The 72,089-nt window shown below is 37.5% G+C and overlaps 1 pseudogene across 1 annotated transcript; it reads left to right on the plus strand.

Annotated features, from left to right (window-relative positions):
- The first annotated feature begins 7,015 nt into the window (after positions 1–7,015).
- Positions 7,016–33,086, plus strand: LOC143610356 (oligopeptide transporter 5-like; annotated as a pseudogene). Its single transcript, XR_013149576.1, has 7 exons — positions 7,016–7,348; positions 8,013–8,449; positions 10,119–10,216; positions 10,432–11,004; positions 28,103–28,361; positions 32,054–32,236; positions 32,340–33,086. The product of XR_013149576.1 is annotated as an oligopeptide transporter 5-like (transcript).
- The last annotated feature ends 39,003 nt before the right edge of the window (positions 33,087–72,089 follow it).

Raw genomic sequence — 72,089 nt, forward strand, 5'->3', positions numbered from 1 at the left:
GAAATAACAAGACAACGGATTGAAAATATTTACGACGCCGGTTATAAAAGATGACACAACTAAAACTTGTTTAAGAAAGTCAAATTACCTCTCAGTCTCTCTAACAATCTCTAACTTATCTTAGTTGATTTTAAAGAATAAACCGGAAAAACAATTATTAACGTGTTCAAATGTCGACTCTCCTCTCGGTCTCATCGACACACTATCCTAATGGAGACAAATACTATGTCACCAAGGATAGAGGAGCAATTTAACTTAACCCAAATTAAACCAACTAATTGCACATAAACACTCAAACTCGACAAGACAAAAACCCGCTCTCGCGCGGTCTTAATTCTAACAAGTAAAAGCGACGAGACAGTATTACTTCTTATCACCTCTCGGTCTCAAAGAAGTTGTATTTTAACTGATTTTAGATGATTTATATTACCCACTTATCCCTACGGTTGTACACCCCGCAAATAAACCCTAACACCAAGTCAAGAGTCTAACAAGCAATCAATTAATCAAAACTAATTCAATTAACTAATGCAAGAGGATTATTTAAAATTAAAACATAAAACACAGCCATCACACACAATCTAATTTATGGTTTAGTTAAACTTTACATCAATAATTCAAGTCTTGAACATTAACAATCCATTATACAAGTCTAAACTACTCAACAATCATCTATCCTAGACAGAACAAGCAAGTTTAGCCTAACATTGATTTTGGACAGCCATGTATACTTAAGAAAAACATCACAAACATCAACTTAAACATGATCAAATTCATTCAAGATTCAAACACAATCAATCACAAGTCAAACTATCAATCACTTGCAAAACAATCCAAAGTAAAAGATTAATTCAACAAAGTTAGGGTTCTTGAACAATAACCAAAGTTTAAAGATGATTACTTAGGGTTTATGGCTGAGATTTATGATGTATAAGATGCCTAGCAGCTGCACAAGATCCTCCTTGATGTTCTTATTCCTCTCCAGCCGCCACAACCACCTCAGCAGCCGCCTTTCTTTCTTTTTTTTTCTTCTTCTTTGCTGCTGAAGTTCCGATCGGAACTATGAAATAGGTTAGGGTTTTATTATTTTCGGGTTTCTTGGCTTAGTTATGGCTGAAAACTCAATTAATTATCTTCATATAATATTATACAAGGCTTCTAACTTGTGGGCTTGGGTTGGGCGTTGAGTTGTAGCTTTAAAACTTGACCAACAAGTCCTCTAGAATCTTCCAAATTAACTCTTTTTTCACCATCTTTCATAAACCTATAATTAACATTTAAACTTTGTAAATTATTGCACTTAGCCCCCAATACTTTCATAAAATAAACAAATAAGCATAAAAACCATGATAAATTCATAAAGAAAGTAAGTGTGTTTTACTACACATCACTTCCTATAGTACAAAGTGTGCCCGAACAACATTCTTATGCAAACAGTGTACTCGGAAAGTCATGCTTTGGAATTACCAAGTATATTGAGGGAACAAGAGTGTACCCGGAATATAAAGTGTTCCCGGAAAACAAAGTTTACCCGAAAACACTTGTAATTTCAAAGAAATCATAAACAAATATTACAGAGCATGTTATATAAATGAGATTAAAAAAACACATAAAATAGCTTGGTCAAAACACCAAAGTTAGCAATAAGCTTACTAGGAAACACATATTCAATCATCAGGTATGCCCTTACCCAAGGGATTTCAACAGATCAAACCATACCCGTAAATGACAAACTTAAATAACAATATCTAAGTGTGCCCGGAAAGGTTAACAAATCTTTCCTAACAACATGTTCACACAAATCACAAAGCTTAATAGGTGTACTAACTTAAGTACACAAAGTTTGCTTGGAATAACAATCAGTAAAAAAAATGCAAAGCTTGCCCGGAACAAGAATTTCTTGTTAAAAGCTAGCTATATCACATAATCATCTCAAGACTTCAAGCTTGCTCGGGAAAATAGTACAACAGTGTACTCTACCCGAAAAGTGTAAAACACTTCAAAGTATGCCCGAAAACCATAGACTTAGTCAAAAATGACTAAGCTTGCCCGGAAAGGTCATAAATCATCAAAATCTCTCCCCGGGTGGCCGTTCCTTTGTATGTATGAATGTATGTATGAGTGTTCTTCATAATAATCATTCAGTTAATGAAATCATACTACTACATCTATCTATTGTGTTTCGATTACATACAATTGTTCATCCTACTTCATTATTGATTGTTAATCAAATCGAACTCTCCACATCCGTCCATTATTATCATTCAAGAGTGAATACTAGTTGCGATTCGATCCCGGAACCGGGCTCGTTTATACATGTCTGTTCACGACACACGCTTCCGCACCGGGGCTCGAATCTGTTAAATGAACTAATACCTTAGCGAATGGGCTCATTCGTTATACATTCCATAATGAATGGCCCTTACAATAACAGATGAACACATTCGTTATACATAACATAACAAATAGTCTTAATGCATAACGAATGGCATACACAATTACCAAAATGCCCTTTACATTAATAATATATACTTTTAACAGATAAACAAAGACCGATTCGACAGATCCATGCACTAACAATGAGCATTCATATCTTCAAATATTCAAACACTTTTCCAAATTCAAACTTAATACGAACTAAAACTAAATCAATTCAAACTCGTTCAAACCTCAACCAAAACTCACAATTTAACACTCAATCAACTTGCCTATCCATTCCGAACATCATTAAACAAATCCAAACCACAAACACAAACCAAATCTCGTCCAATTTTACCAAAATCTTAGTCAAACTTAACCTTTGTTCCTGCGTAAACTCAATTCAACAATTTACGAAGAACTAATACAATTAAACACTATCAGATGTTCATATCATCATCATAAACAATTATATAGTCCAATAAATATTTATTATGATGAATTCAATTCCTAATTGAAAGTTTTCATACTGTTAACAGTCTGAAAATAAATTTTCAAAACATTTAAACACAATTAAAAATTGATCTATCAATTGTGTTGTAAACGATTCCCAAATACAATTCAATCAGAAGGTCGCTCTGATACCACTAGGGGAACCGTTAATCTGATTCGACACGTTTAGCGATCTAGTCATTTGATATGAATTACAATTAGATCTTGATAATTTCGCTATCTGTATATAGCATTGTGTGTTTAGATAGTATTTTGATAGAGTAACGAGGCTCGGATGATAATAATAATAATAATAAAAATAATAATAATAATAATAATAATAATAATAATAATAATAATAATAATTGTTATAGATTAACATACATTACAGGGTATGTATAGAAGACGAGCTCATTCGTTAGACAGGCATAACAAATGAGACGAGCATAACGAATGAGCCTCTCATTCGTAATCACACGTTAAATTCATTTGTTAACATCCCCTAACGAATGAACCTTATACGTTAACTATCATTCGTTAACATATATGAGGACTAAACAAAACGGGTCTCATTCGTTAGACATGCCTAACAAATGAGCCTTAACATTAATGACAAAAATACCCCTAATACGTTATTCTAATAACCAAAATACGTTATACAAAGGCCGAGATGCAAAAATGTGTATCAACAGAAGTATGTTAAAGACATCCTAGCAAAGTTCAACATGGCAGATTCAACGGCAGTCAGTACACCGCTTCCATTGAATTATGGGATAAGTCCTAATCCCACCAGGGAGAAGGTTGCTTAAACCCTATAGAAAAGCGCTTAAGATGATAATTGATAGTGATTTCATTTTAGGATTGTTCGGAATGATTTACAACAATACTGGACTGATCTAATTGTATTCGTTTGATCGTTTGGATTAATTTCGGATTTTGTGGGAAAAAACATTGTTTAAATGTATTGATTTTGACTTTTTAAGTCAAAATTGGTGGTGAGTTTGACTGATTTGAGGTGTTTTCGAGACTGAATTGAGTTCGAATTAGTGTTTAGAAAGGTATGGAATTGAGTTGCAGGTGGTATGGTGTGGTTTGGATTGGTTTAGTGATGTTTGGATTGGATGTCTGAAAAACTGGATATGTGGATGAACTCATTCGTTAATTTCTTGACAACTTATGAACTCATTCATTATATGTCTTGAATTCATTCGTTAAGCGGTTAATAGGTTGTTGTAACCATTTTAACAACCCATTCGTTAGTGTTCACACGTTCGTTACCTCATTTGTTACCGGATTACTCATTCGTCATACATTATTTCATGTTCATTACCTCATTTGTCAAGTCTCATTCGTGTCATTGTCCATTTTGGTTTATTCGTTATATCAAGTCTCATCTGTGAATATTTACATATTGTCAAATTTTACCCTTTGAACTTTTAATTTGAGATATTAAACCTTGAACATTTCACCTTGACAAATTATTATACCTTGGCTTCGCAGAATGCGCCTATGCAGCAGATGTTAAAATATACTGAGATTGGGTCTCATACCAAATGCCTGAGGCTTAATAATCTCTATGATTTTCCAAAATCAGATTTAAGGTTTAGATCTCATTTGGGAGCAGTTCATGTTGAACGTATGCGAAGCATGGAGCACACTTATATACCATTGATGGTTGATTCTCCTGTTACTGGTCGGATGAAAGAGAACCATCGATTGACTACCACATGAAATCATAAAGGAAGATCTAATAGAAGCTATGTTCAGTTTCTCCTACCTTTACAACTCAAATCAAAATATAGTCCAACATTGAACATTTACGCGTATCCCATACCAGAGTGGGGGCTAATGACGGGTGTAAGTTCCTGATAGAAAAAAAAAGGAAATATGATATACTATGGTAGATGTCAGTTCCGTGTAGACCATACATCTGGATGTATGATATATGATGTATGATAACAACTCTAGTTTCGGATATACCAAACATGTGCGTACCCTATAAGTCATACTTGCAAACGACAGTAGTATATGCTTTGACACGGTGATATAGTTTCCAATATAATATTACCCAAATGATATGAATGTATATGAGAAAAGCTAACCACGTCTCATACCCAAATAAGGTGTGAACTACATATATATTAGCTTACCAACTACTCCCGAGTATAAATACTGACTCAACAACTAGGTTTATTCATTCACTCACTCTTATTTACTACTCTCAACATACACTCACATGCTATACTTATTTTCACGCTAGAGAGTGGTCACAGGATATTCCCTATCCTGTAACAAGTCTAACGACGTTATTCTTCTTAGCAGGCTCAAATTCTAAGGTTTGGTACTTAGTGACATCCATCACGCAGATTTGGACTCCCATGAAGACGTTAAGCCGAAGAGACCAAATATGTTCTAATCAAACTCTATTATGTGATGGTGGCTCCTCACAAAAGGGTATTTAAACACGACATCCGATTATGATGACAAACAACAAACGGCAAATTCTTTTAAACTTTGAAAAGATTCCATTAGTAAATAAGGGTATATAAATAACCGATTTATATGAGTAACAATTATGTTTACCCGCTGATTGGTAAATTGTTACATCATTCCGGCAGCAATATTTGATGTCATAAAGTGTTGTTTTAAATAATTGATTACCTAATAGTTCGTTAATGTTGTATTTGATAGTTTGCCTAAACATTAACATCTCACATGCGATGCAAGCCATATCACGTAAATTCAGAATTTGCAAAACCAAGGTAAGAAACAAACTACATAACATATTATTATGTGTATCAAGGCCGATCTACGGGTGTACAGGTCTTCGAAATACCCCATAAATTTCACTGCAAAGTGTAAAATCGGTACAATTTTTCTTCTTCTTCATTTTCATGTATTCGGATAGTACTGAGCAAATATTAAAATACCCTATATCCAAAAACATTTTTGGGATAAGGCCCGACTTTTCCTTTTATATCTGTCATTCACTACTAGAAAAAATGATGTTTTTCTACAACCAAATTGTAGGAAATTTGTTGAAAAAATTCAGTTTCTAACAATTTTCTAACAAAAAAGTTATTGGAAAAACACATGCTTGAAAATCGTTTTCAACCGTTTTCCAACAAATTTTCTTACAAAATTGCTACAAAAACATGTGGTTGTAAACTTCCTACAACTTTCCTACAAAAACTATTCATAATGTTTATTAGATAATATTGTAGCAAAGTTTGAGCTTATTTTTTTGTTGGAAATATGTTGGAACTACTTGTCGTAGGAAATTTGTAGGAAGTTTTTGTAAGAAAATGACTTGTTTTCTAGTTGTGATTAACGTGTACACTGACAGTGATCGATACAAAATACTACATATTATGTTAAGTAGAAAATAAAATAAATTATTCTTTTCTCAAATGATTAGAAAAAGATTTGGATTGTTTATTGTTTCTCATATTTTCTAAAACTAAATAAAAATTTGAAACAGATTAAATTTATAATTCGTTACCTAGAGGCTACAAGTACGTGCACTATTTTTATTCGTGCTCATAGACATTTAATATTTTATAATGAAGTAACCAACTATTTTCATTAAGTGATCAACTAAACTTACATTTTAGGTTATTACTCTCAATATAGCTATAGCTATTTGTCACCTATCAAATATTTAAATACTGAATTGTTTGACGTGCTTACATGTTTGAGTGTGTTAGCTTGTCCCGAACTTTGGCCTCCATAAAATAATCAACACGTACATGCCTAGTTGTATTTGCACGACAAATGTGTCGCCGATCGTAGCTGTTGTCGGCCGTATTCGGGTAACACGTACACAGAGTCAAAGAGATTCACCCGTGACATATTACTGTAATTATACAAATACTATAATAAGTTTAGGTATATATTACTTAATTAAGGTAATCATTTGGAGTGTTTATAAGTTAATGAAAACCGAAAGGTAACATAACTGAAAAGGAACGATGGCACTAGCTTCCAAACTGATAAAAGATATTTTCAACACGTACAATCATCTTGAAAACGAAAGTTGATGTTTATTTCTACCTCATATTCATATTTAAGGCCCGTGTTTTATCTTTGCTTTGTATGTGCCTGTCCGGCCTTACCATATCCTCTTATGTCACATTTTTCAACTATATCTTTTTGTCGCAAATTATTGTTAGTGCAATGATTATTTATTGGTCCTTAATTAATGCGCAATGAAAAAGTCAAGACAATGAATGAACGGCTTTGTATGTGTCTTGATGCATACATACGAAACTAAGTTCAAGGTGTTGGCATAAGAGTTGGAGGTGAATCCAAGAGGAATATTCTACACCATCAAATCTGCCAACCCTATAAAAACCTTAGTGCATTTTGCATTAAGTTCCTCAAAAGTTAACAATGGATATTTCTCACACTGATTCCCAAAAACTCAGTCCACAACCAGGTGCGTTAACTTCGCGTTACTATCTGCATTTTAAGTTTTGAAGTCTAGATTTTGGGTTGTATTTCCGGGAATTTGAACATATTTGTAACATGAATTTTTTTTTTAATAGTTAGTTAATTGTGATGAAAAATTTAAAAATTGCTATAACTGACGGATTTGTAATAAAATATAACGAAGTCCGAAAGGGCGTCTCAAATTGGTTACAATATGTGATGTGACCTTAATTGTCTGTCGTGAATCCGTCGCTAGTTGGTCCTAGCAAATGACGAAATAGTTTCCTAAAGTTTCATGACAGAAAAAGAGGTTATTGATCGTGAATTTTGTATAGATCTTGGTTTAGTTTTCCAGGAATTTGAACACATTTGTAAACATCACGGAATATTTAAAGAGAAAAAAGTTCAGTTTGCAACTAAAAATATACTATATGAACGTAAGAATTAGCAGTATTATTAATTAATACTATAATTACAATAAATTTGTGGTGAAGATACATAGTAAAAGAAGTTTAGAACTCACTCACAAACTAGATGTTACGGAATAACTCACAAATGTCGTGAATCCGTCGCTAATTTGTCGGTGTTAAGTACTAGGAAAGTGGTTCAGTTGCTTAATTTTCATTTCTTTCAAATTCTATGTTTCTGATTAATTAAAGTTTCATATCCAGAACTAGAGGTCAATGATTGTCCGGTCGAGCAAGTGCGATTAACCGTCCCGACAACTGACGATCCAACACTGCCTTGTTTAACTTTCCGGACATGGTTTCTAGGCATCATATCATGTAGTGTTCTTGCTTTCTTGAACCAGTTTTTCGGTTACCGACAAAACGCGTTATCAGTGTCTTCAGTTATAGCACAAATTATTGTTCTTCCGGCTGGAAAAATAATGGCCGCAAGTCTACCCACAAAAAGATTTAGAATCCTTAGATGGTCATTTTCATTGAACCCGGGACCTTTCAACATGAAGGAACATGTGCTTATTACTATATTAGCGAATGCAGGTTCCAGTTGGGTTTATGCTGTTGGGATTATTACTATTGTTAAAGCCTTCTACCATACCGATATTCATCCACTTGCAGCTTTGTTGTTAACACAAAGTACTCAGGTTAGTTTCTACATGTTATGTAATATGTTAGTTAAGTTAATACATAGTTGAAGGAGATACAACCAAGAAAAGAGTTTGATAAAGTACATAGAATTAATCTTGAGAAAAAAAATGATATAATATTGAGTGTCACGATTACAACACACCTTGATTTATAACTAACTAGTTTTTCTACCCGGCGCATTGCGTCGAGGCAGCTGGCAAAACCCCTGTGTTGAAACATGGGCATTGGTAAAACCCGAGCGTTACCACGATGAGTCGACACGAATTCGGTCAGCATCGGTTGCGTTCGTTACAATATACCATTGGTAAAATTTGAGTGTTAAAACTTTAAAAATTAATTCGTCACGTTAACATATAAAAACATTAACATATAAGAAAACAAAATATTTAAGACGATGTTTATTTGGTTGGCAAACCCGGTCGGTGATAAAACACAAATGTTGTCGGTCCTGGGCATTGAGGCTATAACTTGACACGAATTCGGTCGGGTATGTTTATGTGTCTTACGGTAGCGGAACTAAAACTATAAAAAAAATATATAAAACTTGAGGTGGACCAACGACCAGATTGGGGGGGGGGGTCGATAGCATTGTCGGTCATGGGCTTTAAATAAGGCCGTGAATTTGCGCGAATTTGGTTGGTTTCTTTCAGATTTGTTATGATACCGTAACAAAAACAAAAAAAATTGACATTTGATCGGTTTCCTTTACATGTATTATGGTAACTAAATTACATATGGCATGTTTTACAAATTATTTGGCTTTATGATTATCCCTTGACATAATTTACGTTATGTCATTTTTATAAAGCCATAAAACATACTCCCTCCGTCCCATTATAAATGTCCTAGTTTGATTTTTCAAGTCTTCGTTGTTTAACTTTGACCAACAATATTTTTGTTTGTGTTATACTACTTGGTGTAAAATATATGAATAGATTGGGTTTTAAATGTATTTTACATTGATATAATTTTCACCAGGTATTATATGACACGAACAAAAATATTTACGATCAAGGTTGTAAAAGAACGACTTGAAAAGTGAAACTAAGACACTTATAATGGGACGGAGGGAGTATCATGTTTGCAGGTTGGTGGGTTAACCTGAACACGATACAAACCCAAAGGTCGTGTTACAAACATGAAGCTAAACACGGCACCGATATCAGTTTAACCCCCAAAAAGAATTTTATTTAGTGTTTTTTTTGTTATATATATACCTTAAGCAATTGTGTCTAAAAGATACCAGTTTATTGTATTTTGACATAAAAGTACCAAATAGTTCACGTTATTATATAGAGATATCATCTAAAAAAAGAAGTTAGTAAAAAAAAAATAATAAATGGGTTACTCTAGTCAATCCGTAAACCCGTCTTGTTGAAATGAACACAACTTGTTTAGCTGAGCGTGTTCACAACTTTGATCCAAAATCACAAGCCTCTTTAGTTCGAACCCAAAGCCACACATATTGTTTTAGATGTTCCCTTTCTTTTTTATGTTAGTGTATTTCCCTAGCCCATTTCTCTATATATATCCACTTGATTCATTACATGTTTCCTGGCTATTGGGTCAACACCGCTAACTATTTGCATAAGTATTGGTGTTACTAATATCTTTGATGGATATATTTTTTTAAATGTTTGTATTTTTTGGATGAGAAAAAAACAGCTTCTTGGATTTGGATGGGCTGGTCTATTCCGAAAGTTTTTAGTTGACTCTCCATACATGTGGTGGCCTTCTAGTCTCATTCAAGTTTCCTTGTTCAGGTTACATTCCTCACCAAATTTCAGTATATATCAACTTGATTACATACTTTCGGTCTGTTCCACCATCTTAAAAACTCAAAACTTAGTATTATTAAAATAAAAAAAAAATTGTACATTAATCTTCTTTTATGGGTATGGGCGACTCATACCGTACGTAATGGGTGGGCCCGCCCGACGGTAAAATCCGAATCAACTAACCTAAGCTTGAACCGTAGGGCATTACATGAGGAAGAGAAGAGGCCAAAAGGGGGTCTATCAAGGGTGCAGTTCTTCACAATTGTGCTAATATCTAGCTTTTCATACTATGTGGTTCCCAATTACCTATTCCAATCCATCACCGCGCTCTCGATCGTATGCTGGATATGGAAGGATTCCTTCAAAGCTCAACAAATCGGCTCAGGCCTTAAAGGGTTCGGTATTGGAGCTTTTGGCCTTGATTGGGCAACGGTTGCAGGTTTCCTCGGAAGCCCTTTAGCCACCCCCGGGTTTGCTATGGTGAATATGTTGGTCGGATACGTGATCATCTTTTACATGGTGATTCCGTTATCTTACTGGAACAATTGGTACGAGGCTAGAAGATTTCCCATGTATTCTTTCAAGACATATCATGCTGATGGAACAAAGTACAATGTTTCAAAGGTTTTGAACCAAACATCATTTTCCTTCAATCAAGCAGGATATGATGAGTATGGAAAAGTTAACCTTAGCATATTGTTTGTACTAGCTTATGGTCTAAGCTTTGCAACGTTGGCTGCCACCATATCCCATGTGATTCTTTTCCATGGAAGGTATATCCCTAACCTTTTATGAGTGATGGTTTATCTTTAAATTTTTTATTTGAAGTTCACTAGAGGGCTTTCTAATACGATGGAGGCATCAGTTGGAAATCCCTCAGTGTAACACCCCAGCCCGATTAGGGCTGACGTGTCACTCGATACGATAAATAAAAATTCAAATTCAAAGGTTTAAAATCATTCAAAACCCAAAAAGGTTCAATATTAATGAAAACGAAAATAAATAAAGTTGTTTCACTCAAAAGAAATTATTTAAGTTCCCCTTTTTCCAACTTCTAGACTTTTACTTTTACTCTCTTATCACACGTTCCCCGGACTCCCTTGAGTGCCTGTAACAATTTAAAGAAAACACAACACAAAGAAACACGGATGAGCCAAATATTGCCCAGTAACGGAGGAAAATAGCAGTAACAAACGGTGAAAAACAATGCAATACAATAAACGATCAAAGGAGAAACAAGTACAGTCTATGAGCCGGTAACACTAACAATACGCTGAACGATCAGTTATGAATCAGTACAATAACAATATATTGGAAATACCCATGTGAGCCCAGTAACAGTAACAATAACAGTATGTACATTAGCTGCAGACTAATGCACCAGTAATTAAGTGAGATAGGAATGTGGGCATACACACCTAGCCATCTCACTCCAGTAACACTTTACCTAGGATCGATCCATACGCCTCTTAGTAATCAGTATACGCTCTCATCGCACAATAATAGAGACGTTGTGGACTAATTACTCAGCCACAGAAAGAGCACGTCAAAGGTGCCTCGATTGACGCCCTACGTCCCCATAGGTGGATAAATGCTCGGATTGAGGTCAAATAAAGACAATAACAATGGTCAATATCAATATAATATGTCTCAATAACAATCGGTCAATGTACAACGTTCTATTAGGAACATGCGATAATGAGTGCAATAAAATATAGTATATCGCATGCATGACAATTCCACTTATCAATTGAACAATAACAATATGCAACAAATAAAGAACGAAACTATTTAATGACGGTGACGCAATACTATGAATCAACTCAATAATTATAACGCGATTAACGACTCAAGAATCCATATACTATGAGAGCAAAGACACGGTATGACGCTACTAGTGCAAGGCCACGAAACCCATACACTATGAGAATGATGAAAACAATATTTAGGCTACAAGTAAAAGAACACAGAATCCGTACCTTATAAGCGAATGGCAAAAACTGTAAGAAGACTTAAACTTTGATTAAATGTCGCGAGAACCCTCGACGGTTGCTATAACGATGTGGATTCGTGGCTGCGGACTTCAGCGACGATGTCGGGTTTTGATTTCCAGCAAGTGGCGACAACAGCGGCTAGCTTCGACTCCGGAAAACAGAGCGGATTTCCTTCTAGGCGGTGGATTTTCGGTGGCGGTACTTAGCGGGTTCCGGTGGCAGCGGCTTTATGCAGAAACAGAGAGAGCGGAGGCGAATGGTGGTGTGTGACTACCAGAGGCGTCGGCACGCGGTAGCTACGGTTTCTCTGGCGAGTTGCAAGGCGGCTGCGGTGGTGTTAGTGATAGAGAAAGAATACGATTTAGGGTATTATTATCCAGGAAAATAAAAATCTTGAAGTGTTATCGTATATATATATATATATATTAAAACGAATTATAAACACGATCAAATTCCTAATGAAATTGGTTGTTTGTTGCTCACGGTTTTGATGGAAAGTCATGTAACACCCCGACCGATGGCGGATTATACATCGGGGCGCTACGAATTGTTTCATTACTCGTGACACTATTTGGGTGTCAATATTTGATAAATACATTTCATTGCGCATGCGCATAACACACCATAAAGTAACATAAATCACATATCATAACTCATAATATTCAAATACATAAATTTGTCTTGTTATATTTTAAACTAGGTCCAAAGTAAAAGAAAACATCCTACGTGTCCTCGAGTTTCCAAAAGCAGCTACAGCAAACCTGAACATGTGTTAAAATAAAACGTCAACACTTGCGTGTCGGTGAGAAATCAAGTTTAATAGATATAAATAGATAATAACAAAGCACTGCGCGCAACATGTGTATAACTGGTGTTCAACATAGTGTGTAAACAGATTGTGATCAAGCCTAAATAGATCATAGCTCATAGTTCATAGCGTGCTCCAAATCGAGCAAAAACAAATAATCATTCGTGTATGTGCAAACAAACCAAGAAAATCGTAACAATAGGTCTCCCGTGTTTATCTAATGGATCCATGAAAACTTCGGAATAGGCCGATCAAAGCGGTTAATGATCAACACATACAAATATACAACACTAGTAAACGTCCATAACACATGGGTTTTGCGCACATAATTTCATAAACAAGTTTAAGACTCAAGTTGTACGAACACATGAACATTCCAAAACGCTAAAAATAAAAGAGGATTAGGTACGAGATTACTCACTTGTAAAAGGTGTGTTGAAAGATAATGCAAGAACCAACTTTTAAACAAGCGAAAGTTAACCTATAAATAAGAGATTATTGGTTTAACGATTGGTTTTTATGTCTTGAATATATGTAAGTCACTTAAACAAATTATTTAAAAAAAAATTATATATTATTTATTTACCGAGATTTCTGGGCAGAAAAGAAGAGAAGACGGATTGCAAAGAGGGGAGTTGGAGGCGTCGCTGAGGATCTTCGGCTGAGAGTAAGGGAGAAAGATTTTGGGGAGTGTTTAAGTATTTAATTATCCAAGAAATTAGTTTTATTTATAGGAAAACCCTAGGGAACACATCCCTTGAATTGGGGAAAAAGATCTTATCAAATCAAAGCAAAAGATATCAAAAGCAAGAGATATGGTGGCAGCTGCAGGGGATGGGGAAGGCTGACAGGTTACTGTTCATAGCATGGGAGGGGTCAGTCAAAGTACTGTTCAAGACATGGAAAAGAAGATTTTAAAAGATTATGCCAGTTACTTTTTCAAACAACCAAGAGGGTTGGTAAGCAAGCTGCGCCGAAAGTGACTTTTAGGACAGATGTCAGATCTGGCCTACTGTGCCCATACCTTGGCAGGTATAGCACAGAAGATAAGATATTTCAAAAGCATACAGGCTGGCTTAAACTGGAGAAAAGACTTAAGTGTCTAGCGCGAGAAGGCTTGAGTGCGCGAGGGCGAAGGCAGACAGAACAATCCTTAGCGCGCCGCGGGAAGAACTACAATCCTTTGCGCGCCGCGGGAACAGTTCGCCTCGCGTATCGCAGGAACAGCTGGTCTTCACGCAGGCTTCCTTGTAAGGAGTCTGGCGCGTGGAGCTGCGCAGACATCCTTAGGCGGGAAGAACCAAAGGATAAGCAAAGAGTTAAGAGAAAAAGGGGTTCAAGGCTTAAGGGTTAAGCAGAGGGGCGGGACGGCGACAAGAGAGAAAAAGGGGCGGGACGGCGGAAAGGAATTATTATTATTATCATTATTATTATTAGTAATATATATATATATATATTTGATAAATTTATAAAGATTATAATCAAATTTTAAATCTTAAAATCGGATCCGAAAACGGGTACCTGGGTCGGGTCGGATTTGGGCAGTTGTCACAGTCTTCCCTACTTTAAGAAATTTCGTCCCGAAATTTACCTCGAAGTAGGATGCGCAGAGAAAAGGTGCGGGTATTTGATCTTCATTTGATCTTCCCTTTCCCAAGTGAACTCGGCTCCGCGCTTGGACTCCCAGCGAACTTTGACAATAGGGATGCGACTGCGCTTGGTTTGCTTCACCTCGCGATCCATAATCTCAACAGGCTTCTCAACGAAATGCATAGACTCATCAACTTGAACTCCATCAAGTGGTATGTGGAGGTTCTCGTCAGCTAAACATTTCTTGAGATTGGATACATGGAACGTTGGATGCACATTGCTGAGCGCGGGCGGCAGGTCCAGTTTGTAGGCAACCTTTCCCACTCTCGCAAGAATCTTGAACGGACCAACATAACGAGGTGCAAGCTTACATTTCTTCCCAAAGCGGACAACACCCTTCCAGGGCGACACTTTGAGGAGAACAAGATCACCAACTAGAAATTCGAGAGGCTTCCGCCTGCGATCTGCGTAACTCTTCTGTCGGCTTCTTGCAGTCAGCAGATGATCACGGATCTTGGCGATTTTATCGGTTGTCTCTTGAACTAGTTCGGGTCCTGTGATTTGAACTTCACCCACTTCGTTCCAACAAATCGGTGAGCGGCACTTTCGACCGTAAAGTGCTTCAAATGGGGCCATACCGATGCTGGAATGATAGCTGTTATTATAAGAGAACTCGATCAGAGGTAGGTGTGAATCCCAATTACCTCCAAAATCAAGAACACAAGATCGAAGCATATCCTCAAGGGTTTGGATGGTTCGCTCAGACTGTCCGTCAGTCTGAGGATGATATGCAGTACTCATGTCCAAACGAGTTCCTAACGCAGATTGGAGAGATTTCCAAAAGCGAGATATAAAACGGCCATCGCGATCGGATATGATGCTCAAGGGAGTACCATGACGGCAGACAATTTCTTTGACATATAGATGCGCAAGTTGTTCAACACGGTAGGTTTCACGAATGGGCAGAAAGTGGGCAGACTTGGTCAATCGATCCACTATTACCCAAATGCTATCATGTTTGCTTGCGGTCGAGGGTAACTTGGTGATAAAGTCCATTGCTATACTTTCCCATTTCCACGTAGGAATTTCTGGTTGTTCGAGCAAACCAGATGGGCGTTGATGTTCAGCTTTTACCTTAGAACAAGTTAGGCATTTAGCTACGAACACAGCAATATCCTTTTTCATACCGGGCCACCAATAAGTAAGGCGCAAATCTTTGTACATTTTGTCAGCGCCAGGATGAATGGAATATCGAGTTTTGTGCGCTTCACTCAGTATGTCAGTGCGAAGAATCTCATCATTGGGAATCCAGATGCGATTGAGATAACAGAGAGTTCCATTCAGGTTAGGGACTAGATGCGCTTCCGCACCACACGCTAACTCGGCGCGTAGGTTGCCTTTGCTGATCGATGCGCGCTGCGCGTCGCGAATGCGCGATTCATGATTGCTTTGGATCGGCGCGAAGTGAAGCTGCGTGCGCGGCAAAATACAGTTGAGTTGACTGGGTTTGCGACTGAGCGCATTGGCTACCACATTAGCCTTTCCAGGGTGATATCGGATCTCACAATCGTAATCGCTGATGAGTTCGTTCCATCGGCGTTGTCTCATGTTAAGTTCATTTTCATCAAAAATGTGCTGAAGGCTTTTATGGTCGGTGTAAATGATGCACTTAGTACCATAGAGGTAGTGTCTCCAGATTTTTAAGGCAAATACAACTGCGCCAAGTTCGAGGTCGTGAGTCGTATAATTCTTTTCATGAATTTTGAGTTGCCTTGACGCGTAAGCGATAACCTTGCCTCGTTGCATAAGTACACAACCGAGACCTTGGTTGGAGGCATCACAATAAACGACAAGGTCGTCAGTACCCTCTGGTAACGTTAGAACAGGAGCTTCGCACAACTTTCGCTTGAGCGTTTGAAAGGCTTCTTCTTGCTTCGAGCCCCAAATATACGGTTTGCCTTTGTGCGTTAATGCTGTTAAAGGCAAGGCGATTTTTGAGAAGTTCGAAATGAATCGCCGGTAGTAACCAGCTAAGCCCAAAAAGGAACGGATTTCGGTAGGTGTGGTCGGTGTAATCCAGTGCTTGATTGCTTCAATTTTGGATGGGTCGACATGAATACCCATCTTGTTTACAACATGACCAAGAAACTGTACTTCGTCAGACCAAAACTCACACTTGGAGAGTTTGGCATAGAGTTGTTCGGTTCGAAGCTTTTGCAACACCAACAGAAGATGTTGTTCATGCTCGGCCTTGGTTTTGGAATATACCAGAACGTCATAGATAAACACGATCACGAATTGGTCCAAGAAAGGCCTACACACCCGGTTCATTAGATCCATGAAGACAGCGGGTGCGTTGGTTAAACCGAAGGGCATGACCAAGAATTCAAAATGACCGTAGCGGGTTCGAAAGGCAGTTTTGGGAATATCTACTTCGCGGATACGCAACTGGTGATAGCCAGAACGGAGATCGATTTTGGAGAAACAAGAGGCACCTTGGAGTTGGTCAAAGAGGTCGTCAATACGCGGTAAGGGGTACCGGTTCTTAATGGTGAGCTTGTTCAGCTCGCGGTAATCGATACACATGCGAAACGAACCGTCTTTCTTTTTAACGAACAAAACCGGAGCACCCCACGGCGAAGAGCTAGGGCGAATGAATCCTTTATCGGTCAACTCTTGAAGTTGACTTGCTAATTCTTGCATTTCAGCGGGTGCAAGTCGATAAGGAGATTTGGCTACGGGGGATGCACCAGGAACAAGATCAACACGAAACTCGACTTCCCGAGCGGGAGGTAAACCAGAAAGATCTTCGGGAAAGACTTCAGGAAAGTCACGCACGATGGGGATTTCATGAAGTTTCTTCTTTCCTTCATCGGGTTTGACCACATGAGCTAAGAACGCGACACATTTCTTTCGTAAAAGTCTTCGGGCTTCAGTGCATGACATAAGTTTAAGACCGTTAGATGGTTTCTCGCCGTAGATATGAAGATCTTGACCATTTTCACGAGGAATGCGAATCAATTTCTTGGCGCAGATTACTTCGGCGCGATTTTGCGAGAGCCAGTCCATACCAATAATAACATCAAAACTTCCAAGAGGCATGGGAATGAGGTCGATTAGAAAATCGTGTTCATTAAGGTTAAGCGTGCAATCTTTGATCACGGAGTTTATTATAATTGTTTCACCGTTAGCCATTTCAACTGTAAAGTTTCCGTTTAAGTTTATTCGCGGTCGCGCAAGTTTTTGTTCAAATGCGCGAGAAATAAAACTCCTATCGGCGCCAGTATCAAAAAGTATAGATGCATATTGTCCGTTAAGTAAAAATATACCATTAACCACGTCATTATTCGCTTGCGCTTGGTGCGCGGTTATATTAAAAGCTCGTCCGCGCGCCACTTGGTTTGAAATTTGGTTAACCGGATTAGCTTGCGTAATTTGTACTTGCAGTCTCGGGCATGCGTTCCGGAAATGACGGGGGTCACCGCAGTTATAGCACGACCTGGGTCGTGGATTATGGTATGTTGATTGTGGGTTTTGCGGGTAGGTTGGTGGTGTTTGCGCGATTGGGTTGGCGGGAAGGACTCTACAGTACTCAGCAGTGTGACCAATACGGCCACATCGGTTGCATTGTCGACACGGGGCTTGAGTTGGGTGATGAAGTTTACAGGTTGGGCAAAAGGGTTGGTTTCCTGTGTAAGGTTTCTTAGTTGACGGGGCAGGGAGCGCGGAATTGGTTAAGGCATAGTTATGGACTACAGGGGGTGTTGGGTAGGTTGACAGTGGGTTAGGAGCGTGTACTGGAGGTTGGTAGGCGGGTTGCTGGACAATGAGCGGGTTGGTAAGCGCGTAGGCTTGATGATTGGGTTTGTGCCTGCGTTTGAGGTTGTTACGGTTTGAGGGTTCTGGCTTGGTTTCTGTTGGTTCTGGGACAGTCTTGGTGAGTTTGGTCTTCTCGGCTCCCCGCAGGAACAGGGTTCCTGCCCTGACATGGTTGTCGCTGAGCACAGCGGCCAACTCGATGGCGTCAGAGAGGGTTACTGGGTTCCTGGCCCATACAGAATCTTGAATTTCCATGGGGAGACCCCCAAGAAACTTTTCGATGGCGCGGCGGGAAGGGGTAACTAGGTGCGGGACAAGCAAACTTAGTTCGTGAAAGCGCGTAGCGTACTCGCGCGCTTCGCCACTGTACTGTTTCAAGTTCCAAAATTCCTCCTCAAGGCGCTTTACTTCGTTGGGAGGGCAGAATTCTCGAGTCAAAAGATCCTTGAATTCCTCCCAGAGCATGCTAGAAGCAGCCTCTGCGCCACGCGCGTGAGCTACTCCGTTCCACCATGTAAGCGCCCTTGATTCCAGGACACTTGAGGCGTATAAGGTTCGTCGGTCTGGAGGGCAATGGGTATGGAGGAAGGTGTTCTCAATTTTCTCGAGCCATTGGAGCATTACGGTGGCTCCTTCGAGCCCTGTGAATTTCGGAGGGTTACCCGCATTAAAGGACTTAATATTGTATCCGGAGGGGTTGGTATTATTTTGATTTAAGGCTTGGGCTATTGCGACGGCCATTTCCTGGGAACGACGCTGCATACGTCTGCGCGAGGCTTCTCTCCTCTGATGACGGCGAGCTGATAGCGGAGGCATTCTATAAAAGTTTTAGTTTTTGTTAATATCCTGGTATGGGAAATCGTTTTAGCGCAAAGTATATCATTGTAAAGCTTGTTTCGCGGAGTTAAATGCTATCAAATTTTGAAGTAAAATATGAATTTAAATGCAAACTTAATACAGGTAATGAATTCGAATTGAAAATCGACAATTCATGCATCACCATGACTTTTCAAATCTTCAATTTAAAATATACGAGTAAATGAGTATTGGAGGTTGACAATTCATGTATCACCATGACTTTTCAAATCTTCAATTTTAGAACATAAAGTTAATGGGGATTGAAAATCAACTATTCATGTATCACCATGACTTTTCGGATTTTCAATGTTAAGTCCCAACAACAAACGAATATGTAAGTAAAGAAACGAATTGAAATTTAACAATAAAAATCGAAAGATCGCGGATAAAATATGAAATCATGTGCTGCGTATGCGCAAGCATATTTTATAAATATCGAGTAATTAACAATTAGCGCGCAATCATGAGATTTTTCTCATGCGCGAGAAAGGACTCTTAGGTATTCTAGGTCGTTACGTCTAACCACCTAATCCTAAAGTCACGGAGCTCTGATACCAATCTGTAACACCCCGACCGATGGCGGATTATACATCGGGGCGCTACGAATTGTTTCATTACTCGTGACACTATTTGGGTGTCAATATTTGATAAATACATTTCATTGCGCATGCGCATAACACACCATAAAGTAACATAAATCACATATCATAACTCATAATATTCAAATACATAAATTTGTCTTGTTATATTTTAAACTAGGTCCAAAGTAAAAGAAAACATCCTACGTGTCCTCGAGTTTCCAAAAGCAGCTACAGCAAACCTGAACATGTGTTAAAATAAAACGTCAACACTTGCGTGTCGGTGAGAAATCAAGTTTAATAGATATAAATAGATAATAACAAAGCACTGCGCGCAACATGTGTATAACTGGTGTTCAACATAGTGTGTAAACAGATTGTGATCAAGCCTAAATAGATCATAGCTCATAGTTCATAGCGTGCTCCAAATCGAGCAAAAACAAATAATCATTCGTGTATGTGCAAACAAACCAAGAAAATCGTAACAATAGGTCTCCCGTGTTTATCTAATGGATCCATGAAAACTTCGGAATAGGCCGATCAAAGCGGTTAATGATCAACACATACAAATATACAACACTAGTAAACGTCCATAACACATGGGTTTTGCGCACATAATTTCATAAACAAGTTTAAGACTCAAGTTGTACGAACACATGAACATCCCAAAACGTTAAAAATAAAAGGGGATTAGGTACGAGATTACTCACTTGTAAAAGGTGCGTTGAAAGATAATGCAAGAACCAACTTTTAAACAAGCGAAAGTTAACCTATAAATAAGAGATTATTGGTTTAACGATTGGTTTTTATGTCTTGAATATATGTAAGTCACTTAAACAAATTATTTAAAAAAAATTATATATTATTTATTTACCGAGATTTCTGGGCAGAAAAGAAGAGAAGACGGATTGCAAAGAGGGGAGTTGGAGGCGTCGCTGAGGATCTTCGGCTGAGAGTAAGGGAGAAAGATTTTGGGGAGTGTTTAAGTGTTTAATTATCCAAGAAATTAGTTTTATTTATAGGAAAACCCTAGGGAACACATCCCTTGAATTGGGGAAAAAGATCTTATCAAATCAAAGCAAAAGATATCAAAAGCAAGAGATATGGTGGCAGCTGCAGGGGATTGGGAAGGTTGACAGGTTACTGTTCATAGCATGGGAGGGGTCAGTCAAAGTACTGTTCAAGACATGGAAAAGAAGATTTTAAAAGATTATGCCAGTTACTTTTTCTAACAACCAAGAGGGTTGGTAAGCAAGCTGCGCCGAAAGTGACTTTTCGGACAGATGTCAGATCTGGCCTACTGTGCCCATACCTTGGCAGGTATAGCACAGAAGATAAGATATTTCAAAAGCATACAGGCTGGCTTAAACTGGAGAAAAGACTTAAGTGTCTAGCGCGAGAAGGCTTGAGTGCGCGAGGGCGAAGGCAGACAGAACAATCCTTAGCGCGCCGCGGGAAGAACTACAATCCTTTGCGCGCCGCGGGAACAGTTCGCCTCGCGTATCACAGGAACAGCTGGTCTTCACGCAGGCTTCCTTGTAAGGAGTCTGGCGCGTGGAGCTGCGCAGACATCCTTAGGCGGGAAGAACCAAAGGACAAGCAAAGAGTTAAGAGAAAAAGGGGTTCAAGGCTTAAGGGTTAAGCAGAGGGGCGGGACGGCGACAAGAGAGAAAAAGGGGCGGGACGGCGGAAAGGAATTATTATTATTATCATTATTATTATTAGTAATTATATATATATCTGATAAATTTATAAAGATTATAATCAAATTTTAAATCTTAAAATCGGATCCGAAAACGGGTACCTGGGTCGGGTCGGATTTGGGCAGTTGTCACAAGTCAAGCAGATGTTTCACCAATTAGTTACAATTTGACTTCATTATTATTATTATATACATTTTTATGCATGCACTGATTTTCTTTATTATTACTCACATGTTGATTAGATAATATTTATTTTATATATCACGTTCGGTTAGTCGACATTATTATTCGATCAGTTTTACTAGCTATCAACTCGTTTTAAACTCGACACATTAATTGATATTTATATATTTTTGGGTTTTGATTTTCGTATATTACAATTCTACCTCCCTTAAAAGAAATATCGTCCTCGAAATTTACGTTATACTTCATTACATGTTCGGATATTTCAACACTCTACCCCCTAAAAAAAATTTCGGCCTCGAAATTTAAGACTTCTAAAACATGGAACTATATTATACAATAGATAGACAATACGTTTGACAGAGAGGTAGCAACAACTAAAAGAACAAAGAGTTGAAGAGGCACACATTTTAAGAAATTTGGCAGAAATTACGAGAATGCAAAGTGGGTTACCCCGACATCAGCTAGCACGTATAAGGCACATCAGTTAAGGAAAACAAATCATACTAAAAAGATTACCACCTAATGTATCGATAACTCTAAGACACGAACAACTAAACGAAACTAGAATCAATGAGCACATGCAGATCACGATTCTTAGGAATAAATAAGAGTTGATCCCTTTAGTGTTAGAACGTTTTAATATCAGAACGAATAGTTCATGATACGAATCGGATGAAGAAGAAAAAAAGAGATGAAATCCTAGCCCAACGTCTACCCAATCCTCACATGTCCTATTTATTTAGGTTTTAAAACAAAATAATTTTTTTTTAAAGTTTCGACAGGAAAAAGCCTAAGCTCTGATACCATATCTGTAACACTCCAGCCCGATTAGGGCTGACGTGTCACTCGATACGATAAATAAAAATCCAAATTCAAAGGTTTAAAATCATTCAAAACCCAAAAAGGTTCAATATCAATGAAAACGAAAATAAATAAAGTTGTTTCACTCAAAAGAAATTATTTAAGTTCCCCTTTTTCCAACTTCTAGACTTTTACTTTTACTCTCTTAGCACACGTTCCCCGGAATCCCTTGAGTACCTGTAACAATTTAAAGAAAACACAACACAAAGAAACACAGATGAGCCAAATATTGCCCAGTAACGGAGGAAAATAGCAGTAACAAACGGTGAAGAACAATGCAATACAATAAACGATCATAGGAGAAACAAGTACAGTCTATGAGCCGGAAACACTAACAATACACTGAACGATCAGTTATGAATCAGTACAATAACAATATATTAGAAATACCCATGTGAGCCCAGTAACAGTAACAATAACAGTATGTACATTAGCTGCAGACTAATGCACCAGTAATTAAGTGAGATAGGAATGTGGGCATACACACCTAGCCATCTCACTCCAGTAACACTTTACCTAGGATCGATCCATACGCCTCTTAGTAATCAGTATACGCTCTCATCGCACAATAAAATAGAGACGCTGTGGACTAATCGCTCCGCCACATAAAGAGCACATCAAAGGTGCCAGGATTGACGCCCTACGTCCCCATAGGTGGATAAATGCTCGGGTATTGAGGTCAAATGAAGACAATAACAATGGTCAATATCAATATAATATGTCTCAATAACAATCGGTCAATGTACAACGGTCTATTAGGAACATGCGATAATGAGTGCAATAAAATATAGTATATCGCATGCATGACAATTCCACTTATCAATTGAACAATAACAATATGCAACAAATAAAGAACGAAACTATTTAATGACGGTGACGCAATACTATGAATCAACTCAATAATTATAACGCGATTAACGACTCAAGAATCCATATACTATGAGAGCAAAGACACGGTATGACGCTACTAGTGCAAGGCCACGAAACCCATACACTATGAGATGGTGAAAACAATATTTAGGCTACAAGTAAAAGAACACAGAATCCGTACCTTATAAGCGAATGGCAAAAACTGTAAGAAGACTTAAACTTTGATTAAATGTCGCGAGAACCCTCGACGGTTGCTATAACGATGTGGATTCGTGGCTGCGGATTTCAGCGACGATGTCGGGTTTTGATTTCCAGCAAGTGGCGACAACAGCGGCTAGCTTCGACTCCGGCTAACAGAGCGGATTTCCTTCTAGGCGGTGGATTTTCGGTGGCGGTACTTAGCGGGTTCCGGTGGCAGCGGCTTAATGCAGAAACACAGAGAGCGGAGGCGAATGGTGGTGTGTGACCACCAGAGGCGTCGGCACGCGGTAGGTACAGTTTCTCCGGTGAGTTGCAAGGCGGCTGCGGTGGTGTTAGTGGTAGAGAAAGAATACGATTTAGGGTATTATTATCCAGGAAAATAAAAATCTTGAAGTGTTATCGTATATATATATTAAAACGAATTATAAACACGATCAAATTCCTAATGAAATTGGTTGTTTGTTGCTCACGTTTTTGATGGAAAGTCTTGCAGATGTTTCACCAATTAGTTACAATTTGACTTCATTATTATTATTATATACATATTTATGCATGCACTGATTTTCTTTATTATTACTCACATGTTGATTAGATAATATTTATTTTATATATCACGTTCGGTTAGTCGACATTATTATTTGATCAGGTTTTACTAGCTATCAATTCATTTTAAACTCTACACATTAATTGATATTTATATATTTTTGGGTTTTGATTTTCGTATATTACACTCAGTGAAAAGCGCATATGTGTCATGCCCTAAAGTACGACAGAATATGTCGGGACATGACATAATTTGTATCATAGCTTAAAAGACACTAAGATAATTACACATGTCAATATCTAAATTATTATTTCATATAACGATCAAATGCACAAAAGCATAACAACGATTTCAAAAGAAAGAAATAAACAACACAATCAAAGACTTAAAATGTAAATTGTTCTTTATTCATCATTGCAACCTAAGATTCAATCTATTTTTATTCTTATAGAATGGAAATGCTAATTTTTATACAATATTTAGTCTTGTTATTCCCCAAATCATAAACCCTAGAATCCTATTTGGTTTAATTGATCAACGTTGATTAAAATTGATTTGAGGTTAATGTTTATCGATTAAAAAAGAACTCAAAGCATATAACAATTACCTGAAACCGTAACAAAATGAGGGTGAACGACAAATTAGGGTTACGACACCAACTAGATTGTGAAATCGATCTTAAAAGCAAGGTACGATGCAATTAGGTTAGGGTTTATAGTCTTGATGATGTGAGCAAGGTGTGGTGGGGTTTAATTGAATTATAATCGTGATTATATAGTGTAATTAGGCCGTATAAGTCATGGTTTGTTAAAGACGCAAAAACGGAATCAATTAGCTGAATAAATTAGCTGTTAGATTATTACTATTTTCTATAATTAGAGTGTTCACCTCATTTAAAAAAAATAGAACTTTGTCCACCTCATTTCTTTAACTAAACCCTCGATCTAACCATAAGATATACATACTCTTTTGCTCTTCTCTGTCAGCAAGTTAACCACCACCACACAACCATCGAGCCACCACCATATAGCCACGGAATCACCACCGCTATACAATTCCGACGACCATTGTATTACAACCCCGATTGAACCCTACCTGAAGGGCCGGCGATGGTACTAATACTAATTGCCAAAGCCAGAGGAAACAACCGTAGACCAACGAGACTTCCACCGCATCTCACATCACTTGGCCATCATTAGACAACCACACAATTTCTTGACAACCCCCCCCCCCCCTCCCACTCATCATATCTGTATTATTAAAACCCTTTTGATTTTCCGGCGACTCGTTAATAAACACCCTCAATTTTCCGGCTACCCATCAAATCGATATTCTCCATTCACTCAATGTCTAAATATATCTACCCCTTTCTCCCTCTCAACTGAAATCGGCCATAAACCTGCAAATTTCAGGTCTGAATGAGGGGTGATGGTGGCTATCAGAATTGAGTAACTGCGGCGTCGATGGTTTTTGGTGTTGGCTGTGGTGGTTTTCAATATTGTTTGGGTGGTTTTCAAAGGTGGCCGTGAAGATCTTTGGTGTTGGGGGTGGTTTTGATAGGTAGAGGATGTATTCAATGGTGGAAATAGTGGTGGTCTTCATATAAAAGAAAAAAAAAGAAAAATAAAGAAAATAACAAAGTTACCAAATTAGTACTGACTTAATAGACAAAATAGATTGGGTTAGGAAAAATTACTAAAATAGCAAGTTTTAGAAAAATGAAATAGCTATTTGTAATAAATTTAAAAACGGTACCAAAGTTGCATAATTAGATAAAACACATCTATTAAAATAGCAATTAACTCTATTTTTTCGTTAATTGTACAAGAGTGGTAAAAGGTTTTTTTTAAGAAATTAGAGTTAAAAATTAAGGATACATAAACAAAAACCGTGTCCGGTTATTCAAATAAATTTTAGCTAATGTTATAAGTACATGTTAATAACAAAAAAATGATTAATAACAAAAATTGATTAAAAATGAAAATTTAAAAATATAACCTAACAATCGGTCTTGGGGAGACTCGAACTTGCGCCCCTAGCTGATTCATAGCTTACAAAACATGTGTTGGCCATCAGGTCAGAGTCTAAACATGATTATAGAATGGAAATGCTAATTTTTATACAATATTTAGTCTTGTTCTTCCCCAAATCATAAACCCTAGAATCCTATTTGGTTTAATTGATCAACGTTGATTAAATTGATTTGAGGTTAACGTTTATCGATTAAAAAAGAACTCAAAGCATATAACAATTACCTGACACCGTAACAAAACGAGGGTGAACAACAAATTAGGGTTACGACACCAACTAGATTGTGAAATTGATCTTAAATGCAAGGTACCATGCAATTAGGTTAGGGTTTATAGTCTCGATGATATGAGGAAGGTGTGGTGGGGTTTAAATGAATTATAATCGTGTTTATATACTGTAATGAGGCCGTATAAGTCATGGTTTGTTAAAGAAGCAAAAACGAATTAATTAGCTGAATCAATTAGCTGTTAGATTATTATTATTTTCTATAATTAAAGTGTCCATCTCATTTAAAATTTAAATAGAAATTTGTCCACATCATTTCTTTAACAAAACCCTCGATCAAACTATAAGATATACATACTCTTTTACTCTTCTCTGCCAAAAAGTTAACCACCACCACATAGCAACTGAATCACCACCACTATGTAATTCAGGCGACCATTGTATTACAACCCCGGTTGGCGATGATTCTAATACTAATACTAATTTCCAAAGCTAGAGGAAACAACCGTAGACTAACGAGACTACCACCGCATCTCACATCACTTGGCCACCATTCGACAATCACACATTTTCCTGAGAAACCTCCCCCCCCCCCCTCTCCCTCTCATCAGATCTGAATTGCTAAAAACCCTTTTGGTTTTCCGGCGAATCGTCAAGAAAAAACACCCTTGATTTTCTGGCTACCCATCAAAATCGATATTCTCCATTCACTCAATGTCTCATTCTATCTACCCCTTACTCCCTCTCAACTGAAATCGGCCATAAACCTGCAAAATTCATATCTGAATGAGGGGCGATGGTGGCTATCAGAAGTGATTAGCTGCGGCGTCGGTGGTTTTTGGTGTTGGCGGTGGTGGTTTTTGATATTGTTTGGCTGGTTTTCAAAGGTGGCATTGACGGTCTTTGGTGGTGGTGGTGGTTTTTGATAGGTAGAGGATGTCTTCAGTGGTGTAATAGTGGTGGTCTTCATATAAAAGAAAAATAAAGAAAATAACGTAGTACTTAATAGAAAAAGTAGATGGGGTTAGGAAAAAAGTTCTAAAGTTTTAAAAAAGTGAAGTAGCTATTTGTAATAAATTCAAAAACGCTACCAAAGTTACATACTTAGACAAAACACAGGTACTAAAATAACATTTAACTCTATTTTTTTTCAGTTAATTATACACTCGCAAATGTTTATAGATGTGCTGAACAATTCATCTATGTGGTTAGAGTTTGCTATTCAACAAAATTCTAAATTATACGGATAAAAATGAAGAAGAGAACCTAATAGAGATGTAAAATATAAAAAATCTATGTATTTTATAGACAAAAATAGAAACAGAAAAGTTGATATGAATCCCGTGTGGACACAAGTCAACCGTTAGTAGCAATCAAGTTCTTACCAACATAATTTCAGCCATCTGTAGGTTTTGACGGTAGCCATGGACAAATATTAATAAAATTTACTTATGGATTTCTTTTTATTTTTCAATTCTATGTTGCTTATGGACAAATATTTATTCCTTTTTTCTTTTGGGTCGTCCGTTGGTAACTATTGACATGCTTGAGTTGTTGGTGATAGTCAATTTTCTAAGACTGATCGTTTTCGTCAAATGGTCAGGACAATTTGGGAGCAAACAAAGGCATCAATCAGGACAAATATAGGGGATGTACATACTAGGATGATGAAGAAAAACTATGAAACTGTCCCTGAATGGTGGTTTCATTGTCTTCTGATACTGGTGATTGGACTTGCTTTGCTTACATGTGAAGGCTTTGGGAGGCAGTTGCAGCTTCCTTACTGGGGAATCATTTTGGCAATCGCTTTGGCTTCTCTCTTCACCTTGCCCATTGGCGTTATTGTTGCCACCACAAACCAGGTGAAATTATTTATGCATCTTTGCATTATATTTTTTTTTGAACGGCCAACTAAGTAACGCCGGGTACTTCGTACGTGGCCCCCATTGGCTAAAGGTAGCCCGAGCCGGCCACTAGTCCAGACGGACGGAGCCCCTAGCGGTCCACCTGTTGAGGGATTCACCGGATAAAGCCCGACCCCCAAGCCCGTCAAACAGCATGACAGCGAGGAGCCGGTAAAACCGGGTGAGATCAGGGCTCGAACCCTGGCAAGCCAGAGTCATCCCTTATATCTCCCATATAAATTGGTTGTAGTGAGATTTGAACCCCATACCTCTCGCTAGTAAAGTGAATGCTCTACCATTGAGCCACATCCAATTTATGCATCTTTGCATTATATACCTAGTATCTTTGACGTCAACCATATCGACCAATTATAAATTACTTTTTTATTTATATATTTATAGTTCTATTATTTATTGTTATATTAAAAAATAATAAATATTACACTTTTTACTCTTACCTTTCAATTGATTTAACATTTTTAGACATGCTTTTATTTTTATGAGATAAGAACATCCGTAATGGCTCTTTAGAGCTGGCGTTTTTGAGCATAACGCCGGGGGCACACTGCCCCTCCCCCTCTCGTGTTTTGGGGTTTTTTTCCGAGCGTTTTGTATAAAACACGAGATTTGGCTCAAATATAAAAAAAAAACTATCCGTTGGGGGTGGGGGGTTACCATTAGGAGCCGTGGAAGGGATCTGGAGATGGGTTAACGTTGACACCGCCGGTGAGTAACTCCGGCAGCGGCAGCGGTGAAGGAGGAGGTGGTGGAAGGAGACCTTGTTTTCTGATTTGGCTTCGAGTTTGCGGCGGAGGAGGAGGCAATGGAAGGAGACCTTGTTTTTTGATTTTGCTTCGAGCTTGCGGCGGAGGAGGAGGCGGCTGCGGCGTGAGTATTTGGTTTCTAGTTTGGTTTTGGAATGAAATGGAAGAGTTTTGGTTGGTGTGTGTCCCAGTAGAATGTTAACAAAAAGAAATATTGGGTTGGTGTCTTGGTGGGTGTTGGGTTGGTGTCTTGGTGGTTAACGAAAACCCGATCGAATGTCAATTTTGTTTTTGTTTCGATACCGTAAAAAACGTGTTAAAGACCGATCGAATGCCAAATTTGCTTTTGTTTTGTTTTAGTTTCGGTACCGCAATGAAACCGATTGAGTTGAATAGAATCACCGTCTTGACGCTCAGTTGAAACCGATTTTTTTTTGTTTATGAGTTTAATGTATTTTTTTTATTTTAATGTAGTTTTTTAATTATATATTTAATTATTAGGAAAATTGGTTTTTATTGGTCCCAACTATTTTATTTTTTCCGGCGCTGGTCCCAACTATCATTTTGGCTGGCAACGGTCCCAACTTTCACATACGTTGAATCCACCAGTCCGCGACTAACTGGGTACTAACTCCGTTAGGTAAAATCTGATGTGTCGTCCTAGTTGTCAAAATCAGATGACATGGGCATCTTACGTGGACCGGCTGTGTATTATAACCAACGTTTTATACTTAAACATTATACAAACATAAATTCCCAAATTATACAACCCTAAATCCCCAAATTCTCTCTAACTCAAGAACCATAATTCACTTTTAAGAGATGTTTACCCAAGAAACACGGGCGAGGAGGTCAGTCTGCAGATAGATTTGATCGTCTTCGAACAAAGAAACGCCACAATTACGTGAGAAAAGTCCCTGAGCTGGCGACACAGTTTTTCACCAATCCGTCATCTAGTCAACCTAATGTGTCTGGACTTATCTTAGCTGGATCTGCTGATTTAAAAAGCGAGCTGAGCCGGTCTGGTATGTTTGATCCTCATCTGCAGGCCAAAATCTTAAATGTGGTTGATGTTGCTTATGGAGGTCGGGACGGTTTCAGACTGACCTCCTCGCCCTTGTTTCTTGGGTAAACATCTCTTCAAAGTGAATTAAGGTTCTTGAGTTAGAGAGAATTTGGGGATTTATGTTGTATAATTTGGGAATTTATGTTTGTATAATGTATAATACACAGCCTGTCCACGTAGGATGCCCATGTCATCTGATTTGACAACTAGGACGACACATCAGATTTTACCTAACGGAGTTAGTACTCCGTTAGTCGCGGACTGGTGGATTCAACGTATGTGAAAGTTGGGACCGTTGCCAGCCAAATGATAGTCGGGACCAGGACCGACAAAAATAAAATAGTTGGGACCAATAAAAACTAATTTTCCTAATTATTAAAATGAATTATTATTTAAAAAAACAAATAAAATTAATAGTGACTGGACGCCACGTGACGCATAATGCCTGGGAGTGAGGCTTTATGACCATACCATGTTTTTATAAAAAGCCATAACTCTGATTAGAGGTCATGTGACGCATAACACCTAGGACACGGACTTTATAACTACTAATGGTCTAAGCTTGGCATGATGGAAATCTAGTGCGCGAGAAAACACATGTGAAGAATTAGTTGATTGGTAACTTTGTAAACGTAAAAGTCATTTTCATTGGAATAAAGGTTGTCTTTTAAATCTTGAGCTATTTAAAAACTATCAAATTTGTCATTTTTGTATTGTAATGTTCGCCTATTTAGAAATATATTGTACAATTTTAGATCTTAAACATATTTTTTGTTATAAAAAACGTCTATATATTACACATTGTTCTTTGCCACATGAATAGGTTTGGTTGGATATGATGTGTCAAAATGGGGGTTTGAGACCGGACATGTAAGAGTATGAGGCAAGATGTTTAAAGTTAATCAATCTTGATTCAAGTACATATTATAATACAAAGGGTTTCAAAAAACTTTAAAAAAAATCAATAGAAAAATAATAACTTAAAATATAAATAAAAAACGAAAAAAGTAAAACAATTAAAATGTTTACCCCGCCGTCCTTGTTCGTTAAAAAAAAATAAGAAAAAAAAGAAACTCATTTCTTCTCAGTTCAGGTTCTTTTTCGTGTTTTCTTCGGTTCAGTTTTGGTTCTTTTTCCGTTTTGGCCAGTTTTGGTTTATGTTCGGTTTGATTTCTCGGTTTCGATTCGGTTTCGTGGATTTTGTTTGAAATAAAATAGGATGGAGATTGTCTTAGGGTGTGTTTGGGATTGCTTATTTAAGTGAAAAATGACGTTTTGTTAAAAGACCTTATTAACCTATGATTTTTTATAAAGAAGTTTTCAAAAACACGTTTGGATTAGTTTATGTGTTGAGGAAAACCAAAATGACTAAAAAGGACACTCTTTCTAAAAGGAGTGTAATGGGTTTTGAGGGTTGGATGGGTGTAATAGGTAAATTAAATCATTAAGTTAATAAGTTACAAATTCCTAACTTTTCAAAACCCCTTAATTTTGCCTTCTCATTAAGTTAAAATCCATAAGGCTTGCCAAACATCTTATACACCTTATTAACTTTTCAAAAAATTTATAAGTTATAAGCTGATGAAAATAATGAATCCCAAACCCCCCCTTATTCTAACACATAAACAAACTCACTCTATCCCATAACAAAAACTCATTAGCATTTCCCCAACCCATATCTTTGAAAAAAACTTTTCATCCATCATGACCCATTTCAGTTTTAAAAGTTATTCATATTGACCCAAAACAACCGATTTGAATTTGTGTTTACCACCCATTTATTGATTTGTCTTGATTAACTTATTGCTTAAATCGTTCAGGGTGTCGGACTTAATGTCATCACAGAGCTGATCATAGGATATCTATACCCCGGCAGACCACTTGCCAACGTGGTATTCAAAACCTATGGTGACAACAGCATGCGACAAGCCTTACAGTTTCTAAGTGACTTCAAACTAGGCCATTATTTGAAGATCCCACCAAAGTCCATGTTCATTGTTCAGGTACAAATTAATACACACACAAATAATAAATAAATAAACACCTGAAAGTTCAGGTATAAATCCTTCTCAATTAGTCATACTAATCACATTTATTACCTGAAAGTTGGTAGGAAAAATCATCGCATCAACCGTATACTTTGCTACATCTTGGTGGCTCGTCACAACAGTCGAGTTCATGTGACCCGGCCAATCTACCAGTGGGCAGCCCGTGGACCTGCCCAGGAGAAGATGTTTTCTACAACGCGTCAATAATATGGGGATTGGTGGGACCGCAACGCATGTTTGGAAACCTCGGGTTGTAATCAAAAATGAACTACTTCTTTCTGTTTGGAATACTTGCACCGGTGCCCTTTTGGTTTCTTTCACGCAAGTACCCCGAGTGGAAATGGCCTCGACTTGTTAATATACCAATCCTTATAAACTGTCCCGGACCACCAGCTAAAGCAGTGAACTATAATATGTGGTTTGCTGTGGGGATGTTTTTTAACTTTGTTGTTTACAAGAGGTTCAAGAGCTGGTGGGCGCGGCATAATTATATATTGTCAGCTGGTCTTGATGCGGGGGTGGCATTCATGGCTATCCTTTGCTATTTGGTGTTACAAAATAGGAATATTAATGGACCAGAGTGGTGGGGTTTAGAGGTGGATGATCATTGTCCACTGCCCAATTGTCCTTCAGTTCCTGGTACTGTCCAGGTTCCAGGATGTCCCGTAATCCAATGAAATATCCTAGTTCTAACGCTTCATATATATGTTGTGTTGAAAAGTAGAAAGTTAACACAAGGTGTATGTTACAAGAATGAATGTTATGACATTTAAGAATTATGACTATGCTTTGATCTTGTTTAAAATGCATCTTTTATACAAAATATAAGAGAATCCAAAGAAAAGTAGAGTGGCATAACCGATGATTTGATTTAGATTTTCTTGATCATTTATTTTAGTTATGAACGGTTCGGTCCAGTTTTTCTCAGTTGAAACTTAACACAATAAACCAATTATTACGGACACTCTTTGACATATTTAAATTAGTTCATATGATAGTAACAAATTGTGTAGTCAAAGATTGCAACCATCTCTCTATATATATCTCAATATTAAATGGAAAGTATGAACAATTGATACCATTGATATATGGTATGCACACATCTCCATCAAGTCCCGATTAGACTACTACCCATTGTCGCTACAGTGCCAACCACTTCACCCCTGTATTTGACTCCGATCATCATTCAACTTATAGCCACAACCCATTTACTTATATTGGGTGATCTCTGCTGTTCTATAAAGATGGTTATAGTGGAGCAACTCTTGATTGGAAAATCAAAAATAATATGTAGAGCATATTTGTTAACATTAACTTAAACGTCTATAGATGGGGTTTTAATGTTTTATCTTATGTTCTTTAAGCTATTTATTTCTTGCAAAAATACAACATTTGAAACTTATTCCATATTCAAGCAAAAAATAAGAACATTTTTAGGAAACCTATATCTTATAAACTCTATCATGTTATCCCATGGTTCCTTGACACATGTTCCCTGAAACAAATCTTGATAGATATCATTAATCAAGGCCATGACAATCATTCCCTAGGCTTTCTTGTCAATTGACATCATTTTCTATCATCCTTAGGATATTGGAAAGTAGCTCTAAAAGCAATAACTATCCTCTAGTAGGGCTGAACAATTAGTACTATAATACCCATACTATACCAATAATTAGATACGATATTGTTTTCTTGAACGGCTAACAAAAACTTTATTATATAAACAAAAGGAACACCTAGCAAGAAGCTAGCAATCAACACCAAAAAAAAATCCAAAACAACATAAAAATACAACTAGCCGAAGCTACCAACCACCTAATTACATTACAAAATTAAAAGAAACTCAACGATTTTATCTCGCTTATGATATTATTTATACCGCGATATTTACCATCAAACACCAAAGAACTTCTTACCTTCAAAAGACACCAAATTGTAGTAAGGCACACTACATGAAACGCCTTAGCCGTACGGGTAGGAAGCCGAGAGAACTTATACACTTCCAACAAGTCACGAGTAGAGAACGCATAAATATTTAGGACTTTACACCAACCGGTAATAAAAACTCCACACCATTCGGGCAAAATGACATGAAACAAAAAGATGTTCCGCCGTCTCTAAATCTTCTAGTTGTCGGCTCAGTCGTCGGCAACTGAGCACATACCGATTCTTTCTTTTATGCTTCTAACCAAAAACCGGAACCATCATCTAAACCCCAGGTAGGGCGGTCCTTTCTTGCATATAACTGGACATTTTGACATGCAAGTAACAAACCCCTTAGTTCATTAATTTCAGACAGAATTACAGAAATTGTCCTTTATATTTGTATCAAATTTCAGTGGCTGTCCTTTATCTTTAAAATTGAAGTAATTTGTAGTTTACATTTTATAAATGCTACACCGTTTGTCCTACAACCCTAACCGAATTAGTTTTTCTGTTTAAGTCTAGTCATGTGATTTGCATATGATCGCAAATTAGTCATTTTAAATTTTATTAAAAAAACATTTTAGTAACTAAAAGAATATATATCTATAATATAATGGGAAAAAATCTCTCTCTATCTCAAACTCACTCTTTGTCTCTTATTCTTTCTTTCTTCATTCTCCCGATCCTCCAACACAATCCAACCTCCAACCCCCATCTGCAAACACCACCATCTCTGCCTCCCCACCCTTTCTCTATATGCTCTTCTTCATCCCGTCTTGATATAAAGATGAAGCCGTCGGAAACTCCGCCATAACCGCCGCCACAATTATCGAAGACCTGGAGAAATTAAGGTTGAAGACGAGGCCCTAATCGGTCACCGAAAGACAATGAACGGGCTTCAATAAGGGTTCCGATTTGGTCCGATATAGGATGAATGGACTTCAATTAGGCTTCTGATTTGGGCGGAAGACGATGAATGCGCTCCGATTAGGGTTCTGATTTACCGGAATACGATGAATGGGCCGGGTTTCAATTTGGACAGAGGATGATTAGTGGTCTTTGATTTAACGTTGGCTGCTTTTTTCTGTTTAAATTAGAGTGACGTGGAGAAGAGGGTTGCGGTGGTGGTGGTTGTTTTTTGTGTGTGTGTGTATGTATGAGAGAGAGAGAGAGAGAGAGAGAGAGAGAGAGATGCGACAATAGTGGTGGGTTCTGGTGGTACTGTTGGTGGCTCGCCATAAATGACTGTTAGGTCTAGATGATATTCTATATCTATTACACTCGTAACCCACAAATTAATATTGACAAGACAGATTATGAAATTACCTATGCAAAGACCCCCTGATTATTAAAGGCGGAATCAATAATAATTAGGATGTTGCTATAATAACACAAAGCTAACAAAAACAAAAGAGACTCAAAAGATTTCCATTGATATTAATCAATAATACAAGGATATATCTATAGGGTTTCTAGGTGGAATGTCAGGTGTGGCTGCTTTCCGTACACAATATTACGTGTGCTTGGGAAAGTGTGTGATCAGCTGTTGTCATAAATATGACCTAGTTTTACCTTAAATAGCTACACCTGAGACCTTCTAGAAACCATACTGATTGTAAAACATATTCAAACGTATTCAAATTTATTACAAGTTTCAGATAGGTTTTCGAGTAAGCTTATGTCTTTATCGAGCATACCTTGTAATCCATAAGTGTGCTGGTACAGTTATGAAGTGTAGTTTTCTCGAACTAAACATTTAGAAGAATTCCAGAAGATAACCTTACTAGAAATAAGACACCTTGCTTGCATAGGTATTAGGCTTGCTCAAAGTGTCTGGTTTGCTCTAATTCCATACTTAGCATAATTCTGAGGAGGTTAAGAAAATTCCAATATTCCTTTATCATTTATAGTCCCAACAATCTCCGCATAGATTGAAACAAACTAAGATGCACCAAAACACCTCTAAATTACATACACTTGTTTTAAAATACACATCAAAGACTTAAAAGCAATAAATTATATTACTTAAAAGAGAAATTAAATATTCAAAATCTGCCTCAAGGACATTACATATAAAAAATACATAAACAAAAATTTACAGTTAACCTACACATAGATTACCTTCAATCTTAGCTCCTTGACCTTCTTCTTTCTTCCATTCTTCTTTCTAGTCTCACAGCTGCTGCCTTTTGTTGTAATATAGATATCTCCTTGCGGAATGGATGATCCTCAGGGAGGTACCATTGCCTAATATCATGTAGGTCATCCATATGGAAATATTCCAAATCAGAATCTTCTTCATTGATGCCTGGAGCAAGACCTTCAAAGTTTATAAAGATGTAGTTGTTGGTCTGCTCATTTGTCTTTTCAAAGATGACTTTGACTTATCTTGAGATATTTTCTTTTCAGATTTCGTATGCTTTGATTGACAAGTCTTCTTCCGTGACACCTTCTTGTTCATTTCATTACTGTGTGTAACAATTTCTTTTTCTTCTTTAAGGAGTCTTCCTTTGATGGTTTTGAAATTTACCATGATTTCTATTTTTGTCATGAATTTCACAGTTTCAAAGGGAACTCCATTATCCACAAGATATTTAGGTTTTCCATCATATATGCACATAAATTTTTCTTTTTCAATCTTCCCTTTGTGTACATCTTGTTTTCTTAGTTTTTCTCTTTTTGCAAACCTTTTCTTCTTTCTTTTCTTGTCAAAAACATATTCAATATTCTTTTCATTTAGATCCTTTCTCACACAAAGCTCTTTTGATTCCCTCTTTACTCTTGTATACTGGGTCTTTGAAAGTGAGATTTAAAAAACATTTGTCGAGTAGTACATGAATACTACTAACAATTCTATTTTGAAAAAATCAAACACAAAGCTTGTTTGAGCAAGGTATTATACCAAAGTTTTCTCGAAAAATCATATTATTTAATTCAAAAAAAAGATAACTATTCTCAAAGAAACACTAACAAGTATTCTCTAAGAACAAAGCTTACTCAAAATTAAATAAGTATGCTTGAAATCATGAAGTATGCTTGAGAACACTTAGAATGTCAAATCTATAACATAAAAGTGCTTGAGGCATAGTGTGTGCTTGATAAATAAAGTTTACTCGAAAATACATAAAAGTATCAAGTATACACGAGGACACTTAAAATGTGAAATCTTTAACATAAAAAGTGTCACACCCCAAAAAAGAAAAACCTCAGCAGAAGACCTAATCAACTAATTTGGGTGGTGACAGACGCTGCTTAGCCATCAATATTTAAGCACAACATATTCACATACTAGTTGGACTTTTATTCATTATAAAATGTTATAAATCACATGTGTCAGAGTACACAATTTATTTTAAATATAAGTCCAACATTCAGGTATTACACCTGTTTTCCCACATTGATGTGCTAAAAACAGTCAATTAAATATTAGCTAAATTAAACAAGTAATAAAAACTAGACATAAGACCCAACTACACAAAACACCGGCAAGTGAACCGATCAATTGTACTAAAGCTAAGTAAGTCCGGAACATCGAACCCACATGACTCTATAAATTACGTAAATTAACTAATTAGACTCGAATTACGACACGACTATTTATTATTAATGTTTTAAGGGGGTTTTTAAACTAATATTAAACTAAGAAAGTAAATAAACAATTAAACTAGAAACAAGCAATAAATCACAAGATTGAAACCAATAAGAGAAGGAATCTACCTAGGTAAGAATCCCAAGCATCAACAATCATCAAGCAATGGAAAACTAACATTATATGGAAACTGATTTCTAAACATATTCATCTAATAAACCCTAAAGGACCCTTGACCGAATCAAATGACATCCCAAAGAATAATTATTAGATTATTAAGTAATCAGTAATATTGATTCCTCACATTTATCAAATAGGGTTAATTAATAATATCTAAAGCAAGCAATCTCACGAAACACAATACTCTAGATAACTTGATAAGCTTATCATTACATCATGAATAAGGATCAACATAATAACCAAGAAAGAATATTGTCACCAATCTAACCTAAATTTCAATTGACCAAAACACATGAACAACTCCTCACCTCACAGCTATTGGAATTTAGCAGAACATTCAAAATCCTAATCAACGATCAACAAGCTTCTATGATCAAATAGGCCTATTCAATCACAATAATCAAAACATCAAGTAATGATTAAAAATGAACCCAAATATCTAAAGAACACAATCAATAGAAAACAAGATCCATGTGAAGCAATACTTAATAATCAACCAAGATAATAAACACTCATATGCATCATGAAAGCAAAAATCAAGTCTTTACTATTAAATCAACAAAACCATAATCTAAACAATAGTACAAAGCAAGCATAAGGCGTTAAACATGTTCATCAAACCTAGGTAGACATGAGGTCTAGCCTAGAATCATTATTAAAAACAATCCCAAACAAGTATTGAAAACAAAGAAGGACATGATAGAAACAATGAAAAAGGAATGAAAGTTAGAGCGATAAAACCCTTGGTGATTGATACTTGAACACCTCCTTGAAAGAACTCTTAATCCTCTTTAGTTCCTAGCTTCAAAATACCTTCAAAACCTTGGTTTCTCTCTCAAAATCGGTTGGGAATATGTTGTATCTCCGTCTAGGTTTATAACGAGATGTTTATATAGTGCATGGTGGAAAATTCTGAATTTTCTTGTTTATTTATAATTTAACTTGTAAAATCTTGATTAATCTTTTCCTTGAACTCCAAGCAACGATGAAAACCTTCTAGGCCTTCTTTTCCTTGATTCTCAAGCCACCATTTACATGAAAAAAAATCAAAACTCTAAGTGAACTAATCATGTAACCAATGATGAGCAAAAACGAACTTAAACTTCACATGAAATGATAGAAAGAATTAAAGCTTAACATGCAAGATACCAAAAGATTTAAAACATGATAAATATAAAATACTTGACTCAAAACCTTAAATAATAAAAGATAAACAAAACACAAAATAAACCGAATTCAAAACATTAAATACACATAACTTTACAAGGGATTCGAGATGTATAAATAGATGTATATCAAATATCCCAACACTTACTCTTTTTTCGTCCCTGAAAAAGTCTGATGCAGTTGGATCAGAATCGGAAAATTACAGTCTTACGAACATATAGGTTAATTTTTAAAGCTTAGAAGAACGCAAAAACCGCGATCACCGATATTGTTGTCCACTTAAACCCATGCTTTAATCTTTACCGGGACAAATAAGATCCGACAATAATATTACTCAGTGTTTTACACAATTAAGACCCGCTTATTTTCAGCTTTTACCAGACCAGACCACCCCAACTTGACTTAAACCTCAAAATTAACAGATTTAAAACTTTTGTTGCTCTATTTTTTTTATGAATAGTTAAGACGATCAAGGGTATTGATTATCCACCTAAATTTAAGCATCACTGTCCTCCAAGCAGCCATTAGATATGATTAAGGTATAATTAATTAATAGCTAGTGTTCCCCACAACATGACATACCCCCGTTATCAAGAAATACACCGAACCATCACCATTGGTGAGTATGCAAAATTTCATCCGTAGGGCTTACATGTAGTGTGTCCCTTGAGGTCAGTTTCTTAATTGTAATGAGACGCGAGCAAGGGGACCCCACATGGCTAACATCGTGGATGATCAAGTCTGTAGTGTATATGTACTTTTGTACTTTTTGTGATCATGTTTAAAGACTTATGTGGCAGAAAACTGCGGGTTTGCTCTTTTTTAGCTTTATTTTAAATATTCACAACCCCATTTAGAATTGTGAATACCCAGATGAATAGACTGCATACAGACCATAGTTTCTGGACCTGGGGCATCACATCAATACAAGATTTAAGGTTATAAAACCATACGCCAATGATGTGTCAAACACTAAAACTAACAATTTAAGATTTATATCAAAGGCTACACGGCATACTATAACGTTAAACCTACCCAAGCATCATATGATAACGTATTCAAATTTTTAAACTTTTCAAACTTTATAACATTTCCACTTTTCATACCAAGAATTGAGGCTTGAGTATGGCCCGACCTTTCATTACTTATCTTCCACAGACAAAACGCTTTACCCACAAGAGATTTTCGTCCCATTTTATCAAATTGCCCTTTCATTTTCAAGGCTGAGCCTACCGACACATCCCAAGTTAAGTGCGCTTTATTTTATTTATCTCATATTCTTAGTAGTTTTAAAAACCCATTTCCGATAAATATCATCATCTCCCACATTAACGCAAAAAAACTAGATTCAAGGGACATTTTTAAGACATTTTTCAATTTTTTTAATTATTATTATTTTTTTAACATAAACTCAATTTAAACTACGACTCAAATATCCTATCCCCACACTTAAATTTTGCGTTGTCCTCAATGCAAGGATAAGGACGACTTAAAATAAAAATAAAATTAAAAATAAAGTCGACTACAAAAAATTAAAAATCTAAAAATTAAAAACAAAAGCAAAATAAAAAGTTAATAAGCTAGATAATGAAAAAGACTTAGCTGGTAATATGCACATGAAATATGATGCCAAAGTCTTTTTCCATAAATGCCCTCCAACTACGAACGTGCTCAACAAAACAGTAACTCCTTCTCTCACACACAAACGTAAGCGGCAAAACAAAACAAACATATCTAAAAATGTATCTTATCATAACTGATAGATATTATGCAATTAAAGTGTTTCACATCAACCGACAAATAACACATGAATAATCAGCAGCAAATAATAATAATACATAAAGTATACACTCCACTGCTCCTCCATCCCCACACTTGTCTTTTTCATTAAACTCTTACTTGGAGATCGCCTCTCTAGCTCATACAATCTTCAAACTCGCAAAACGTAAAAACACAAAACAAAGAAAAACCACAAAGAAAAAACTACGTTAATGACTCGATGACTTATACAAGACTCGGACAACTAGACCTTAAAACATGTCTCGAAATACCAAACTAAACACAAGGAATCACACCCGAATGATAAAACAAGGAAAAACGAGAAATAATAAATAAAAAAATTAAAAATTCCTGGAAATACCCCTAGGCGCCGCGCGACCGGGAGTGACGATAGGGCCGCGCGGCGCGGCGCCTCATTTTTTTTTGTCACAGCTGGTCCGCTCTGCGTGAAGGGGAAAGAAGAACCCCATTGCGCGTGCGACGAGCATTTTTGACAGAATGTTTTGACGTTTTTTGAAGCCTTTTTGCCTTAGAAAATTTTCCATAAAAGTACCAAGTAATTGTATGCTCATTTTATGTTATTTTGATGTGTAAAACTTACCTGGTCCCTCTTGAATTCTCGTAAATCCTCTTTTAATGATGGTGATGATTCCTTGAAACGACTCGACAACGCAAACAAAAAACTACAAAAACTATTGTTAGTGACTCAAAGAAAAAGAAAATAAAAATTAAAATAAAATATACAAACTCTACACTTGAGTTTTCACTCAAGAACCCATGTTTTGCGAATCACGTGGCGGACCGAGTGGAGCTTCCTCCACCTCGGTAGAACTCCAATGCCCTCAAAGATACCGAATCACGGTCCGACCATTCATCAATCTTGGTCTTCTTCTTTTTAACACCACGAACCTTCTCGGTCTTTCGCTTACCACTACCTCTTTCTCCAACACACTTCACCATTACCCGAGAACTCAAAACCTTCTCTCCTCCTTCACACTAATTCTAACCGAACGGGAATTGTCAAGACGTGGACCCATGCCCGAGATAAATGATTCTATCGAGTAAACTGGATGACATGGATCAATAAGACCGTCTTGACCACTTGGATGTCTCATGGATTTTGCCAAATACGTGGAACTATCATCGCCGGCTCTAAGAGTGATCTTGCCCTCAAAAACATCAATGATTGCCCTAGCGGTACGTAAAAACGAACGACCCAAAATGATAGGAACTCTCTCGTCGGCCTCCATATCTAAAACAACAAAATCTGCGGGGAAAATCAAATCATCTACTTTAACGAGCAAATTATCCACGACACCCCTCGGATACTTAACGGAATGATCGGCTAAAGACAACGTCATACGAGTAGGGGTGAGCTCTCATAGGCCCAACTTTTCCTATAAAGAATATGGAATGAGGTTTATGCTAGCTCCAAGATTGGACAATGCTTGACACGTCGTCTCACTTCCGAAAAGGCATGGAATTGTGAAAACACCTGGGTCAGGTAATTTCTCCGGTACTTTATTAAGAAACACCATAGAACACTCTCCATTTAGTGGAACAGTCGATAGCTCCTCCAAGTTATCCTTTCTTTTAAGAAGATCTTTCAAAAACTTGGCATATTTAGGCATATGCTGGAGGACTTCGACGAACGGGAGGTTAACATTCAATTGGCTAAATATATTGAGAAAATGCCAGTAATCTTTCGTATACTTTTGTTGCTTCAGACGGGCGGGGTATGGGACATAGGCAAGGTGAATGATGTGTGGTGGTGGCCGGACTCCAACCGACTTCTTCTCAACTTGTGGCTCAATAATTGGTGTTTTACCTTGTGACTTACCCGGAGCTTCTACCTCTTTCTCCTCATCCATCAACTCGTCTTCCCCATTTTTCTCAACTTCTCTGCTAACTCTCTCCGGACCCAAAACCCTACCACTATGAGTGGAGATGTCTTTCAATTGAGCATCCAGATTATTTTGAGGAATAACCGAAAACTGACCTGGGGTCTCTCTTCTAAACGACGAGCAATATCACCAACTGTCCTTTGAATACCAAGAATAGCAGATTGTTTATTTTTGAAGAGTAAGTCATGCTAGGCGAACTTTTTCTGTGTTGCTTGATCTCTCTCTAGGATTTGCTTCATCATATCTTCCAATCGACCTATTCCACCACTCGAATCCTGCACATTATTTTGAACGTTAGTACCATTAGTATTATTATCATTAAAATACTGACATTATCCTGGAGTATAAGAATTTTGAAATCCGGGTGGTGCGCCTGACGGACGCCAATTAGAATTATTCTGATTTGGGTTCTTGTAGGTGTTCCAACTCTGATTGTTGTTGTTATAGTTGTTGGGAAACCTATTCTGACCAGCAACAAAATCGACCTATTGATTCATCACCGGGCTCCAACGTACCATGTCCACTTCTACAAAACTCACACCTGTCCACCTTGGCCTTCACCTCCTTAACCTCTCTAGTTAGTGATTCCAAAGCAGCTGCCACACTAGTATCCAGATTAACCTGGTGTACACCTTGAGCGGATGAGGATGTACTGCTAACTGGAATTCCCGCGTTGTGGCCTTTTGGCGAGGTCCGATTGAGCGAAGCTCTCAAACATCTCGTTACATTCGGTGACATTCTTCCTTGTCATTAAATTACCTCCAGCAGCCGTGTTAAAACGAACTTGGGTTTCATATGTCAGCCCGTTGTAAAATTTCTCCACTAGAGCCCATGGTGTAAGACCATTTTGTGAAAAACGGGCAAGCAGGTTCTGAAAACGCTCCCAAGTACGGTAATATTTTTCATCTAGCTCCATGTGAAACGAGTGAATCTGATCACGAAGAAGAGCCACTTTAGCCGGTGGGAAATATCTCTTAATAAATGCCGAACGGAGTGCTTCCCAAGTGGTGAACGTGCCAGGCGGCTGAGTGTCGAGCCAGAGAGCCGCTTTACCTGCAAGTGAAAATGGAAACAGATGTAAGAAAATAGCATCTTCAGTAGCACCTTATAAATTAAAAGTCTTAAGAACGCGATAAATTCGGTTAATATAAGCAGGTGCATCCTCGTCATCACGCCCATGAAACTGATTAGTTTGAACGATATTGTTCATGAAGTATGACGGAATTTTCCATGAGTTGGGGTTGTCGATCTGGGGAACGAAGATGCATGACTGATTTCCGGTTAAGCCATCGAAGGCTTGAGCAACAATTGTTCTGTTGTCGGCCATTGGAACTTGTGGTTGACTTCTTGGACTCTCTGGTGGTGAACTGTGTGGTGACGATTTTGGTGTAGATGTAGCTTCTGACGGTTGTTTCTCTGCTGACGAACTAGCCTCGGTTTTCAACAGAGAAAATTCCAGATTCTCCAGCGGTGGTCCTTGCGAACGAAGATGTGGCACAAACCTGAAACAAGCAACAGACCAAGTGAGTAGACTCGAATAATTAAAAATAAATAAAAAAAATAAACTAAAACTTAAATTAGACTCCTATGACTCAAACAAAAATAAAACAAATAGCACGTATGTAACAATTAAGTCCAATTAAAGCTAATAACGCAATCGCTAAGAGTCCGCGGAAACGGCGCCAAACACTTGATGTGCTAAAAATAGTCAATTAAATATTAGCTAAATTAAACGAGTAATAAAAACTAGACCTAAGACTCAACTACACAAAACACCAGCAAGTGAACCAATCAATTGTACTAAATCTAAGTAAGTCCAGAATATCAAACCCACAGGACTCTATAAATTACGTAAATTAACTAATTAGACTCGACTTACGACACGACTATTTATTATTAATGTTTTAAGGGGGTTTTTAAACAAATATTAAACTAAGAAAGTAAATAAAAAATTAAACTAGAAACAAGCAATAAATCACAAGATCGAAACCAATAAGAGAAGGAATCTACCTAGGTAAGAATCCCAAGCATCAACAAACATCAAGCAATGGACAACTAACATGATATGAAAACTGATTTCTAAACATATTCCTCTAACAAACCCTAAAGGACCCTTGACCGAATCAAATGACATCCCAAAGAACAATTATTAAATTATTAAGCAATCAGTAATATTGATTCCCTCACATTTATCAAATAGGGTTAACTAATAGTATCTAAAGCAAGCAATCTCACGAAACACAAAACCCTAGATAACTTGATAAGCTTATCATGACATCATGAACAAGGATCAACACAATAACCAAGAAAGAATATTGTCACCAATTTAACCTAGAATGCAATTGACCAAGACACATGAACACCTCCTCACCTCACAACTATTGGAATTTAGCAAAACATTCAAAATCCTAATCAACGATCAACAAGCTTCTATGATATAATAGGCCTATTCAATCACAATAATCAAAACACCAAGTAATGAGTAAACATGAACCCTAATATCTAAAGAACACAATCAATAGAAAACAAGATCCATGTGAAGCAATACTTAATAATCAACCAAGATAATAAACACTCATATGCATCATGAAAGCAAAAAATCAAGTCTTTACTATTAAATCAACAAAAACCATAATCAAAACAATAGTCCAAAGCAAGAATCAAGCGTCAAACATGTTCATCACATCTAGGTAGACATGATGTCTAGCCTAGAATCATTATTAAAAACAATCCCAAACAAGTATTAAAAACAAAGAAGGACATGATAGGAACATTGAAAAAGGAATGAAAGTTAGAGAGATAAAACCCTTGGTGATTGATCCTTGAACACCTCCTTGAAAGAACTCTTAATCCTCTTTAGTTCCTAGCTTCAAAATACCTTCAAAACCTTGGTTTCTCTCTCATAATCGGCTGGGAATATGTTGTATCTCCGTCTAGGTTTATAACGAGATGTTTATATAGTGCATGATGGGCTTTAATTTGCAAAAATATACTGAACAGGGGTCCTATGCGCCGCGCGACGGGCCTTGACCTCCCCAATCGCGCGGCGCGGCGCACATTAGGAGGGAAATTCCGAATTTTCTTTTTTTATTTATTATTTAACTTGTAAAATCTTGATTAATCTTTTCCTTGAACTCCAAGCAACGATAGGAACCTTCTAGACCTTCTTTTCCTTGACTTTCAAGCCATCATCAACATGAAAACAAATCAAAACTCTAAGTGAACTAATCATGTAACCAATGATGAGCAAACAAACTTAAACTTCACATGAAAAGATAGAAAGAATTAGAGCTTAACATGCAAAGCACCAAAAGATTTAAAACATGATAGATATAAAATACTTGACTCAAAACCTTAAATAATAAACAATACACGAACTAAACTGAACTCAAAACATTAAATACACATAACGTTACAAGGGATTCAAGATGTATAAATAGATGTATATCACACATCATCTCCACGAAGCATCCGACTTTTTCATTTACCTGAAAAGCATTAAAAAAACGTTTGTCAAAACGAAAGTTGGTGAGTTCTCAAATAAACATTTATTTACATAAATCTCACGGTATAATGGTTAGCGACCATTATATACCAATTTGTTACCATAAGCAACGGTAGTATTTATTCCTCACCGTTCTTTAACAGTGGTATTTAAAACATTTAAAATTCACATTTTATTTCTTAAACAAATCATGTTATTTATAATCGAGCTAAGAATACAAAGCGTGTATGACTATCAAACTGATAACTCGAAACATAACAAACTAAAAATATTACCACTTTTTACCCAACGCAAATTGATGTGGGGGGCGTCTCCCCGATAGATCTACCAACATTTCTATGCCCTTATTGATTTCAGTTAATAGTTATTTAACCAATCTGACTCATCCCTCTATAACACGGTTTGTAAAATAAAATGCATTTAGTACAAAATATGCTTTCCCCCCAAAAACATTTATAAAACATTTGTTCATTAAAAATGAGAGGTTTTTTTTTAAGAAAAAACTCACCTTTTTCTCAGCACAATTTACACATACGAGGTGATACACAACCAGTTGATACAAGATCTTTACAACAATCATCCAATGAAAACTGGATTCCTATGTTTAATACCAAGTATATTAACACATAAACATATTTATAAATAGAATTTTATCCTAACTTTATTAATTTGTCATCACGTGTCTAATTTATGATAACTTTAATAACTAAATTACAAAATGTTATTGTTTAAGAAAAATCGTAATTGAATCGCACGTTTCGAAATATTCTATAAATATATTTGAATAACATAGTTTCAAATAATCGTTGTAAAATTAATATATGTTTTCGAAACTAAACTTGGACGTTATTTAATAAAGAGTATATATTTATTTTTAAATATAATAACTTTTTATTAACCAATTATTTGAATAAAATATCTTGTTCAAATATTGTATATATATTTTTATATAAAATTTACACGAAATCGTCCAAGTCTCGATTGCACTGTTTGTATCACTCGAAATTAAATAACGGTTTTCTAAATAATTATTGACACCATTTTCATTGTTCGAGTTATTCCCGACAACAATATTTATACTAATCTCTCGTTATCTAACTTTGTCAACACTTAAAATATAAAAGTTATACCTCCTCGAGTACGGTTCGAGTCATTGTATTTTCCAATTGGTACTCATATTAAATATAAAAATTAAAACATAAATTACGTCGTTGTGTCTTCCTGCTCATAATTTGTTTTGTATTCGCCATTTTGTCTATCTACTCATCATTATGTATTACGTTCATTATCTTTTGTTCGGGATTGATATGTGGCATTCACCTAATTTGAGAAAAAGAATATTACGGACATTGTGTATTACGTTCATGTCATTGTGTAATATGTGTTTTACGTTTCTGATCATTGTGTAATATGTTTTCACCATTGTATTTTAAGTTTCAGGTTATTATGTAATATGTATTGATCATTGTGTTTTATGTATTTAATAATTTGTTGTTATTTTATGATTATACTTACATATTAGGATTACACAACGGTGTTTTATGTATTTGATAACTTGTTGTTATTTCATCATTGTCCTTCTCCCTTGGTCCTCAGTAAACACATTTCAATTAATTATGACTTCTCATTTTTATGCGAGTTTGTAGAATAACTTGACCCACTGTCACTAATCATCCTACCTCCTTGCGTAGAAGATCTACAAACTGACTAAAACACAAAAGAAAATCCTAATGAACTTCTAAACAAATAAGTCCCCCCCCCCTAGATAATGAACTGCTCTTTTGCTAAAATGAGAATTTAGTATATTAGTAGAGTATCAAACTAAAGAAACCTATGATTATGGTTTAAGTAAACAACTATGTATATTTCGATAATAGTAACCGATAACACCAATGTTTTGAAAACCGACACAAACCATGCAATCAGACTGGTTTGACCAGGATTCGGCCATAGAGCCGGTTCAGTTGTATGTATTTAGCTCAATTTGTTGAAACGACCGGTTCTAGGCGGTTTAACAGTTGGGCCTATCATTTTTTAAAACATGAGATTTGAACTTAATGCCTCTTTTTAAATGACTTATTACCTATTGTAGAAAGAGAAAATTATGATGTGTGCCTATGCGTTTTATGGGCGGGGGCACTATACAAGTCCCATTCTCAAATTAAGTGATCTATGCCACTAAACTTTTTCGGCGGGCATCCTATGACTCCTGTCGTCAGTTGTCCATTCAAAAAAGTGCTGAAATAACCATTTTACCCCTAAGCCTTTAATTATGTCTAATGATAATCTTCCAAAATAATGGACATGATGGGATTCGAACCCCATAACTTCAGTTTAACAATCACGAAGACTACTATATGAACTAGGTTGCCTTTTGGTATTTTTGCAGAATATTAATTATACATCCCCACCTTCAACAATCCAACTTCCCAATTTCCAATTAGGGTTTCCTATTCTCAATTCCAAACCATTATCATTATGATAAAACATGTCTATAACTAAATGATGTATTTTATCAAGCACTTCCTTCTTGTATGGACCTCCCAATTACGTCGCCGGTTATACCCGTAAAAACTTAGATCTACGACACATGATACCAACATGTTTGTAACCATTCACATTAACGAAGAAGTAGTCTAATAATTCGACAAAATGCTAAACAACAATTGGGAAAACTTATTTCAAAATGTTGCAAAAATAAGCAATACAGATCCGATAAGTAGATGATTACAGTCGAAACGACGATGCATTTTCTGTTCAACTAATTGCTAATATTTATATCATCTACTTTTAAACTCTGGTTTGATATATTTGATCAATTATCCGGTTATTTAGTCGGTTGCAGAAGGTTTAAATCGATTCCAACTCGTTTTGATGCCGATGATAGTAATGGTGATGGTTTCATATCAATGACAAAGGATGAGATCAAGTCACCGCTTTGTGCAACGCTCACATATTACCAGAAACTAGCTGACGGCTAGTTGTAATGAGGTTGGGCTTGACCAGAAAGGATCGAAGCGTTAATACGTCATTTGTCGTCTCGTTCTTTCTTTGTTTATTGGTTTTTGTAATAGATAAGTGTATAGGGACTAGTTTTGAATTAATGTAAGTTCATTCACATGGGTATGTTGTTTGTGTATAAATCATGTGTGTATATATGTGTCATCTTATGTATTTTCATTGTTTATAAATAGCGAACACAATTACTTTAAATTCTTTTATGATCACATGTGTTGGGAGCATAAACTGGCTAATACAGAGCCACCCAGATGAATATTAAGCAATCTTCGAGAAGACGTAAGCATAGGGAAACATATATGGACGGTTAAGAAGGATCTGGGAATGGTATGGATGAGAAACCCGAAGCTGAAGCGACTGAACAAGACGGGTTACCAGGAAAGTATCTTTTTGTAAAAAGAGCATATCTCGATCTAGAAAAGGAGTTATGGGACCCATAATATATGAATTTTGGGTTTCTCTATGAGAGGAATATAATTATGCGGTTATCGTACTTTTCACTAAGTGAACCGATGGTGACACATGCTTCGCGCTACGCAAATGACATAAAAAAGGGAAAAAACCCTAGTTGATATTTTAATCAGCTTTCAGCCTCTATATGACATATCTCTAATTACAGCATCCAAAGAAGAACCCTATGACGATTTTGTATAATCCCGAAGCCCTCGGTCCATAGGATCGTCACATGGTGAATCATTCGTGATGCCGATGTCGGTCTAAAACCTTTATGATCATTTTAGGCTAGGGTTTTATGTAAACTTACTTTGACCGGATTCTCTATGATTTAATGATTAAGAAATTGATTAAGTTTGTTACTTGTTCTTGTTTTACTTTATCAATCGATTGTTTAAACAATTTGTGTTTTTGGTTATCAAATCGTGCATCAAGTATCTAGTTTTGTTCATGAACATATAGGACTAGGCTCTTGTGTCATTGAACCAATAATCGTTAGTCATTGCTTAATATTTGATTTTGATAATATTAAAATGGTAATTGGGTAGATCGGGTTCAGTTGTGTAAAAAATTCGGATATGGTTTCGTTTATCATCACAACCAAATTACTAGGTCTAGTAATCACTGCGCAATCAATTTAATTGAATTCATGATTAGTTTGTTATCACATTACCTGAACCTGAAATGAATCACCTTTTCTCATAATTGTTTACAAATCTTAAAAGTAATCGTGTGTTTTCAAAACATCTTTTATAATCGCTTGACATCGACTATCCGTATAATTAATTAGTTTAGGTCATGAGATTAACTTACACTTTCCTTTGATTTCCTGAGGAGATAAACTTTCTTACCCGTACTAGTTATATTTATTTAAGCTTTTAAAATACTTGTTTTGGATTAGAGCATGACATCTACATCAAAATGGAGCCGTTGCAGGGTATAACGCGCAAAGTGCTAGTTTAGTCTTTTTCTTTATTTTTGTTTTTATTATATTTTTGTTTTTGTTAGTTTCACGCTCGGTATTCTTGTGTCGCATGTGTGCAGGTAACTCCCGATGATGAAGATATGGGTTTACAACCTATATGAGGATGATGACTACTATTTTGATGAATACCTTCAACTGATAGACGAAGAAGTCCTTCACTATTATAATCAAGTTGGGTACAATCAGAGTAATTCAGAGGGGTTCAACAAAATGCATCAAAATAACAACCAACAAAGTTAAGGTGACTTTAAAGATTCTGAGGTGTTGACACTGCTGAAGGACCTCAGTCAGAGGATGGAAGTTCACGAAAAGGCTAATGCTACTCGAAATGAACTGATGAGACAATCAATTTATGATTTGACCCAAATTAAACGAGACAAGGGAATTGTGGGCGATGATAAAGAAGATGATCTAAAATAATAGACTCTTGATCTTCCAGAGAATAAATTGAGGAGGAGATTGCCGAAAATATACCACTCCAACTCCATTAGTTACTGATGAGTCAATGAATTTATTGGTTATGGTTGTTGATGAGGATGTTAAGGGAGATGGTTCAGAGTGTTTGAAGTATGTAACTGAAAGTGTGGGCCCAACTGAAGATAAAACACATTTCGAGAAATCAGAGACTGAAACAGTTTCAGGTTAGCGTGACCATCCCCCATTATATATTAGAGAAATTCACAAAGTTGGAGACGATGATTTAAAATTAAGGATGAAAAAGGTAACTGTGAAGGATAGTGGGCAAAGTAATAATAGATAGGCTCATATTGGTTCTACTAACATGTCCACCACAAGAAAGAAAATCTGGACACAACACCTAAACTACCGATCATACATGGGAAATTTAGTGGGAAAATGCACATTTTGACACATATCAACATCTGATGCTTCAAAAATAAGAAAGAGGGTGTGGGGTAGACTAGTCAACTACCGAACATATGTTGGAAATTATGAAGGTAAATATGCATTAACATTGTCCCGCATTTGTTTATGAGACATTTTGGACATGACAGAGGAAGCAGAGCCGAGGCACGCTAATGATCGAGCTTACTTGGGAAATTCCTTAGCTAAATGGTCCATTGAACCACCATAAACAAAAAAATCATGTAACGGTCTGGCTGAAGATCTTAACAAAATGTAGCGCTGACTGGGAGGCAGCCTGGATTTAACTTTCAATTGTATTTTATTTTATTTTTGTAATTGTTTATATGTTTTGTTTCAAGCTTACCACTTTAGCAGATGTCAAGTGAGGGGATGCCACATGGAGAAGTCGGAGTTTTATGGTTTTTATGTAAAAGAATTATAAGTTACGAGGTTCATGTTGTTCGACATGCTTTCATGTTCCTTTTGCTATGGTTAATTCAGACGTGTGTATATTTTGTTGCACTGAAAACTTTGTGGGCGTAGTTTACTCGAAACCCTCACGATACCATACTCGTCCATCCAGGCTACCAGGGGGTTTAAAGGGCTTGTTGCATATGCTAAATGAAATAATGATTCCTGTGAATGTGAGATAGGTCTTTAACATTTTTACTCATTTAACAAATTTATTTATGAAATTTATTTAACTCAGCTTGGTAATTATAACTAACCGTTTTGCAAATGGTTTTAAATGACCTATTCTAACAATTGTAAGAAGCGTGTTTCTACACTTTTGAGAGTTTGCAAATATTGTTGAGTGAGTTGAGGAGAAAAATTTAACTAAGCTAGCACGAATGCACACGAGTTACCTATATCAGGTGATTTTGTTTTCATAATTTTTTTGTTTTTCTAGTTTGTTTGTTTAAAGTTTAAATTGTATAAATTAATAGGAACATTATATTAAGCCTGGTTTTAAAATTAATAAACAATAAATTTTAACCCCTTCCTCGTTAATTTTATTTCAAAATCTAGTTTAAACATTGAGGACAATGTTAACCTCAAGTGTGGGGATGAGGGAAAATCGAAATATTTTGCCTTAGAGTACTTTGATTGTGCGCAAAAGCCAGAATTGTAACTTGTTAATTGCTATTATTAATGCCAAGTAGAGGTTTTTGTTCATTGTCAGTTTTTAACCTTCTCAGAAGTCCTCTTACCATTTGTTTTTCTAAAGAGGGGAATAAAAATTGACTGTTTAGATAGGGATAACGAGTCAATGGACGGGTACATATGTTTCATATCGGCAGCCCATTTTCTCCCGCGCGTATGTGAAATTTGCTTTATATATAATACACATATAATATATAGATATATACACATGTCATCTGAGTGATATAAGGAGTGTAACCAGTATGTTCATAATATCTAGAACTTGCTTGTCATATGCATGTCAAGTTCTTAATACTACCACCTATATTGAGAAATAGGACTGTAGACACCCACATTGTATTGGCCTTTACACACACACACACACACACACACACACACACATATATATATATAAATAATATTCCCTACCCTACATTATCTCCTTGGAGCCAAGTTTGTGCCTTGTCCCTTTCATTTGTTAAACCCACATTACAAGCCGTGTTACCATTGTCCTTTTGATTTAACCCTAAGGATTGACACCTTGTATGTTAAGAGATGTATATAAGTTGTTTTTTGAGCATAGTACACAATGTACGTATGTACCGAGTCAGTGTTAGTATATAAAAAAATGAAAATCAAAAAGAAAGAAAAAAGTTAAAAATAAAAGAAAAGCTCAAAAAGAGTCAATGTTGAAGTCAGTATTGGTTGTAAATAAAAGTCTAATATTTGTTTTTTTGCTGAAATAATTTGGGCTTGATTCATTATAAGTCACAAAATAATTCCTATTCCTCACCATAACCTAAGCCACAACAAAATTCTTACTCCTATTCTTTATGCAATCGGTGGGTAATGGGTGGAGATATGACCGACTCACAAGCTTATTACACTGTGTTTATACTAGGTATAGAGGGCGGAGAGATACTATCACATTTTTTGCTACTCCATATATTAAGCCGAGAAGATATATATATTTGAGGGGTGTGAACATGTGTGCCTTAACCATAAACAAAGTACACTTATTTGTGTGGTTCCATAGTTTTAAATGCATTACTTAATTATTTGGTGGGTTATCAATCTTGAGAGTGCCAGCCTTGGGAATTGGGTATGACCATGGAACTTACTAGTAGTAATGATGATAATTGATGAACTATAGATCGAGGTGTATCTGTTGCATGATAGTTTGCTTAAGGGCAAACAATTGGTAAGTATGGGTATGTGATGGTCGGCTATGGAGGAACATCATCAGGCCTTGGTATGTTGATAGTGGCTGTTCCAGGCACATGACAGGAGACATCTCCCAACCGCACAACATTCAAATCTTTGACGGTGGATAAGTTTCCTTTGCGAGAGGAGAGAAGGGGAAGATTACTCAGAATGATACTGTAAGTAATGGTGTTCTAAAATTTGAAAATGTCAATTTTGTTCATGAGTTGAAACACAGTCTGCTTAGCGTCTCACATATCTCATATAAAGGCTTTTCAACCCATTTTACTAACAAAGAGTGTCTAATCCTAAAACCTGGTATCATCATACCAGAAGACTAGGTTCTTGTTCGATCAAAAAGAAAAGATAATGCTTACGTGATCGACATGAACAAAAATGTTCCTGATGAAATTACTTGTCTATTTTCAAAAGTTTTAGAGCATAATTCCATGCTTTGGCATCATCGTCTTGGCCATGCAAAAATTAACAATCTAAACCTTCTTCCTAAAACGACTTGGTGCATGGTTTGCCTGTCAAGGATATTGTAACAATTGAGAAATGTGTGGCTTGTGCTTTGGGCAAACAAAATCGTAAATCTCAAAAACCAAAACTTGTTAATACCATTTATTCAGTTTTTCAATTACTGCAAATGGACCTGTTTGGTCCAGTGCATGTTTTGAGTCTTTCTCACAGCTCTTATTGTCTGGTTAATACTGATGACTACTCACGTTTCACTTGGGTGTTTTTCTTGTCAAATAAGAATGAGACAGTATAATTGATCAAACGCTTTGTGGTGCTCATGGAGAATCAACTAAATATAAGCTAAAGGGTATTCGTTGTGACAACGGCACTGAATTCAAGAACTCGACATTGAATTATTTTTGTGCTGAGAAAGGAGTGCTTCGACAGTACAGCTCACCTCGGAAAACCACAATAAAATGGAGTAGCTGAGAGAAGGAACATAACTCTTATCGAGGCGGCAAGAACTATGTTGTGTGATTCAAAGATACCTTTGTTCTTCTGGGCTGAAGCGGTCAACACAAAGTGCTGATCAATAAATCTCAGATGAAGACTCCGTATGAGATTTTTTATGGTCACAAGCCCACGGTTGCACACTTTCGAGCTTTTGAATGTCCGTGTACTCTGCTAAATCTCTAAACGACTCCAAAGTATGGAGCCAAAGTCGATGAATGTCACTTTGTTGGATATGCTGGTCGTACCGCCTACAGGGTTTACAATAAGTCAACGAAGCAAATAGTGGAATCTTATGACATGGCTGGCTAGAAGAAAATGAGACTGATGCTTGTGTTGGTCTTGATTGGATATTTGATTATAATGAACTGTTTAAGCCATTTAATGTGTTTCCAGTTGTTGACGCAAAAATTCAGGTGCTGTTGCTACAAATTCTGTTGATGAGGAAGAAGACATTCATGCTGACTCTCATTTGTCGCCAGTGCTGATTATTGAACCGTCAGAATCATTGGACACTACTCAGCCAGTGTCAGCTAGCCAACAAGAAAGTGTTACTGAGACTTTGTCTTCACCAGAGCCAACAACTTATGCCTCATCAATTGAGGGGGAGAGTGCTATTCGTCAAATCTTTGGAAGCACTCTATTCCTAGATGTCATATCAAAGAATACATTGCCAATACTTCGTACTCACACAGTACAACGATATTTGGATGGAAGAAACCTCTTTCAAAAATCCTTGAAGATCCAACGAATTTACCATCTACTAGCTCTGTTCCCGGTCATTGAATTCCAACAAGAATTCAACGAGATCATGCAATCGAAAATGTCACAGGTCCCCTTGAAACAGGCGTGTCAGCCAGAAGTCAGACATGACACATCAACAGTTTTTTATTTACGTGTTTCACATCTCAGATTGAACCTAAGTCTGTTGAAATGGCTTTACAAGAGCCAAGTTGGGTGGAATCCATGCATGAGGAATTGAATCAGTTTGAAAAAATTCAACGTTTGGAGACTGGTTGAACTGCCCGTTCAAAAGAAAACTTTGGATACATGATGAGTCTTTCGTAACAAGCAAGATGATACTGGAGTTATTGTTCGAAACAAAGCGTGGCTCGTGGTTCACGGTTTTTGTTAGGTTGAATGATTAGATTACACTGAAGTGTATGCTCCTGTAGCTTGTCTGGAGGCCATTCGGATTTTCTTGGCATTTGCCTCATATATGGGGTTCACGGTTTATCAAATGGATGTCAAGACAACGTTCTTTTATGGAGAAGTCAAGGAGGAGATTTGTGTGGATCAGCTAGCAGGTTTTGTTGACTCAAATCATCCTACTCACGTTTACAAGCTAGACAAAGCTCTCTATGGTCTCCACCAAGCGCCTCGGGCATGGTATCAGCTTTGACGGCTTAGTTAGTAGGGCATGAGTACAGGAGAGGAACCATTGATCAGACTCTGTTCCTTAAAATTATCAGGAAAGATATGTTCTTGGTGCATATTTATATAGATGATATCATTTTCGGCTCCACAAGTATAGCTCTCTGTTCTGAATTTGAAGAATTAATGAATAAGAGATTTGAAATGAGATCGTTGGGGGAAATGACAACTTTTCTGTGATTACAAAGTCGTCAGAGTTCGACGGGAATTTCGTTGCATCAAGGAAAATATGTTGAAGACATGCTAGCAAAGTTTGAATTCAAAGATTCTAAGAGCGCGGTGACTCCTATGACGGAAATACCTCTTCTTTCATCTGATCCCGAAGGAAATCCCGTAGATCAAATGTACTATCTATCAATGACCGAATCCCTGATGTATCTCACCGCCAGTCGTCCTGTTATCATGTTTGATGTCTGTCATTGCGCATGTTTCCAAGCTAATCCTATACTTTCTCATTTAATTGCTGTTAAACGTATTTTTAGATATATCTGAAAGGGCCACCGAAGCTTGGTCTTTGGTATCCCAAAAACTCGGATTTTGATTTATATGCTTTTGTTGATATCAATTATGATGGTGATGACATTGACATGAAATCGACGTCTGCTGGATGTCAATTCTTGGGTGATCTACTTATTTCAAATCAGTGCAAGAAACAACAAACGGTGTCCACATCCACTGCTGAGGCTGTGTATGTTGCTGCGTCAGCCTGCTGCTCGAAGGTTATTTGGATGCAACATCAATTGCTGGATTACAGTTTGGAATTTCTTGACACTCCAATATTTTGTGATAATGATGTTATTATTGCTACTGTTAAAAATCCTGTTCGGCATTCAAAAACCAAGGACCTTGACATAAAAAATCATTTTATTCATGACTGTTATGATCGAGAATGAAGCGCAATTTAACACTGATAATAATGTGGCGGACTTATTTACAAAACCGGCCAGAACAGCCAGATTTAATGTGCTTGTAGGGTTTCTTAAAGTGCTTTGTTTCGATGATTGAGACTGTTTGACGTTAAATTTGTACATAAAAGTTTTTTCTAATATTCTTGCACAAATTTAGGGGGAGAAAATTAAAAAAAATTTAAAAATAGCGTGCGTGTGTTTTTTTAAATAAAAATAATCTTTTTACACTTTCGCTTAAAAATATGTCAGTTACTTAAGTTTGAAGGACATATACTTGTGTATGTTTGGTCTTGTTATCTACTTCTAGAAATATGGGGTGGCCATTCACCTGCAGACTGAAAGTGACTAGAGCGATTGTGGTGTGTTTTGTTTGAATTCTTTCCCTTAAAATTATGTCGGTTACTCAAAGTTCGAGAGACATGTATTCTTATATATGTTTGGTCCTGTTATCTTCCTGTAGACAGACGGGATAGCCATTTACCTGAAAAGTTAAAGTGACTGGGCGACTGAGTTTAAAATTGTCTTCTGTAACTCAAGAGGGAAGTGATATGATTATTAAGTTAAGAGCTTTTTAGAAGCTTAAAATATTTTCAAATGAAATTTGTTCCAACCTTTGAAAAATGATAGTAAAATTGCTCATCTATGCCTAGCGTGTGAAGTTACAAGGCTTAAAAGGTTTTTGAACAGTCAATGATTTGTGTGGTAGCTTTCCATGATGCGTAAAAGTTGAAGTGATATAAACTAAAAAATCTGCTAAACTTACCGTGAAGAGTCATTTTGAAGACGTGTGCATGTCTCCAGATACATCTCTCCGAATGATTGGCAGAAAAGTAATTACCCAGTCATACACGAGCCCGTTAGTGTCTTGATCACAAAAAAAATTATGTTTCTAAGTTATTATAAAAAATCTATATACATATATATTAATTTGGGTTATTAATATTCGATTTTTAAAAGCTTAAAGGGTCAAACTAGAACCACAAGGGTGGGGCATTCAAATAAGTCCTAAACACTCTGAATGTAAGACATGTAAGTCCGGATGGCTTGTAAGTCCAACGTTCAACCTTGAAGCTTAAAATTTTGTTTGTATAAAGAAAAACTTTTTCATCAAGCACTAGGGGGTTGGAGTCAAATTGGGGTGATCTGGGGAAAGCCAAATACACCTTGAGAAGAGATAAGAGGCTTCACAGGTCTATGAGTGATGTCCATATAAGATTTGTGCCTAATTGAACATAACTCGTATCACTGAGGCAACAAATATCATGCTAAGTATTTATTACCTGCTATCAACTTGTCTCTCTATGTCATAATAATGCTGAAAATGTTTCCTTGTGAAAGCATCTTAATCAATATGATTCCATGTTTGGATCTCTTCTTAGAAAGCTGCTTGGTTATAAAACTGAAATATGATCCCAAAAAGATACATATGAAGCAGTTCCAGTACATGTTCAATTGAGTTTACAAGTTTTGCTTTGTGTGATGACTTGTGCTGCTTGCCTTTTTAACATGGGATGCATTTGTCATCAAGATTGAACTCCATTGTAGGTGAACCAATTACATGTTCACCCTTAACAAGTTTGTTCATGTTCTTCAAATTAACATGACAAAGCTTTCTGTGTCACAATTTGGTTTCATTTTCAGTGGCCTTCGAACCAAAACACGTTCCACACCTAGAAACTGCATCTTTCATTTTCAATTCATACAAGTTACCATTTCTAGGAGCCATCATCATAATCATATCTGGAGGAATTACAAATTGAGGTTTAAGGATGAAACAGTGAGAATCATCAAATCCAACCTTATTGTGACAATCGTCAATTTCAGGTTAACTCCGTTAACTCAACTCCGTCAATTCAAACTTAAGATCATTGAATCTATAACACACACTTCATTACATTTAAACTAGGGTTTAAATGACGCTTAACACTTACTACATGTGTAGTCTTTCGGGATTTGCACCGAAACGCAAACGAGTTGACGCAAACGATTGATGAATAAACGAAAAACGTCAAAACAATAATTATGTGATAATTATGTGTTAACATATGTGTTACTTGATTATATGGTGTGTAATGCTAGACAAGAAACAAGAAATAAGTTAGTTAAGTTAGAAAAACAACACTTGAAAGTAGAGGGACTTGAGTGTAACTTGTGTGTTTATAAATAGATCCTTAACCTTAACCCTAACTTATTATTATTCTAAACCTAAGTGCCGATCGGAACCCTCTCCTCACCTCTCCTTGGCTGCCGTCCATCAATACACACACATACAACACCAAATCAAGTGTTTGATTGAAGAACTAGGTGCTAGGAAGGTATAATTGATCATCCTTTACATTCTTGTTGATTGATTTTGATGTTTGTTGGGTTAATAACAAACCCTAGCTGGCCGATTTCATGAGGGCATATAGTTAATATGATTGTTGTTATTTGGATGATGATTTGATAACTAGATTGAATCTTGTTGCATGTAAATTGTTGTGTCTTTGATTTGAGTTCAAACACAAACCCTAATCAAGTATGTAATATGTAATTGATGTGCATGGATGGTGTTTATGGAGTCTAGAGGGTCATATGAATGCATGATAGTTCATAGGTTGTTAATATATTGAGTTTGGATGCAAACAGTTTCTGGACAGAATGTGTATATGATGTTTAAGTGACTGTAACAAAGTGTAAACGTGAAAATTGGTTAAGATTATTGGTACTGCAGTAAACTAGGTTGAGTCTAGTTTCTATAAAGTATAAGTTTGTAATTTTTGGACAAGTAGAAGTTAACTTTTATGATTTTACAAAAACGTTGTGCAAAGCTGAGCTGTTAGACCTGCTGTTAGGTTATGTTGTAAATGTTATATCTCATGAACTACGAGACCAATTGGGTTGGTTCCACTTCTGGAAGTTGACTTATTGAGTTAGGAACCTAACCCAAGTGGTCTTGCATTTATTGGATTTTTAGTTTAACGGGAATTACAAATAACATTCTGTTGTGCATGAATCTGACTGTTATGAGTTTGCTGTAATGATTTGATGATTGTGAGAAAACTATGAGGAATAAAAATGTAATAAAATATGTTCTGGAAACCTAAGACATATGTGCTTCTGTGATGATTTTTGGTAAATTAATTGAGATGCTATGATTGGTGAAATAGTACAATCTTTCTAGTAGGATTTCTGTCTCGGTGAAACTAGCTGCTGAGTTTTGTGAAAATGCATGAAATATGATACTTGCTAATTTATTATTGTGTTTTTACCAAATTGCCCTTGAGGGGAATGATTGCAAGTTAATTGTCGTGTTTTGACTAAAATGCCCTTATGGGGAATAATGGCTAGTTAATTGTTATTTGTTGACCAAAATGCCTTTACGGGGAATAATTGCTAGCAACGTACGTTATGAATAAATGACATGTATATGATTGCTTACAAATGTGATGTGTCACAAAAACACTTGTTAAAGTCACACACGATTCACAAACGAAACACGAAACATGTTATGTGCATAGGTATTACGTGCCGGGTCTAGAGACTCGATAATATTCCGACACTTAGAAAAATCTCTTTGTTGTTTTAGAACGTTAGAGAGAGTTTTTCGGTGACGCGCATCTTGGTGATTTATTTTGGGAAATTCTTCGCAAACAGTGAGTTTCACTTTCCCCTCTTTAAACTGTTTTCAAACGTTTTTCACTTGGGGGAGATAACATACTCCACAACGCATTTAAGATTTTGTTATAAATTATATATCACTTGTAAAGGCTAAGTGGCAAACGAAATATTTGAAGTCCTACACATCGAACCGGTTAATATTTAGAATAGCGAGTCACTGTTGAGTGGTACTACTGGGTTTGACAAACCCCACCCAACGCTAAACTCGACTAGAGGTCGAGCGGGTGTAATTTTGGCTAACACGTACCATGGTCTGGAGGACCTGGTGACAAGGCACTTACTAAACGAGTCAGCTTCGGTGTCGAACACTTAGTAATACTTGTTGTATAGACTAGCTACCTATCGATATATAATTTGACATAACACTATCTGGTAACGCAAAACGCTTAACGCAAAACGCTTAACGCAAAACGTCGTAACGTGTTTACGCAAAACGCTTAACACAAAATGCTGAACGCAAACGCTAAACGATTTATTTTTATATAACTTGTGAACTCACCAACCTTTTGTTGACACTTTTAGTATGTTATTCTCAGGTAGCCGTGGCGGGCGCGCGATTTAGGAACATGCATTGCTTGAAAACGCTTTTGTTATGCAAACTTATTTTTAACAGTTATAATTGGTTTTAAGTCGTCCTGCGTGACGCAACTTTTGGTTAAAGGTTTTTACGCTTCCGCATTAAATTACTCGTAAATGTTTTCATGGTTTTGAAACTTTATTTTATGGTTTGATTATAACTGATGATTCCGATCCTGCCAGTTCACACCCTCTGACGGTAAAACTCCGTTAGTGGATTTTGAGGGTGTGACAGATTGGTATCAGAGCCATTGGTTATAGCGAACTAGAAGCTGCATGCATACTAGACTATAACCGCGACGACCCATTAGTTATAATGATACGCACTGCATAGGTTTGTGTAGTCTTGTAATCTTATCTCTTTACCTCTTTCACTCATACGCGCGCGCATACACGGCTTACCTGTAGGAATGTCGACGCCACCCTCATCATCATCCGATTCGATGACGCATGCTCACGGGAAGGAACCGCAGTTACCTACCGCCTCACCACCCCGAGTAGTCCCGGAACTCGAAGCTCCCGCACCGAAGAGGTACCGCCTATCCGGAGGCATTTATGAAAACGACGTTAGCTGGGATTGGTACCCTAACATGATCAGACGTATGGTCTATCGCGAACAAGTTTCCCCGTTGCCTCACCCGAACCACCCTGCTTATCCCAACACCCTGCCACCCATAACCGAACCTGTAGAGAGAGTTCTCACAGCTGTTGTTTCATGCTTGGAGCGTGACGTGGGTTACATGCGCTATACGAGGGAGAACGTCTCCAGAATGTTAAAAGACGGAACCGAGACTAAGGAGGAGATTGGCCGCATGGCAGCGGCAATGAAAGAAATGCAAGAGACTAGCGATTAACAGATGAAGGTTATGATGAAGATGCAAACTGAGATGATAGACTTGAAAGAGCAACTCCAAGAAGCAAGGACCCGAACCGAGATAGCTCTAGAGCGTTGCGATGTCTTACAAATGCAACATGCTCAGAACGCAGCCGAACCTGAGGCAGAGCCTGAGGCCGAGCCTGGGGCAGAGCCTGAAGTGGAACCTGAAGAAGACCCCGAAGAGGAGCCTGAGGAAGATCCCGAGGAAGATCCCGAGGAGGAACCCGAAGAAGAACCGGAGGAAGAACCGGCTGAGGAAGAGGCACACTCAGAGGTGTCCTCAGATGACGACATCTAGTAATGATGACACTTAGATGGAGGGGTTGTCTCCATCCGAACTATTATTTTTCTATGATTTTTAAGGATTGATTGGAAATACTTTGTAGCGAATACAATGGTTTTAATCATGAACTTTTATTTAGACTAATATGTGGTTGTGATGTGATGTTGTTTCTTATTTCTTTCTTACCTATCTTTTTATTGCATGTATGGTGTGTTATATATGAAAGAAAAATTCATGTCTAACATTTTATACTGTGATTCTAGGAAATGGCTGGAAGAAACGCTGGACGAGGACGTGGTAACATCAGCTTGACTGCAGCTGAACTCCAAACTCTGCTGAACGACCATGTTGCGGCCGCTTTAGCCGCACACGTTCAGAATCAAGCTGGAGGTCCGAGTGGAACGTGTACCTTCAAGAACTACCTTGACTGCAAGCCCAGTACGTTTAAGGGCACTGAGGGAGCTATAGGCTTCCTGCGTTGGGCTGAGAAGGCCGAGTCGGCCTTTGAGATGTGTAATTGTCCCCCTGCCAGTAGGGTCAAATTCGCTGCTGGGACACTTGAGGATTCCGCCCTCACTTGGTGGAATTCGAACGTCCAGATCCTTGGATTGGAACTGGCAAATGCGATGAACTGGGAGGAATTCAAAAATATGATGCGAGAGGAGTACTGTCTGAGAGAGGAGATTTCGAAGTTAGAGTTGGAATTTTGGTCACTAAAGATGGTGGGTTCGGAAATCGAAGCCTACACTACCCGTTCGCACGAGTTGGCTGTGATGTGTCCGCGGATGGTGGATCCGCCGAGCAAGAGGATAGAAATGTACATTGATGGATTAGCACCGCAGATTCAGGGCATGGTGACGTCTTCCAGACCAGCCACGATCCAACAAGCGATCCGTTTAGCTCACAAACTGACGGATCAGGCTGTGACCCAAGGTGCATTACCACCTAGGGGTTCGACCGTTAAAGCCCGTGACAACCAGAGTAACGACAATAACAGCAACAGCAACCCGAACAGCGGGAAGAGGAAGTATGACAAAACCAGATCTTCATCCTCGAACCTCCCACCGCAACAACACTACCGTAAGCCCGAATTCACTCGGAGCTTTAACACTCAGAATCACAACAACAACAACAACGGTAGCGGGCAGGTTTCGAGCGGATATGCTGGGAAATATCCAAAGTGCAACAGGTGCAACTATCATCATGTTGGCCAGTGTGACCGTGCCAAGTGTCATAGATGCGGAAAGATGGGTCACCAAGCGAAAGAATGTAGAGGAGACCTTGCGGCAAAGGGTGCTCCTAAGCCACCTATGACGACGAAAGGATGCTTTGAATGTGGGCAGGAAGGTCATTTCAGAAAAGATTGCCCCAAGCTGAAACAGAATGACAACAATGGGGGTAATGGAAGTGGCAGTAATGGTGGAAGCAATGGCAAGGGAAGAGCGTTTGTGATTGGGTCGGGTCAAGCCCGCAATGATCCGCACGTGGTGACTGGTAAGTTCCCTGTAAACGATTGTTTTGCTTCTGTATTGTTTGACACTGGAGCTGATAGGAGTTTACTCTTAGATGTAACTCCAATTCCGTTAGATGCTAAGTTTCCTGTTGAATTAGCTGACGGTAAGACTATAGTAACGACTCATGTACTTGCGGGATGTAAGTTAAAACTGTCAGGTCATGTCTTTGATATCGACCTTATTCCTTTTACGCTTAGTAGTTTCGATGTCGTTGTCGGCATGGACTGGTTATCCGAGAACCGAGCGGAGATTATATGCCACGATAAGATAGTCCATATTACCACCCCTTCCGGCGAGATCATTTCGGTCCGAGGCGAGAGAAGCGGCATGACCACCAGCGTCATTACCCTTATGAAGACGCAGAAGTATCTACGAAAGGGTCATCCGGCAATTTTGGCGCAGATTGTTGAGAAACCCGCGGAGAAGAAACGAATTGAAGATATACCTGTCGTGCGAGACTTCCCGGAAGTTTTCCCGGAGGATTTGCCCGGAATCCCTCCTATTCGTCAAGTCGAATTCCAAATCGAGTTGACACCCGGTGCAGCACCTATAGCACGAGCCCTTATCGGCTCGCACCGACGGAACTTCAGGAGTTGTCCACTCAGTTGCAAGATTTGTTGGATAAGGGTTTTATCCGACCTAGCTCATCGCCGTGGGGAGCCCCTGTCTTGTTTGTCCGAAAGAAAGACGGGACTTTCCGAATGTGCATCGACTACCGGGAGTTGAACAAGGTAACGGTCAAGAACCGTTATCCTTTACCCCGAATTGATGATTTGTTTGACCAGCTTCAAGGATCGAGTTACTACTCGAAGATCGATCTGCGATCTGGTTACCACCAGCTGAGAGTGCGCGAAGAAGATATCTCAAAGACGGCTTTCAGAACACGGTATGGTCACTACGAGTTTTCGGTTATGCCTTTTGGCCTAACCAACGCACCAGCCGTATTTATGGATCTCATGAATGGAGTATGCAAGGCGTACCTCGACAAGTTTGTGATTATTTTCATCGATGATATTCTCGTCTACTCCAAGAACGAGACTGACCACGAAGAGCACTTAAGGGTAATTCTGGAATTATTGAAGAAGGAACAGCTGTATGCTAAACTCTCGAAATGTGAATTTTCGCTTCGCGAGGTTCACTTTTTAGGACATGTGATCAACGAGAATGGTATCCATGTCGATCCCGGTAAGGTAGAGGCCATCAAAAACTGGGAAGCACCTAAGACAACGACTGAGGTGCGACAATTCCTAGGACTGGCCGGCTACTACCGGCGTTTCATCGAGGGATTTTCAAAGATTGCTTAACCCCTCACCGCTTTGACTCACAAGGGCACTAAGTACAATTGGGGTGACGCGCAAGAATCCGCTTTTCAACTGTTGAAAACCAAGCTTTGTAGCGCCCCTATTTTAGCCCTCCCCGAGGGAACGGAAAATTTTGAGGTACACTGTGACGCATCTATACAAGGTCTCCGTTGTGTGCTAATGCAACTCGAGAAGGTTATAGCCTACGCCTCTCGACAACTACGGGTTCACGAGAAGAACTACACGACCCACGATTTGGAACTCGGAGCTGTGGTGTTTGCTCTTAAGATATGGAGGCATTACTTGTATGGTACCAAGTTTACCATTTACACCGACCACAAGAGTCTCCAACATATCTACGATCAGAAGGAGCTGAACATGCGACAACGTCGTTGGGTCGAGCTGCTCAAAGATTATGATTGTGCCATCAAGTACCACCCTGGCAAGGCCAATGTGGTGGCCGACGCCCTCAGCAGAAAAGAAACAGATAAACCCAGACGGGTGAGAGCATTGCAACTCACGATTCATGCCAGCTTACCCGATCAGATTCGCGATGCGCAACTGGAAGCTTTCAAAGATGATAATCTTCCATCGGAACTCATGCGGGGCATGAACAAGCAACTTGAAACCAGATCGGACGGGGTCCGATATTTTGAGAACCGGATTTGGGTTCCACGATACGGAGAGTTGAGAACTCTAGTGATGGACGAAGCTCACAAGTCCCGATATTCTATCCACCCTGGCTCAGATAAAATGTATCATGATTTAAAGGCACTTTACTGGTGGCCGAACATGAAAGCCGACATTGCCACCTACGTGAGCAAATGCTTGACTTGTGCCAGAGTCAAGATAGAATACCAGAAACCATCTGGTCTACTGCAACAACCGAAACTCCCAATGTGGAAATGGGAACACATCTCAATGGATTTTATTACGGGTTTACCTAAGACACCGACGGGATGCGATACCATCTGGGTGATCGTTGACCGGTTGACTAAATCGGCACACTTCCTAGCGAATAAAGAAACGGATAAAATGAAAAGACTGACTCGTGTTTACATGAAGGAAGTAGTGTCGAGACACGGAGTGCCTGTCTCGATCATTTCCGATCGAGATTCTCGTTTCACTTCGCACTTTTGGAAGTCGCTGCAAAGCGCACTAGGCACCCGTCTCGATATGAGTACAGCATACCATCCTCAGACGGATGGGCAAAGTGAACGAACTATTCAGACCCTGGAGGATATGTTGCGTGCATGCGTTTTGGATTTCGGAAAAAGTTGGGAACCCCACTTACCCTTGGTAGAGTTTTCGTACAATAACAGCTACCACGCAAGTATTAAGGCAGCGCCGTTTGAAGCGCTGTACGGACGGAAGTGTCGATCACCACTCTGCTGGGCAGAGGTGGGTGACAGCCAAATCACTGGTCCAGAACTGGTACTCGAAAATTTGGAAAAGATTGTTCAAATCCGAAATCGCATGGCAGCAGCACGAGACCGCCAAAAGAGTTACGCCGACAAGCGCCGAAAACCTCTCGAATTTCAAGTGAACGATCGGGTGTTACTCAAAGTCTCACCTTGGAAAGGTGTGGTTCGCTTTGGGAAGCGAAACAAACTCAACCCACGGTATGTTGGTCCGTACCGGATAACTGAGCGCATTGGTCCGGTGGCGTACCGACTGGACCTACCAACAGAACTCAGTAGCGTACACAATGTATTCCACGTGTCAAATTTGAAGAAATGTCTGTCTGATGAAACCCAAGTAGTCCCTTTGGAGGAACTACAAGTTGATGAACAGTTACGTTTCATTGAGGAACCAGTCGAGGTTTTGGATTGGGAAACCAAAACGCTCAAGCACAGCAAAATTCCAATCGTTAAGGTTCGTTGGAACTCGAGACGTGGACCGGAGTTCACGTGGGAACGCGAGGATCAAATGATGAAAAAGTATCCTCACCTTTTTGAGGGGCTAACCAAACACCAAAAACCGCGAAACTCGGCAAACCGTCAGACATCACCGGAGGTATGAATTAAATTTCGGGACGAAATTTCTTTCTACTAGGGGATGATATGACAAACTGAAATTTTTTTTCTTACTCTTTCAGACACTCATCACGACTTGACTCAAATTTTCGGGACGAAAATTCTTTAACATGAATCGTAAATTTCAGGTTAACTCCGTTAACTCAACTCCGTCAATTCAAACTTAAGATCATTGAATCTATAACACACACTTCATTACATTTAAACTAGGGTTTAAATGACGCTTAACACTTACTACATGTGTAGTCTTTCGGGATTTGCACCGAAACGCAAACGAGTTGACGCAAACGATTGATGAATAAACGAAAAACGTCAAAACAATAATTATGTGATAATTATGTGTTAACATATGTGTTACTTGATTATATGGTGTGTAATGCTAGACAAGAAACAAGAACTAAGTTAGTTAAGTTAGAAAAACAACACTTGAAAGTAGAGGGACTTGAGTGTAACTTGTGTGTTTATAAATAGATCCTTAACCTTAACCCTAACTTATTATTATTCTAAACCTAAGTGCCGATCAGAACCCTCTCCTCACCTCTCCTTGGCTGCCGTCCATCAATACACACACATACAACACCAAATCAAGTGTTTGATTGAAGAACTAGGTGCTAGGAAGGTATAATTGATCATCCTTTACATTCTTGTTGATTGATTTTGATGTTTGTTGGGTTAATAACAAACCCTAGCTGGCCGATTTCATGAGGGCATATAGTTAATATGATTGTTGTTATTTGGATGATGATTTGATAACTAGATTGAATCTTGTTGCATGTAAATTATTGTGTCTTTGATTTGAGTTCAAACACAAACCCTAATCAAGTATGTAATATGTAATTGATGTGCATGGATGGTGTTTATGGAGTCTAGAGGGTCATATGAATGCATGATAGTTCATAGGTTGTTAATATATTGAGTTTGGATGCAAACAGTTTCTGGAAAGAATATGATGTTTAAGTGACTGTAACGAAGTGTAAACGTGAAAATTGGTTGAGATTATTGGTACTGCAGTAAACTAGGTTGAGTCTAGTTTCTATAAAGTATAAGTTTGTAATTTTTGGACAAGTAGAAGTTAACTTTTATGATTTTACAAAAACGTTGTGCAAAGCTGAGCTGTTAGACCTGCTGTTAGGTTATGTTGTAAATGTTATATCTCATGAACTACGAGACCAATTGGGTTGGTTCCACTTCTGGAAGTTGACTTATTGAGTTAGGAACCTAACCCAAGTGGTCTTGCATTTATTGGATTTTTAGTTTAACGGGAATTACAAATAACATTCTGTTGTGCATGAATCTGACTGTTATGAGTTTGCTGTAATGATTTGATGATTGTGAGAAAACTATGAGGAATAAAAATGTAATAAAATATGTTCTGGAAACCTAAGACATATGTGCTTCTGTGATGATTTTTGGTAAATTAATTGAGATGCTATGATTGGTGAAATAGTACAATCTTTCTAGTAGGATTTCTGTCTCGGTGAAACTAGCTGCTGAGTTTTGTGAAAATGCATGAAATATGATACTTGCTAATTTATTATCGTGTTTTGACCAAATTGCCCTTGAGGGGAATGATTGCAAGATAATTGTCATGTTTTGACTAAAATGCCCTTATGGGGAATAATGGCAAGTTAATTGTTATTTGTTGACCAAAATGCCCTTACGGGGAATAATTGCTAGCAACGTACGTTATGAATACATGACACGTATATGATTGCTTACAAATGTGATGTGTCACAAAAACACTTGTTAAAGTCACACACGATTCACAAACGAAACACGAAACATGTTATGTGCATAGGTATTACGTGCCGGGTCTAGAGACTCGATAATATTCCGACACTTAGAAAAATCTCTTTGTTGTTTTAGAACGTTAGAGAGAGTTTTTCGGTGACGGGCATCTTGGTGATTTATTTTGGGAAATTTTTCGCAAACAGTGAGTTTCACTTTCCCCTCTTTAAACTGTTTTCAATCGTTTTTCACTTGGGGGAGATAACATACTCCACAACGCATTTAAGATTTTGTTATAAATTATATATCACTTGTAAAGGCTAAGTGGCAAACGAAATATTTGAAGTCCTACACATCGAACCGGTTAATATTTAGAATAGCGAGTCACTGTTGAGTTGTACTACTGGGTTTGACAAACCCCACCCAACGCTAAACTCGACTAGAGGTCGAGCGGGTGTAATTTTGGCTAACACGTACCATGGTCTGGAGGACCTGGTGACAAGGCACTTACTAAACGAGTCAGCTTCGGTGTCGAACACTTAGTAATACGTGTTGTATAGACTAGCTACCTATCGATATATAATTTGACATAACACTATCTGGTAACTCAAAACGCTTAACGCAAAACGCTTAACGCAAAACGCCGTAACGTGGTTACGCAAAACGCTTAACGCAAAACGCTGAACGCAAACGCTAAACGATTTATTTTTATATAACTTGTGAACTCACCAACCTTGTGTTGACACTTTTAGTATGTTATTCTCAGGTAGCCGAGGCGGGCGCGCGGTTTAGGAACATGGATTGCTTGAAAACGCTTTTGTTATGCAAACTTATTTTTAACAGTTATCATTGGTTTTAAGTCGTCCTGCGTGACGCAACTTTTGGTTAAAGGTTTTTACGCTTCCGCATTAAATTACTCGTAAATGTTTTGATGGTTTTGAAACTTTATTTTATGGTTTGATTATAACTGATGATTCCGATCCTGCCAGTTCACACCCTCTGACGGTAAAACTCCGTTAGTGGATTTTGAGGGTGTGACACTTATAACCTTCATCACACATTTATGAGATGCTCAATAGATTATATTGAAATCCTTTCACATAGAACACATTGACACTTTGCCATTGGTTAGAATGCCTTTCCCTACAATCTTCCCTCCATTTTCATCACTCTCAAATGCAACAGGTCCTTTAAACTTCTCTTCGTAGTTCACTAGTAACCTCTTGTCACATGTCATATGCCTGGAACATCCACTGTTCATATACCATACATCATTGATTGGTGTGGACAGTTCCTGCACAGATCAAAGAAAATGATCAGTTTAGAAATGAAATACAAGCACCATCAGCTTGCAAATCATCATCAACATGAAAAGTTGTGGCATTGGGTTTGGGGTCCTCATAAACAAATTCACATGATTCATCAAAACCATCCTAATCATAAACAGTTTCGTATGGTATTCCCACATATGGAACTATGCTAGTACATTCCTCAATGACAAACTCTCACTTTATACTTTTCACTAATGTTTCACATGTCACTTTTGCTTCATTTCTTGGTATCCAAAAAAATCCTTGAGGTTCAAACCCATGTTTCAAAAGAAATTTCTCATCACCATTTAACTCTCTTGATTTCTTTCTCCTACACGTTTCTCTTTAACTATTTGTTCACCCTCTGTTGACTTCCCTTGGTCAACATATTTCACATTCTTAACATCCTTATCAGGTTTTATCCTAATAGGTTGTTTGATCATTGGATCATTCTTCTCTTCAACTATTTCCTTTTCTTTTGTGTCAATAACTTCAGTTGTTTTTTACTGTTCACTTCAGTCAATCTCACTGTATCATCAGATGGCTTCTTTCCCTTGCCTAAGTATTCATCATACTTCTTGTAAAGACCAAAGTCTTGGCCAAACTTGGTTGTATCTGGAACATGAAATGGCTTGTATGTAAATCTTTCATGACAAGAATCAGTGTGATGCCCATACACATGTAACACCCCGCAACCGCAGCGGAAACGTAAACGGGATGCGACAGACACCTCTGATATCAACCACATTGTTTATAAAGAAAACTGAATGCATTAATATACTTCAAAATTACATTATCTCATCTTTCATTACCGTCTAGGTGATACACACATCATACAATACGATTCATAATTCTATCTGTTATAATGTATCCTAACATCCCGCACACAAATCTTACACACATCAAGCACTTAGCACGTAAGCAATCACTTCATCTAAATTGTACCTGAAAAGCATGTGAGAAAACGGGTCAACTACGAATAGTTGGTGAGTTTCACAATTTTAGTAAACCATGATAAATCCATATCATAATATAATATTATCTGGGGACACTGTTAACCCAGTACTGTACTCACTCCGGGGACAATGTTAACCCAGAAACACTTTTAGGAACCCCTGGGGACACTGTTAACCCAGTACTGTACTCACTCCGGGGGCAATATTAACCCGGAAACACTTCCAAAGACATCTGGGGACACTGTTAACCCAGTCCTGTACCAATTTCGTACGATTCCCGTACAATCAAATATTTATAAATACACGCAAATCCATGCGTTCAGTATGTGTTTAAAATTTCAATAGTAACATGCTTTCCGCCCCGGGAAAATATTTGAAAACAATTCAGAAAAAGGGGCTCGTGAAACTCACCTTAGCACATGCAAGCAGGTAACAACAATCATTATCAGTTAACACGTCCAATCTGTAATATGATCCCTACGATCGTTATTATACAATTATTTTTTATATAATCTTTTAACCGTGTTATCCGGT

Source organism: Bidens hawaiensis, unplaced genomic scaffold (genome assembly GCF_021521415.1).
Source record: "Bidens hawaiensis isolate Kalapana, Puna unplaced genomic scaffold, B.hawaiensis_p1.1 tig00025768_1, whole genome shotgun sequence".
NCBI lineage: Eukaryota > Viridiplantae > Streptophyta > Magnoliopsida > Asterales > Asteraceae > Bidens > Bidens hawaiensis.